The sequence below is a fragment of the Pelecanus crispus genome, chromosome 22 (assembly GCF_030463565.1).
Source record: "Pelecanus crispus isolate bPelCri1 chromosome 22, bPelCri1.pri, whole genome shotgun sequence".
NCBI lineage: Eukaryota > Metazoa > Chordata > Aves > Pelecaniformes > Pelecanidae > Pelecanus > Pelecanus crispus.
The window spans coordinates 1,248,007-1,305,794 of record NC_134664.1 but is presented as its reverse complement, the minus strand read 5'-3'; the positions used below and the strand labels follow the sequence as shown (position 1 = coordinate 1,305,794).

Sequence of the window (57,788 nt, the reverse complement as noted above, 5' to 3'; positions counted from 1 at the left end):
AGAAGGGATGCGACTGCAGGTGCGTGGCCTCTGTGGGTCACCCCTGGGCTCCCATCCCCATTCCCAGTGCCGGGGAGAGGCCACGTGAGGCCGGACATGGGCTGTCCCCAGCTGCTCCCTGCCCCAGGAGCAGGGCCACGCACAGGCAGGAGCGGACAGAGGGAGGGAAGGAAGGAAGGGAGGAAGGAAGGAAAAAAGGAAGGAAAGAAGGAAGGAAGAGGTTGCCGAAATGGAGCTCGAGGAGGGGGGAACAGGAAGGAAACGGTCAACAGCAAACCCCACGTCCGATCATCCCGGCACGGGGCGAAACCCACCTGCGGGCCGGCCGGGGGGACAGGGTCAGGGCAGGCAGCGCTCGAAGGGGCTCTGAGCCCAGCCGGTGCCCAGGCCACCCCTGCCAGCAGGGAGAGGGGCACGGTGGAGCCAGGCATCCCGCCGCACCCCTGTTTGCACGGCCCAGCCTTGCCCGGGAACCCGCTGGGATGGAGCAAGGCTCGGCTGCCCGCGGGCACCCCAGCAGCCCGGTCCTGGCTGCAGCAGTGCTGGTGGCAGCAGGATGAGGCCCTGCCAGATCTCAGCCTGGGACAGATTTGCCCACGGCTGGTCCCGCTCGCCGGCCCCAGGGTGAGCTGGCTCCCGTGCCGCTCGCCCCACAGCGCATAGTCACAGGAGCCCTTTGGAGGGCAGCCGGACCCCCAGGGCCCACCACGCCGCGAGGCCGCAGGACAGTGGCACCTCCTCCCCGCCATGGGGTCCCCGTCCCCTCGGCACCACCAGCCAGGACAGGCCCCGATGCTCCATCCCGGCACCGGGGCAGTGCTGGTCCCAGTGGGGTCACCCAGCAAGGACAGTGCCAGCCCACGGCCCCCCCTCCACACCCCCCAAAATAGCCCAGCTTCCGCCCCCACGGCAGCTGCCTGCTGCCAGCTCCCCGCTGCCCACGGCTGATCCCGGGGGAGGGAAGGAGGGGGCAGGCGGCTCTAATCCCCCCCGAGCCCACGCGGCACTGCCAGCGGAGCTGTGCCTGCTGCGGCCTCCCCGACCCAGCTGCCAGTGAGACCCTGGCCAGCCCTGTGCCGTGGGGAGGGCGACAGCCCTGGTCCCGCAGCCCCGCGGCGGAGCGGAGCTGGGGGCAGCCGGCCGTGGGGCCCCGCTGTGGCACGCGGTGCTGTCCCTGAGCCGTCCCCAGCCCTGAGTCCCACCGGGATGGGATGTCCCCGCTGCGCCGGCTGGCTCGGCACAGCCCCGGCAGGATGGGAATCCCCTTCCCCTCCCCTCTGCAGCCCCGGTGCGAGCCAGAAGCAGAGTGTCCTCCTGCCCGGCCTCACCGCGGCCCCCAGCCCCATGTCCCCGGGGATACCCGTGGGAGGGGAACCGAAGCAAAATTGCCAGGGCACTGCCATGCCCACCGCGTGCCAGCCAGCCCGGCCACGCTCCGCAGCCCGCCGGCACCCAGGGCAGGCAGCGTCTGGCACCCACCCTGCCTGGGACCCAGCACCCAGACCCTGTACTCACCGCCCCCTCCAGCCACTGCCCATGGGGCCCGGGGACACGGTGGGGACAGCCGGGGCAGAGCAGAGCACGCAGCACAGCCGAGGCTGCCGGGAGAGGCCAGTGCTCGCCTGACCTACTTCTCCTTCCGCATCACCTGCTTTCATTTTCCCTCGCCACGGCTCGGTCCCCCCGCCCGCCCACGGCCCCGCCAAGTCATGCCACGGGCTCCGGGGGCACAGGACACATGGAGCCCGCGGCTCTCGCCGCACATGCAAACCGGCCACCCATCCGCAGACAGGGAGCACGGCTGGGCATTGGGCGCGCGCTGAAGGTCACCGGCCGTGGCACCGGGCACAGCCGCCTCCCCCGCTGCCTGCGCGGCCACCCAAACGTCACCTCCCTGGCATGAAGCGAGTTTGACGGGTCTCAGCCCAGCCCCTCGCCGGGTCCTCCAGCCGCCCCGAGGCTCGCTGGGGTGTGGACACGCAGCTCCCGGGGCATGTCAGGGATGCCAGCGCTGCCGCGGGGAGCCGGGCGGGCGCCAACCCCCCAGACGGGGCGGCCTCCTCCACCGGCACCCCGCCGGCTCCCGCGGTGGGGTTACCATGGAAAGGCAGCAGCGGCGGCGCAGGGGGAGCACGGGCTCCCGGGGGCTCCCGCCAGCAGCCTGTGCGCTGCCAGGAGAGATTTCTCCGTGGTTTCATCATCCGCCGCCCGCCCCGAAGGAGAAGTTCCTGCTCCATGCGCAGGGCAGCAGCCACCCCTCAAGGGCCGGGGCGCGGGGGCCGCGCTGGCCCCGCACCCCCCGCTGCGCCCACTGCCCGCCCCCGCCGCACTCAGGCCCGTCGCGCTCGTGCCACGTGTGCACCGAGGGTGCACGGCACCAGCTGGCAGAGCCGCGCTGCCACGGCCTCCGCACGGCGGCACTGCCAGCGAGGGGGGGCCTGGGCAGCCTGTGCCCGGGCGGGTGGCCTCAGAGGGTCCCGAGGACCCACCATGGGCGTCCCCCCCCACCCGCCGGTCACCTCCCCATGCCCAGGCGCTTCACCCGCCCAGCACCCCCGGCCCCAGCAAGGGCACCCCCAGTCCCGGCCAGCCCCCAGCCCGGCCCTGCTGCCCCACACCCTCCCCTGCCCCACAGCTTCCCCTTCTCCACGCACCCACTTCAAGTTCCTGAGCCCAGCCCCTCCCTCCGCGCCCAGCACCGGCATCACTGCCACGGCCTCGAGTCACCGGCAGCTGCCGCACGCCTCCGCGAGCGCTCGGGGACCCCAGCCCTCTCCCGGTGAGCCGCAGCTCAGCCGGCCCGGCTGCAGCAGGGGAAACCGAGGCACAGCTCACAGACTCACCCCACGCCAAACCCAGCGCCACGTTCCCCCTTCACCCAGCAAAAGCAACCCCAGTTCAAGGGCGGCCGCGGCCCAAGACGGCGGCTCTCCTCCGGCGCGGGCCGCGGCGGGAGGGTAAATACCGCACCCCGCCCCGGGCAAACAGCCGGCCGGGGGCAGCCAGCCAGGGGGGACAGGTACGGCAGGGCTGGGTGCGCGCAGGGCAGAGTCCACCGGTGCTCAGCAGGTGCTACCGTGCTGCCGGGCCCGGTGGGCACCCCTGTGCAGACCCTCGCCAGCGGCAAGGCACCCGCTGCCAGTGTGCCAGGCCCGGCCGGGCACCGGCGTGGCGCAGCGTGCCAGGACATGGGGATGCCCACCCTCTGTGTCCCCCTCTACCGGCACCGGCGCAGCTGGGGGGTCCCGAGCTGCCTCCCCGCTGCCACGGCGCTGTCCCTGCCCTGCGCACCCATGGATGCGGCCGAGCTGCTCGCCGGGCCAGTGGCAGCACCCTGTCACTCGTGGGGTGAGCTCCACGGGGGACCCCGGCTGGATGGCGGCACCACAACTGGACCCCGGCCAGAGGCTTGGCAGCCGCCCCGGAAGGCGGCAGGGACCTGCCCGTGGCGCCGGTTGCCCGCAGCCCTGTGCGGAGGGACCGGGGACAACCCACGCGTGACCCACCCCACGGGTGACATGTCCGGCGTGGCGGGCACGGTCGGGGCACGGAGCCCCGTGCCGGGGCTCCGTGCCCCGACCGTGCCCGCCACGCCGCCGGTACCCGGTAACATTCCGGATCCACGCGACTCACCACAACCGGGCTGCAAAAGCGGTCGCCGTACCGGTACCGCTCCCGCTCGGTCGGTCCCCTCCGTCCAAGACCCCCGTCGGTGGGTCCCGTCCGCACCCACCCACCGCCGCCGCTCACCTGCGCGCCCCGCCCGAGTTACGGGGCCGCTCCCGGGGCCCCGGCCCCGCCTCCGCCTTCACCTGCCGCCGCCGCGCCCCGCCCGCCCCCCCCCACCCCCCCGCCGCCGCCGCCGCCGCCGCCGCCGCCGCCGCCGGGGCTCCAGGAAGCGCCCGCCCCCACCGCGCTCATTGGGCAGCGCGCCGGCGCTCCGGCCTCCTATTGGTGGGGCCGCCGCCCATCAGCCCCGCCACAGCAGCCCCCCCCCCCCCCCCCCCCCCGGGAGGGCGGGGGCCATGCGGGGCGCCCCCCCCGGGACCGGGGTGGGGGGAGCTGAGTCAGAGGCTCGGACGGCGGCGATTAACGGGGGAGCGACCCCGGGGATGGGGGGAAGCTGGTTCGGCCCCCGCCGGCGCCTTCGCACGGTGCCAGGCGCCGAACGCGCCCCGCCCGCTGCGGCCGCTGAGCCCCGGGGCCGGCCCGCCCCGCTCCGCCCCGCGGGCACGGGGAGGGGCGGGGAACCGGGCACGGGGGAGCCGGGGGGCACCGAGGACCGGGCGCTGGGTGTGGGGGGGTGGAGAACCGGGCAGGGGGAGGGGAGCGCACACACGCGGGGAGCCGGGCGCCGGGGCTGCGGAGGGGCGCGGCGCGGCGGGGCAGTCCCCCCCCGCCCCCCCCGTTCCCGGCGGCGCTGGGGCTGGGCGCGGCGGCGGCGGCCCCCCCGGAGCGGCCCCTCCGCAGGTGCCTGGGCGGGGGACCCCGCGCAACCTGTTTGGCCGCCGCCGGCCCCCGGGAGGCAGCGGCGGCCCGGCCCGGCCCGGCGCTCACCCTCGCCTCACCCCGGCTCCCCCCCCGGCTCCTGACTCAGAGCCCGGCCGCTGCCCGGCGCTGGCGGAAAGTGTGAGGAGGAGCCGCCGCCGCCGCCGCCGCCGCCCCGGGCTGCCAAGGCAAACACGGCCCCGCGCAGACGTTATGTCAGCCGGGCGGGCGGGCCGCGCCGGGGGGCACCGCTCCAGCGCCGGGGCCGCCCGCCGGACCCCGGTACCGGGCACCTGCCGCCGCGCCTCGCCCGAGCCCGCCCGCCCCCTCCCCGGGCCTCGCAGCTCCGCTTCCCTCCTCTCCGTCCGTCCGTCCGCCCGTCCACCTGCCTCCCCCTCCGCCCCGGCCGCGCCTCCACCTCCATCACCTCCCCTCGCACCCCGTCCGTCTGTCCGGCCGCCGCGCCACCCGCATCGCCGCCCCCCGCCCGGCCCCTGCACGGCCACGCCGAGGGGACCGGGCTCGGGCACCCGCGGGGGCGGCGGGGCGGGGGGGGGAAATCCACCGAAAATCCCCTCCGCGCCACCGGCCCCCGCCGCCCACCCGCCCGAAACCGGCCTCCCACGGCCCCGCCGCTCCCCGCCCGCCCCCACGGGCCGCTGCGCTCGGGCCGGTGCCGCTGCCCGGAGCCCTCGGTGCCCCCCCCGGCCCCGCGGCTGCCGCTCCCGGTGCCGCCCGCCCCGGCTCCCCCGGGGGCGGCCCCGACGGCGCGGCCCGCACTCACCTCCTGCCCGCGGGGGACGCGGCGGGGCCGGGGCCGGGCGGGGGCCGCGGAGCCGCCAGGCCCGTCTCAGCCGGGCCGGCGGCGTGGCAGGAAGGACCGGGCGGTCATCGCGGCCCGGGCGCGGCCGCCTGCAGAGGGCACTACCGGTCCCCGGAGCCGAGCCCCGCGGGCGCCGAGCGCGCCGTCCCCGCGCGGTACCGACACGCGTGGGGACACGGGGAGAAGGGGGGGTGGTGGCGTCTTTGGTGCCGCTGGCACCGTTTATTGGGGTTACAAATACCAGGCGCAGCCCGGGCACCCCGGGACCCCCAAGGCCGCGCTCGCCCCAGGGGGGCCCCTGCGCCAGCCCCGTGGCTGGAGGGACCCGGTGGTCCCGCGGCCCGGGGAGCCCCCCAAGGGAGCCCCCGCCCCGGCCCCAGCGCCTGCCCCGGGCCAGCCCCGAGCTCCGCTCCCACCCGGCACCTCCGTCCCGGGGGTGCTGAGCCGGGCCAGCTCCCGCCCAGGGCTGCTCGCCTGCCCCACGCCCTGCCCCACACCTGTCCAGCTGTTCAAACCTGCCCCGCACCTGTCCAGCTGTGCTCACCAGCCCCACAACCTGCCCCACACCTGTCCAGCTGTTCAGAACTGTCCTGCACCTATCCAGCTGTGCTCACCAGCCCCACAACCTGCCCCACACCTGTCCAGCTGTTCAAACCTGCCCCGCACCTGTCCAGCTGTGCTCACCAGCCCCACAACCTGCCCCACACCTGTCCAGCTGTTCAGAACTGTCCTGCACCTATCCAGCTGTGCTCACCAGCCCCACAACCTGCCCCACACCTGTCCAGCTGTTCAACCATGCCCTGCACCTGTCCAGCTGTGCTCACCAGCCCCACAACCTGCCCCACACCTGTCCAGCTGTGCTCACCAGCACCACACCTATCCAGCTGTGCTCACCAGCCCCACAAACGTGCCCCACACCTGTCCAGCTGTGCTCACCAGCCCCATGCTTGTCCAGATGTTCCAATCTACCCCATAACCTGTCCCAAACTTGTCCAGCTGTGCAAACCTGCCTCACGCTTGTCCAGCTGTGCTCACCAGCCCCACACCCTGCACGGTGCCAGCTCACTCCAGTGCCCCCTGTGCCTGCCCTGCCCCCCGGCCCCCAGCCCCCAGGGCTCTGCCCCACCGCCTTCCCCTCCTGCAGCCCCTGGCCTCCCCCAGACCTGCCCGGCTCCTGCACACCCTGGCCGCCTACACGGTGTGGGGGGGGGAGCTCCTGCATTGTGTTTTTCTTTTTTTACAAAAATAAGATAAATAAAAATAAATTTAACCATTAAAATAAAATAAACAGAAGAGATTAAATAGTGCCCTGTGTCAGTGAGTGACCCGTGGGTGGGGGCGGCACGTGCCGGCAGGGTGGTGAGCCAGGCACAGGGGGCACCAGACCCCCGTGGGGCTAGGGCACAGGGGCCCAGCGAGGGTCCCCTGGGACCTCAGCCCCGCTGCAGCCCTGGAAGGCTGGGGGAAGGGCAGTGGAAGGGTCCCCTGGCTCGTGCCCCCCTTGCACCCACCTCAGGGGGCTCCCTGGCACCCCCCTGGCAGCCCTAGCCCCTCAGCACGGCCGGTTCAGCAGGACCTCCAGCCAGCACGGGCAGGAGGTGATGAACTGCCGGGAGTAGCAGGGCCCCCAGCCCTTGGCAAAGCTGATGCGGATGCTGTGGGGGTCGCAGGGCCCTTCCCCAGGGAGCCGCCGTCCCCCTGTGGCCCCCACCCGCTCATAGTCGAACACCTTCGCTGAGTAGCCAGGCAGCACCTTGAGGACGGTGAGCCCGCGGGCGCCGGGCGGCCCCAGGGTGGGCGAGCTGACAAAGATGGGGTGTTCGCTGCGGTTGTAGGCCCACACGCCGCCCAGCTCCCGGCTCAGCAGCAGCCCCCGGCCGATCTTGCCGCGTGCCCGCCGGACGGCACAGCTGCGGTGGGCAGCCGGCAGCTGGCCCAGGCAGAACCCGCTGCCCCGTGGCAGCTCACAGAAGACGTTCACCGACGCCTCGTGCACAGCATAGAGGCGGCCCACGCGCGTCCGGTGCTCCCAGTAAGCCAGTTTGCACCAGTAGCCATCCTTAACGGTGCTCCACGACAAGCTGGTGTCTGGCGGGGGAGAGCAGCGCCGTCACTGCCAGGTGCGGCCGGAGGGGCCGAGGGGAGAGGTGATGGGGCTGGGGTGGGCATGGGGGGGAAGTTCATGCCCCGCTCCAGTTCATGCAGCAGCCGGCGGAGCGGACAGACAGATGGACGCGGCGCCCCGCGGATGTCCCGGCACAGGCGTGAGTCACCGGAGCCGCTGCATGCCGGCACGTAGGGCTGGGCTGTCCCCAGCCACCCTCCCTGGAGACGCTGGTGAGGGGGGTCCCCGGGCGAGGGGAAGGTGGAGCCCCGCCAGCCAGCAGCCCTGTGGCCAGCAGCCAGCCTGGAGCCGCGGCCGTGTGCGTCAAGGCACATTGTGCGCGTCCCCGTGGGCAGCGCTTCCTCCGGCAGGGAGCCCGGCGCCGCCAAAAATAACAGGAGCTGCGGCGGGGGGGGGGCCAGGCCCAGGCTGGTCCCTCGGCAGGAGCCCCTCACCCCGTGCCAGAGCCTGCCCTCCCGCCGGGGGTGGCTGCCGGCCCTGCTCCCCAAGGTGGGGCTCTGTGTCCTGCATCACTGTACCCTGACCGGCAGCGGGGAGCGGGGGGGGGGGGCAGAGCTGCCGGGGGGAGCAGAGATGCAGACAGCGGGGCTGCAGGCAGGGGGGATGCAGGCAGGGGGGACGCAGGCAGGGGGGCCAGCCCTGCCCTGCCCTATGCTGGGTGGGATCCCCTCACCTCGCCATTCGCCGCCGTTGCCGCTGAGCTCCAGGAGCTGGGTGCCGGGGCGCTGGGGCTCCTCCGGCCAGGCAGGAGCCCAGGACGCCTTTGAGTAGGGGGGCGGCGGGGTCTCTGGGGGTGGAGGCAAAAGAAGGGGATGAGGGGCTGGAATGTGCACCCCACCACCACCCCAGAGCCCCCCAGAACCATGAGCTGGCCCCAGGGACCAGAGGCTGGAGGGTGGGCAAGTGAGGAGAGGCTCCGGCAGAGCTGCCGGCACTCACCGGGTGCAGCCAGGCGGCTGAAGTGGTGGGGGTTGCAGCAGAGCACAGCTGCGTCCCCGCAGCCCCCCCGGCCCCCGGCGCAGTAGCAGAGGTGCTTGAGCTCGTGGGGCTGGCGGAGGTCGGGCCAGCGGTAAAGGCGGCAGAGCAGGACTTGGGGGGGCAATGCCTGCTTGGCCCCCCGCGGCGCCCAGACGCAGCCGGACTCCCAAGCACCCCGGCTCTCCACCGCCTGCACCAGCAGCTCCAGCTCCTCATCCTTCAGCTTCTTGAAGAGGGCGTGCGCTGCCGGTTTGAGGGCACCAGGGCCGTCCTCGGGGCCGGCTGCCGTACAGCGCTGCCGCCACAGCCGCCTCACCAGCGTGGAGCGACGTGAGCGGAACATGGGGCGATGGGGACGACCTGCGGGATGGGGACAGGCGTCACCCCCCACACCAGGAGGGTGCTGCAGCTGTGGGGGTCCCTGCCAGGGACCTGGCGCATCCTCCCACGCTGGCAGAGCCGCACTTGCCGTCCCGGCCCTGGCAAGGCCGCCCTGCTCGGGTTTGCTACCAGCCACGGCTGCTGGTCCCTAGTGTCGATGCCCAGCCCCACAGACACGCGAGGACACAGCGCTGCTGCCAAGGGGGACAGGTGTCCCCAAGGTCACGTGGGGACGTGACCCCAAAACCAACCCCCTGCGCCGCGGAGCCTGCCCGTGCCGTGATGGTGAGGGCAGGGGTCTGTGCGCCCCTGCCTGAGGCACCCACCCACATCCCCCCAGCGCGGGGTCCCCAGGGAAGGGGGTCTCACTCACGGCGGGTGGCGGAGCTGGGTGCGAGGAGCCGGGGCTGTGCATGGGGCCGCGCTCTCGAGGCGGCCAGCACCACTCTGCCTGCGCCGTGCTGCCGCCAGGACTTTTTCCTGTGCCCGGACGGACTCTCCCCTCCCCCGGACCTCCCTGTTTGGGGAATTCATTGAGTCGCCCCATCCCGGCCAGCCCCGGGGCCGAGCTGCCGCCGGGGCCAGGACGTGGCAGCAGTGGGGCAGGCGCCAGACGTGCAGGCTGTGGTGGGCGGCGATGCCCGGCACTGCGCTCGCAGGGCTGCCGGAGCTGGCCTGGCTCCACGGGCAGCCAGGCGCAGCCGGGCACCCGTACAGCACCGCAGCCGGCACCCAGTGCATGGCCCCAGGGCAGCACCCAGCTGCGGGAGCCGAGCCGGGCAACGGGGAGCCGCGGGGTGCAGGGGCAGTGCGCCATCCTGGCAGCCCCTATCCCTGCCTGCAAGCATGCAGGGGGTGCGAGCACCGCCAGAGCCCCCCCGCACCCCCCGGGCGGGGGTCCCTGCCACCCCCCCGGCCCTCCCTGCGGCCAGGGCCCCACTGTGGGTGCCGGGCAAGGGTGGGAGCCTGCTCCACAACAAAGCGGTGAATGTAAACGGGACCCTTATCCCGCGCCAGGACATGCTTCCTGCTCCTGACTTCCCGCCGAGATAAGGGAGGCTGTGCTGGCGCCAGGCACTGCCGCCGCGGCTGGGGCGCACGGAGCTTCCCCTGCGCCGGGGACGGCACGGGCACCGGGCCGGTGCAGGCAGCACTGGGGGCTCAGCTTGCCTGGGGGACCCACGGCCATGCCCCACGCATCCCGCCGGCCATGACCTTTGCCGCAGCTCCAGCCAGGCTGGGCCCTTTGGGGACATTTCGCTCCGGCCGCTTCCCGACGGCTCTTGGCAGCGCCGGTGCTGGCGGGCGTGAGGGGCCAGGGCAGGAAACAGCCTGGACTGGGGACAAAGGGAGACGCTCTTTAAACAAGGGGCTGAACCATGCGCAGGGATGAGGGCGGCGGGGGGGCAGGCAGAACCACGGCCCCCACTCCGGCCCCAAGGGGCCCGCGGCCCCTCGGCCCTGGCAGAGGCGACGCGCAGGGTGCCGGGGTCCCACCCGGGGCAAGGGTGGGAAGGTTTTGGCGGGGGGATGTGCGTCCCCAGAGCCATCCCCAAACACACCCAGCTGGTCAGGTGCTGCGCGGGTTTATTGGGGTCTCTGTGATCGGGGCGAGGGGGGGGCACAGGCTGAAGTGGGGTCCCGGCCCTGGGGGTCCGTCAGCTCCATCAGCCTGGGGCGAGAGGCAGGCCTGGGGAAGGGAGAGAGGCACAGGGGGTGAGGATCCCCACCAGCACCACGGCCGCACCCCCTCACCCCCCAGGAACACCACAGCTGGGCGCCCATCGCCCCCCAAGCACCATGGCCAGACCCCCCCGGAACCCCCCAAGCACCACATTCAGGCCCTCATCACCCCCCAAGCACCGCAGCTGGGACCCTGCACCCCCCCAAGCACCACAGCCAGGCCCCCATCGCCCCCCAAGCACCGTGGTTATGCCCCTGACACCCCCCAAGCACCGCAGTTGTGCCCCCGCCACTTCCCAAGCACCGTGCCAAGCAGGCAGCTGAGGGCAGGGCACTCACCCACAGCACAGGAGCAGGCAGGGGGTGCCAGGGGTCCTGCGGCGTCGTGGCGGGGGCCATTCCCTAGTCCAGCAGCTGACGGACACACCAGCTGCAGAGCAGGAGGTAGAGGCACTCCTGCAGCAGCCGCAGCAGCCAGGAGCCCAGGCACAGCCCCAGGGAGGCCTCGGCGGGTGCTGGCGGTGCCGCCCGCACCGCTTGCCTCGGAGCGCCCGGCAGACGGGCCGCTGCGGTCCAGAGGAAGCGCATGGCCGATGAGGGATCAGCGGGGTCTGACGTGGGGAAGCAGCCTCGCTGGCATGCAGGTCCCGGGCAAGTGCTGGAACCCGCTTCATTCTCTGTGCTTCAAAAGCCTCCACAATAGTGAGTGCGGGGAGGGGGCACTGCCCGGGGACCCTTTTGTTTGGGCAGAGCTCACCTCACCCCCTGTCACGCTCCCGCCAGAGCCCTGTGGGCCCTGAAGGGACCGGCACAGCCGAGCACGATGCAGACCGCAGCAGGTTTATTCAGTGCTGGCAGGCAGCAGGTTTATTCACTGTCATCCCCGGCAGTGCCAGGGATGTCCACAGGGGAGCCGGCTGCCAGCAGAATCCCAGCAGCGCCTCTCTGAACGCGGCCTGCGGGCCTTCACTGGCGGGAGGTGCGCTCATCTTCCTCGTTTTCCAGCTCATAGGCAGGCCGGTAGCTCTCCTGGCCCCGGGTGTCAGTGTAGCACAGCGCTGGGTTCTTCAGCGTGTTGGCCATGCTCCCCAGGGAGGTGTAGCTGCAGAGGGAGAAGGTGGCTGAACGGTTGTGCCCAGGGGCATCGGCCGTGCCGAGCAAGGAGGGCAGCAACAGACACTCACCCCTTGTCATAGAGGACACAGTAGGGGACAAAGAGCTTGCGCAGAAACTCCCAGATGTCCCGGTAGGTCCAGTCCTGCAAGAGGAATTGGGCAGGGATTGCCGCAGAGGCGGGTGGCTGCGCCCTCGCCCACAGGGAAGCCAGCCGGCCCCCCCCAACAGCACATGGGAGAGTCAGCCGGGCCCTGGGGAGCAACCCTGTCCTTCCCAGTGCCTCCCCAAACACAGGAAAAGCCCCCGGTGGGCAGGAATAAGCCCTGCCCGACAGCACCAGGCAGCTTGGCTGCAGCAAGGGGCACCCACGGCCGCGCAACGGGGCAGGAGGTGCTCTGAGGAGAGGGGGAATTGGGAGGGAAGCCCTCCGGGATGGGGGTGGATTAGTGCTGGCTTCCAGCCCCGTCACTTTAACCTGCCAGGCTCGCTCCCCCACCGAGCCGGGACAGCCCTGTCCCCGGAGCAGGCGGAGGCCACATACCAGCAAAGGGTTCACCCGCATGTACTGGGGCCAGTCGGGGTCCGTCACACACATGGGCGTCAGGGTGCGCGAGTAGGGGTCCGTCCGCCGCGTCCCCATCAGGATGGCCTCCAGCTGCGGCTGCTGCTCCTTCAGGTGGGCCAGGGCATCCCGGATGGAGCCCTCCACTGTGCACAGCTGGATCTTGTACCTGTGCAGGCAGGATGGGCAGCTGCCTGCCAGGCTGTGGGAGACGCTGCTCACCCCCACTGCCCGGTGGCCTGCCCCTCTCTGCCCCGTACCTCTGGACGGTCGCCTGGATGAACTGCTCCATTTCGGGGAAGGGGGACACGATGCGGATGTAGAGCACCTGCAGCTTCTCCTGTCTTGCCGGGTACTGCCTGGGGAGAGACCAGTCGTGGCTGGGCTCCGGCAGCTGGAGGCAGGGCAGCCACCCACTCCCCACAAGCTGGGCCCCCGGAATCCGCTTGTTCCCTGGAGCAGGGCAGGGGAGAGCCCCGGAGCCCTGGCCAGGGCCCACGGGACACCCTCACCCCTGCTCCAGGCCGGGCCAGTGGAGCCCCGCAGCCGGGTACCTCTCCACGGCGGCATGGACGAGGTGCAGCAGGGCCGTGCAGTCCTTGCCCCCGTTGAAGCCCACGCAGAGCTGGGCCAGGCTGTACCGGTCCAAAGCCTCCTCGATGGTCCGCAGCGCTCCTGCCACCTTCTGTCCCAGGGCCGAGCCTGCCGGGAGGGGACGGTTGGTGCCCGCCCGGGGCCATGCTGCCTCGGTGCTGCCCCAGGGCCTGTGGCACCTCACCCTCCGGGCATGTCTTGTCTCCAGACGCACTGCGGAGCCACCGCCAGCACCGCAGCCTGGAGCCAAGAGCTTGTGCAACCTGGAGGTCTGCACCACGCATGGGACATGGGGGAGCCATGGCACCGCTCCCCCTAATGCACACTTGCGCTCTCAGGACCAGCCGGCCCTAACTCGGGTTACAGGTCCCACTCCCACCTGTGTGGGATGAAGCCCAACACAGCTGCAGCGCCAGCAAAGCCTCAGCACCCTCTTAGCCCCCCAGCACACCAGAACAGGCAAGCTCTGCTCCCAGGCCCGGTCTTCCCACTGCCCCAGCCTTCCTGGGCTGCAGGGTCCATGCAGGAGCAGGGCGGAGGCACCGAGCCATGCTGCAGCACCGCTTCCCTCTACCTGACTCAGCCAGGCCGTAAACCTCCGCGGCTGCCGGCGAGACACAGTCTGTCACCAACGGCACAACAATGCCTGGCGGCAGCTTCTCCATCAAGAAGACATACGCTTCCTCCAGGTCCTGCTCCGACTCCGAGTCCAACGTCAGCTTCACGCGGTAGTAGTTGTTGGCCCAGTCTGGGTAGGAACCCAAGCTGACGCGACCCTGGAAGGCAGCGTCGGCCTCGTCCAGCACAGGTGCGATGAGGATCTCGTCGGCTGCCACGTAGATGGCACGGGAGTGGAAGCGGGTCCGCTCGCTGCGGAAGAGGTGAGCAAGGCCGTCCAGGGCGCGCTCCATCAGCGCCGGGATGCCGGGGAAGATGTAAACGTTGCGCACGCTGACCAGCGGGTACTTGAATGCGCTGCCCGTGCGCCCATCTGTGCCGTAGTTGAGGCAGGAGGACTCGGGGACACGAGCCAGCTTCATCTCGGGGCACTGCGCGTCCGTCTTGCCAAAGAACTTGTGCACCAGGGCCACCAGCTCGGGGTGGGGGGTGACCCTCTCCCCGAAGGCCCTGGCCACGGCCTCGAAGGTCACATCGTCGTGCGTGGGGCCGATGCCCCCCGAGGTCAGCACGTAGGTGAAGCGGGTGGCGAAGGCGGCCACCTCACTGGCGATGGCATCCACCTCGTCGGGCACCACCGAGATCCGGGCCACCCTCACGCCCAGGGCGCGCAGTCGCCGGCACATGAAGAAGGAGTTCGTGTCCTGCGTGTGGCCCTGGGGGGATGGAGACACCCGTGACGGCGGGGCGCCTCGGGACCGGGAGCAGGCCCCAGACCGGGAGCAGGCCCCGGCCCCGGCCCGCCCACCCCGGCCCCAGGCCCCGGCCGCACCTTGAGGATCTCGTCGCCGATAACGATGATGCCGGCAGTGGCGGTGGAGCCCCGGGCCGCCGTAGGGCTGGAGGCCGCCATAGGGCGGCAGGCGGCGGCGCGCAGGGCCCCGCGCGCCCCCCGCAGCGCCCCCCACATGGGCCCGACCGGCCGCCCGGACAGGTTGCCACACCGCCCCGCGCTCTCATTGGCCGGGCCGCATGCTCGTCACGAAACGCTACCAGTACGGATTGGCCGGGAGGCGGGACCCGCGGGGACGGAACCATCGCGGCGGACAGTGGGGGAGGACACGACGCCCGCTTCCCCCTCCGCGGCCGTGGGTCCGCCCAGCAAGCGGGGGCACGTGCACCTCCCCGGGGCACCGAGAGCTCCGCTTCCCCCCCCCCCCCTCCGCACCGGAGCCCTCCCCCCCTCCGAGGACCCCCCCCCCCCCCCCCCCAATCTTTTCCTGCCCCCACAATGCCCCAGAAGCCCCCCCCCCCCCCCCCAACCACCGGGAGGAGGGGGCTGCCCCCGGGAAGCCTCCCCTACCCCCCCGGTCACCGGGAGCACGCCTGCACCACCCTGGCGGGATGCCCCGAGGCACCGGGAGCCTCTCACCACCCCCCGCCCCATGTCCCCCCCAGCACAGCAGAGCGGAGCTCCCAAACATTCATTTATTGAAGCTTCGGAGCGCGCTTGAGCCTCGCGCCGGGAAGGGCCCCCCGGCACCGGGGTCGAGCCGTCGCAGCGGCACCAGCGGTCAGGGGTACCCGCTGGTGTGGCACAGGGCAAAGCCCTCCAGGAATGCCGAGGAGGAAGAGGAGAAGAAGGAGGAAGGTGCTGTCTCAGCTCGGGTGGACCGGGGGCTTCGGCAGGCCGGGGGCCGCTCACTTCTCCGGCTTCTTGGGCAGTGGCCGGCGGAAGAGCAGGATGTGGGGCTCTGGGGGGGGAGGGGGGGTCAGGCTGGGCCCCCCGGGCGCCGCCCGTCCCCCCGCGGGGCTCACCTGGCTCGTGGATCATGTAGTGCACCCAGCCCTGGCTCTGCTGCACCCCCAGGTTCCGCCATTCGGACTCCGACAGCAGGTGGGTCTTGGGCACCAGCTTGGCGATGTCCTTGGGCAGCATCACGTGCCTGCACCCCCGGGACCCCCCCGCCGGGGTGAACCCCGCCCCCGGGAGCCGTTAACAGGGCTGCCCCCCTGCCCCGACACGGAGCCGTTACCGAGGCTCCCCCCACTCCCTTCACTGGGGAACCGTTACTGGGGCGAGCCCCCTCCCACCCCACCGGGGAGCCGTAACTCGCCCCCCCACCCTGGGGACCCGTGAGTGGGACCCCCTTCACCGGAGAACTGTTACCCAGACAACTTCCCCCCCGCCCCCCAGCGGGGAACCGTTACCGGGACATCCCCCCCCACCCAGGCAGACGTTACCGGGACACCCTGCCCCCTCCAGGGTTCCGTTACCAGAACGACCCCCTTCCCGCCCCCGTAACCGTTACCCAGACAACTCTCCCCCGCAGGAGAACTGTTACCGGGACACCCCCCCTACCCAGGGATCCGTTACCAGAGCAACCCTCTCCCCTCCAGGAACCGTGAGTGGGACAGCCCCCCCCCCGCCCCGGGAACCGTTACCCAGACAACTTCCCCACGCCCCCCAGCGGGGAACCGTTACCGGGACACCCCCCCCTACCTAAGCAGATGTTACCGGGACACCCCACCCCCCCGGGGATCCGTTACCAGGGCACTCCCCTTCCTGCCCCCCTAGGGAGCCGTTACTGGCCCTCCCCCGCCCGCCAGGGAACCGTTACCGAGACACCCCCCCGCCTCACCGGTACTCAAACTCCTCGTCGTCGTACTTGTCGGAGTAGTAGATCTGCTTGTGCGCCATGCCGGCGGGCCGCGGTCCGCCCCCTTCCCGGCAGCCCCCGCCGCGCCCCTCGCCTCAGCGCCCCGCCGGGCCGTTGGCGCCCCCACCCCCCCACGGCGCTTTCAAACGCCGCCGCCCCGCGCTCCCATTGGTCCGCGCTGCAGGGCGAGCCACGCGTCACCGGACTGTGCGGGAACTCATTGGTCAGCACTGGCGGGGAGGGGCGGGGCCGCGGCGCCCCTTCCCCGCGGGTCGGGCACCGCCCGCTATTGGCCCGCTGATCACGTGACGGGGGCGCGGTGAGGCCGCGCTGGAGGGTGTGGGCCGGAAGTGAGTGGCGTCGCGGCGGGGGGAGGGCGGGCGGTGCAGCCGCCGGGACCGGAGGAGACCGGCGCGAGACCCATGGTGCCCCGGTGAGCGCGCGGGCCGGCCCGGGGCGGGGGGGCCGCGCCCGGGGGCCGCGGCGGGGTCGGCGCGGCCTGCGCAGGCCCGCGGGAGCGGCCGGGCCGTGGCGGGCCCCGGGCTCCCGGGGTGAGCGAGGCCCTGCGGTGCTGGGCCGTGCCCTGGGGAGGCCCTGCGGCGGCGGTGCTGCCGGGGCTGAGTTCCCCCCCGCTCGCCGGCGCGCACCGCTCGCCGCTACTACGTCCCGCGGTGAGAGTTGGGGGGGGCCAGTGCAGCCGCCCCCGGGGCCCCGGTGCTGCGGGGGCCGGGCCGCCCGTCCTCGCTGCCGCTGCGTGCCCGGCACGGGGGAGCCGAGCGGGGGGGCCCGGCGGGGAGGGCCGGGCCCCCTCCCCTGGGTGGCCCGGCTGGGGCCGGGCTGTGCCAGCCGCTCGGTCGGCTCCAGGTCACGGGGCGAGTCCGGTGCCCCGGACCCCCCGGTGTGGCGGCCGCTGTGCGTGCCCGGGGCCACTCGCCGGGCTCCGGGCTTGCGTCGCCTCGTCCTGGGCCCTCAGGGACGTGTGCTGGTGCGGTACGGGGGAGGGAGGCTGACTTGAGGGACGCTGTCAGGGCCTGGGGGAAACCCTCGGACCCCCGACTGGCGTGACCCCCAGCGGGGCCGGGGCACCGGCTGGGTTTGGAGGGGTCCCTGGCCTCTGCGGTGCCTGGGTGCACCCTCCCGCTGTCCTGCCATCAGCCCTGCCTGCGCTTCGATGCTTCGGAGGAGGGCAGGGGACGGGTATCTGGAGCAGACCCAGCTGTTGTGGACAGAAGTAGCTTTTCCCCCTTGCAGGCCTTTGCCTTCCCCCCTGGCAGCGTGTTGTGTCCGCCTGTTGCAGGCTGTCCCTGCTTCTCCGCTTGAATCTCTCAGATGGGCTCACCCACATGCTGCGCTGGCCCGGGGAGACCCCGGACGTGGGGTCTGAGGAAACGTGCCCCGGGCCCTGCCCACCAGTTGGTGCTGCGGAAGCCTGTGGGCAAAGGGCAGCTCCCCCGGGATGCCCTGACCTCGGCCTGTGCCAGAGGGGTTGAAGATGCTGCCTCTTCCCAGCCGAGCGGGGCCTGAGGATCGACCCAGAGCCCTTTGGTGGGGGAGCACCATGGCCAGGCCTCCTGCGCCTCCGGGAGCTGTGTGGGGCAGTGTCCCCTCCTCGGGGCAGACACAGCTGGGCCCTGGGGAGGCTTCAGTGAGGCTGAGAACCCCAGGACGGGGTCCCAATCCTCCTTCCCTGCCACCAACCTCAGTCCCTGGCATCCAGAGGGCCTCATCACCACCTTTGCTCAGCAGTGAGTGTCCTGGTGCGGTGCTGCTGGGCCCTGCCCAGGGCTGGTCTGTACCACCGTGCTTGCCAAGCGGAGCCCTCCTTATCTCGCTGCCTCCCAAGCTAATCACGTTAGCGCCTGCCTGGGCTCCGGTGCAGGCCCCAGATAAGGGCACAATTGCTGCAAGGAAGTAAATCATGTTTGCTGCCCTGCGCTGCTTGGCTTGCCTGGCCCCGACCACACTGGCTGGGTGGTGGGGGTGGGAAGGGCAGCGGCTCTGGAGCTGCTCCTGCTTCAGTTGCCTTGTTTTCCCCTTGCAGAGCTTCCTGCCCCTCCTGGCTCCCTTCTTGTAGCCTCTTTCCACGAATCCCTTATTCGCTGCTGCCCTGGGGAGGAGGGGGCTGCAGCCCCCGGGGCTCTGCATGTTCTTTTGTGGCGGGGTGCCAGCTGAGGGGGTAGCATTTGGGCAGGAGGGAGCAGCTCTGCCCTTTGGGCTGCCTCTGCTCTCCCTGCTTGCGTGGGGCCCTCTGGGCACCGGTTTTGGGGCTGGGCAGGGATCAGCTCTGACGCTTGTCTTGGGTCACGGAGCGACCCTCGGTCCCAGACGCCATTTTCTGGTATGGGCAAGGTCTGAGCAGTGCCAGGCTCGGCCTCGTGCTCCTGCCGCAGCACATCCCAGCTCCGTCCTCCCTCGGATGGGAAGCAGGAGGCTTCCCTGGCTCTCTTGCCCCGTGCGTCGGCAACGCATTGTGCGCGGCTGCTACGGCCCCGTCCGTCTGCAGTCATCGAGAAGGAGCAGGGTCTGCCTCTTGGCGCCAGGGCCACCACCTCGGCAGTCCGGGGCAGGGCTGGCTAACTCCCTGTTTGTCCCCGAACCGCAGGTCAGAGTGCCAGACGAGAGGGGCTGTGTGTTTCTGTTCCCTGCCCAGGGCCTGCCCTGCCCTCCGCCGGCGATGGAGTACGTGGTAAGGACTTCGGTGGAGGGCTAGGTGGCTTTGGTGGTGGATCCTGCCTCCCCTGTCTCTGCGCTGGCAGGGCCCCAGCCTCTTTCCCAGCTCTGTGCTGGCGTCTCCCGGCCCCTCTTCTGAGCGGCAGAGAGGTTGTGCGCAGGAACACGTAGATGCTGTGTGATGCTCTCGTGACGTTTGGGGGGGAAAAAAACAGCTGTTGGCTGGATTTGAGTGTTTTTCTTTGCTTCCCCCCTGCCCCGGAGGCTTAGGGACAGCTCTGCTGCAGCCACTGTCAGACTGAGGGGGTCTCCTGCCCCGGGGCGACGTGTGTACGTGTGGCAGTGGCCAGCACACGGCTGCCTGCTCCTCGCTGTGATTTCTTGCCAAACCACTGGCATGTTCCAGGTCTCTGACTCAGCTCGCAGTTTGTGTTTCCTGGGAGGATGTCGGGCGCTGGCCCGGTAGCAGGGCCTCGAGCGTCCCCTCTCTGCTCCTCTTCCTCGCCCCGGGCTGCGCATGAAGTCCCAGCCCCAGGCACCCGAAGGTAGCCCGTGTCCCTCTGCCTCTCCTGTGTGCAGGGAGGATCTGACCAATCTGGTGCCTCTCCTTGCTGCCGGGGCACGAGGAGCAGCTGGGCCAGGACATGTCCCGGGAGCTCCTTGGGGGCGGTTGTTCTGGCTGCTCTGCTCGTTCTCCGCTGCAGGGGCAGGAGCTCGCTGCCAGCCTGTCTGGCAAGGGGAAGGGCTGCTGCCTGCTGGATCGGGCTCAAGGGCTGCCTGTTCAGGCAGGGCTTTTGTTCCATAGCTCTGCACATGTCTCGGTTTGCCTTCTGTGCTCTGAGCCTGCTGGGAAAGGGGGCTCTGACGCCCCGGGGTGGGCTCTGGGGCCGGGGAGGCCTGTGGCACCTCTGGTCTCCGAGGGCTGGGAGCGGTGATATGTCTTGTTCCCAGCCGGTGCAGGCTGGTGGGGTGATGTGGGCCAGCTGGCCTCAGGAAGTTCTGATAAAATCAGAAATTATTCCATTTCATAAAAGCAGAGGCCTGTCTGAGCAGGGGGCTGTGGCTCCTTGGGTGTGCCAACCCCTTGGTGCGTGTTGGGAAGGGATGTCCTGAGCCCTGTCGCCTGTCTGGGCGACAGCTGGGGCCTGGGGTGGTGGGAAGGGGGCTGAGGAGACCCCCGCCCCACCATGCAGTTCCCTCCTGCTTTTGTCCCGGTGGGGCCCTGGGGAAGCATCGGGGCTGACAGAACCCATGCTGCCATGACGGGTGACCCCCCCAGCCCCACGTCTGCCGGCGGCTGGGCCCTCATGGGCAAACCCCGCTGCCCTGTGCCTGTTCGACGCCGCCCAGCCCGGCTCCCCCCTGGCAGCCTGGGGCTGCGGCTGGCCCCTCACGGGGCTGGCGGTTTCCTGGCTCCCTGGCCCGGGGCTTCCTGCTTTTCTTTAGAGCAGCGGCACTGCCGGCCACGGGAAGGTCACAGTGCCGAGCGGCCGGGGGGCCCTTGGCGGGGACGAGCATTTCGCGGGACGGCTGGCGTGGGTTCTCTGCACCCGTGGGACCACCGCCGGCTGAGGTGGGGGCTGGCTCTCGCGAAGGCAGCGTGTGCGACTGAGGCGATGCTCCGGTACCGGGAGGAGGCGGGTGACGGAGCCGCCGTTGTGAGCCGCAGCACCTCGCGGGAGGCTATTTCCAGCTCTGTCCTGGCTTCCATTTCCCCGTCCCCGTGGCGGCGTGCCAGCGTTCGGGAAGCAGGGCAGGCAGCCGCCAGTGCCGAGCAGTGCTCCACCGCGGTTCCAAGCACGGGGAGCCCTTCCCTTGGGCTGGATTTACCCGGTTTTGGCTCGGTGACCGGTTTTGCAGAGTGCCTGGTGCCTGGGAAGGCCCTGGCCCGTGGTGGGTCAGAGGGTTGGGCACTGTGGGGCTGCCCCAAATCCCTGCTCCAGCCCATGAGATGGGGGAGAGCTCCTGCCCCCCGGGGAGGCTGGTGCGGATGAGGCCATGGAGAGCAGCGCAGGTGTGGGTGGCGCGGTCGGGCTGGCCTGAGGTCCTGCCAGCGTCCCGGTGTGTTGAGGATGGGGGGGAAGCAGGGGAGACTTGCCCCTGATGCCCCCAACCCACAGGTGAGGGCTCTGCCCAGCTTCCTGCAGTTGAAGGGGCTGAGGCTTGCCCCCCGGCACGCTCTCACCACCGGTTCCCACTAGCTCCGCCTGTGACCTTGATTTTTCTGCTCCAGATACGTGCCGGGTCCCCACCCCTCGCCAGCAGCCCCTCCTGCGCTGCGCCCCAGCCCGCACGCAGCCCCTGCCGCGGGCAGAGCCTGCCCCGCCGCCCGTGAGTCAGCACGGCCCTTCCGATTAGCGGCAGCCCCTTCTCTCCCGGGAGGAGCCACTGCTCAGCACCGGCCAGGATGCGGGAAGCAGCAGCAGCAATTAGCTGCAGCCGCCGGCTCCCCGCTGCAGCCAAGGGCCCGCGCTGAGCCTTGCCTCGCCCGGCGGACAGCCCACCTGTATCCTGCTCCTGGGCATCCTCCTCTTCCTCCCGCCAGCCCTCCGGGCAAGATCTGCGCCTGGAGCCACGCTCTCTCGAAGGACTGGATGTCCCTGCATCCCAGGCGGCTGCGAGCACTGGTGGCATCTCAGCATCGCGGCACCCCCAGCTTTGGGTGCCGCTCCCCCCGGCAGAGCCCGGGGAGCCAACAGCGGCTGCCCGCTGCTGGCACGTGGGTTGTGTAGCGCCGGCTGCCACAGAAGGACCTTGTTCGCTCCTGGACGGTGCTGGGCTGGGCTTGGACGTGCTCTGTGGCTGCCTTGTCTCAGGGATTTAAATATTCATGCTTTTGATTTCCTCTTAGCGGCCAGCAACAGCGGGGCAGCGCAGGGGCTGGGGCGGAGGGCAGCGCTGCCAGACCCAGTGGCAGGGCAGAAGGGGTCCGGATCTGGCCCTGGCTGAAGACAATGGGATTTGGTGCCCGCCCGGTGCAGGAGCGGCGTGGGACCGCAGGGCTTGAGGACCTCCAGGCCAGGGGCCGAGTGTGCTGAGCCCCCTTCCCCAAGCCAGCGGCTCCCTGGGGCGTCACCGTGGCCCCATTTCCTCCCCGCCGCCGCAGGAGCCAGGGGGTTGCTCTCCATCTGGCCGCATCCGTGCATCCTCACTGACACTGATCGTGATCGATCGGCTGCAACGGCACGGAGCCGGGCAGCCCCTGGTCCCGCTGCCTGGTACCCGGGGGCCGGCTCTCCCTGCCAGCCATGCTGGGCTGGCACGGGTCTGGTGCGGAGCTCGGCTGAGGTTTCTGCTCGGGGGTGGCTTCCTGGCAGCTGAAGGTGTTTGGACTCTCCATGGGGCCCCCGTGAGACCCGGCCGGCTGCCTCCACCCCACTGCCGCGTGGGCAGGGCCAACCCTGGCCCTTCGTCTCTCTCTGTCATGGATCTCCTGCAGAAGAGCAAATACAGCCACCTGCGGAATGAGTCTGTCTCCTCTCTGGAGGAGGCGGTGGGGGGCCTGGGGGTCCCGGCCTCCCCAGTGGAGTCCCTCGCAGGCACGCAGTCTCTGCCTGGCTCCCTGTCTTCCTCCTCCCTCGGCCCCGCGGCGCCTCTCTGCGAGCTCTCGCCCGAGTCAGAGGACAGCCCCACCACCCTCTGCTCCTTCTTCCCCAAAATGGCCAACCTGAAGCTCTCAAACCCCGCCAACCTGCTCAGCCTGCGGGGTTCCTCAGCCGGTGGCAGCCCGGGGGAGCCCAGCCCCGCCGGGACGCTGGCACTGGTGCCAGGAGGGGCTGCCGGCCCCGACTCAGCGGGACCTGTTGCTGTCTGTTCCCAGGATATGAACAAGCTGAGCTGCGGGAAGAAGACGCGGGTGGAAGGCGGCCAGCTCGGGGGTGACGAATGGACCCGCCACGGCAGCTTCGTCAATAAGCCCACCCGCGGCTGGCTGCACCCAGATGACAAGGTCATGGGCCCTGGGGTCTCCTACCACGTCCGGGTGAGTGCTGGGGACGGGGGGATGGAGCGGGGGTGTAGGAAGTGTCATGGTGGGGATTTGGGGACCTCCTGGTGCGCTCCTTGGGGGTGGCAGGCGGGCAGTGGGGTCCCCAGGGAGGTCGCTGCTGCGGAGCTGGGGGGCTCAGGGCCCCGGCCCCCTCCTCGGCTGCGTGGGGAGCAAAGCCCAGGGCTGGCCGGGCTGACCCTGCTCTCTCCCCCAGTACATGGGCTGCGTGGAAGTTCTCCAGTCCATGAGGGCTTTGGATTTCAACACCAGGACGCAGGTCACCAGGTGAGCTCTGCCTCTCCCCAGGGGCTGCCGCTTTTGGGGGGGGGTCTGAGCCCTGCACAAGCTCCTGGTGGCGTGTGGGGCTTTCGGTGGGGGCCAGGCTGCCTGCAGCCCCATCAAATGTTAACGCCAGCGTGCTTCCCCGGCTTGAAGAGCCCCGGCCGGTGCTGCCTGAGGGCTTTCCGTTTGTCACCCTGTCCCTTCTGTGCTGGTCCCTGCGTCCTCAGCCCCGCAGTTGAGGGGGGGTATGAGGGAACGGGGAGGGCAGGCGCTGGGGGTTGCCGACATCCCGCTGTACTCCCTGCAGGGAGGCCATCGGGCTGGTGTGCGAGGCCGTGCCCGGCGCCAAGGGAGCCGTGCGGAGGAGGAAGGTGAGGCCGGGCTGGGGAGCTGCTGGGGGGGAGCACGTTCGGCTGTCTGGGTACAGGGCTGAGGACTGGATCCCAGTCCAGCTGGGCAGCCTGGGGCTCCGACCTCCCACCGCGGCTTGGGCCAGTGGAGCTCGGCAGGACTGCTGGTGAGGAAGAGGTGCCTGTCTCCACCGTGGAGGGCAGCAGGACGTGCGTCCGGCCCGGGGAGCCCCTTCCCCACGCTGCCGTTTGCCCGCAGCCCTGCGGCCGCTCCCTGAACTCCATCCTGGGCAAGAGCAACCTGAAGTTCGCCGGCATGCCCATCACCCTGACCATCTCCACCAGCAGCCTCAACCTCATGGCTTCTGACTGCAAGCAGGTGAGAGCGGCAAGGTGCCGGGCGACTGGCTTTAGATGAGCAGGTATCCTTGTGTCCCCCAGCCCGGGCCCTGCTGCGACAAGGGATGTCGGGGTGAGCTGCGTGACCTGCTGAGTGCCCACATCTCCCCGGTCCCTGGGGGGGAAGAGGTTGGAGCGATACCCCGTGTGCTTTGCAGGATCTGTCCTGGAGACTGAGACCCAAGTCCTGTGGCCTGGGGCCAGGTCTCCTGGTTTTGACCCCACTATCAGTGGCCCTGTTGGTGGCCCAGCCATTTTCCTGGTGGCCTGTGGCTTGTAACCAGGGCTCTGGAGGCTTTTAAGCCCCCGTGCTGGGCCAGCCCCAGGAGACGTGTGGCAGACAGGAGGTGCCACCTCTGGCTGGGCGCTGAGGAGCTCCCGGCTGCGTCCAACAAACTCTTCTGCCTTGCAGATCATTGCCAACCACCACATGCAGTCCATCTCCTTCGCTTCTGGGGGAGACCCGGTGAGTACGCAGGGTACCCATCCGTGCGTGCCCTGCCCCGTGCTAGGGATTGGTGCCTCTCCTGCCCTCTCCCCGAAGTCTAGGGCACTGTGCTCCCTGGCAGCCCCATCTCAGTGCCAGTGTCTCGCCCACAGGACACAGCCGAATACGTTGCCTATGTTGCCAAAGACCCCGTCAATCAGAGAGGTGAGGCTGCTGCCGAGGGTCCTAAACGCCAGAGCCCCGTTTTGTGGTTGTTCAGGCGGGGAGGGACTGGGTCCCCCGTAAGGAAGCTCTGCGGGGGGTGCATAGGGCAGGCTCGAGGGGTGGAGAACTCGAGGTTGGGGTTCCACGCTCCTATCCCACCATTCCCTCTGCAGCCTGCCATATCCTGGAGTGCCCCGAGGGCTTGGCACAGGATGTGATCAGCACCATCGGGCAGGCCTTTGAGCTGCGCTTCAAGCAGTACCTGAAAAACCCCCCGAAGCTGGTGACACCCCATGACAGGTAAGGGCAGGGCTGTGTGGGACAGAGGAAGGTGGGACAGTGTCCAAGATTTGGTTTTGGAGAGGGGATGCAGCCCTGGCTGCTGTCAGCTGCTCATCTGTGCTGTGCCCTCCCAGGATGGCGGGGTTTGATGGCTCTGCCTGGGATGAGGAAGAGGAGGAACCGGCCCCCGATCACCAGTACTACAACGACTTCCCTGGCAAGGAGCCTCCCATCGGGGGGGTCGTGGACATGCGGCTGCGGGATGGGGCCGCTCAGACCCCCAATCACTTGGGGGCCACGCTGGTAAGGCTCTGGGCATGTCCTCATGGGGAGGCTCTGCATTGCAAAGGGAGATGCAGGGACCCCAACCAGGCCGTGAGCTCTTCGCTCGGGGTTATTCCACCACGGGAGCCATGGCACGTGTCTCCCCAGCACCTCTAGCAGCCCAGGGCGTGGGAAGGGACGGGGAGTGCAGCGGGACTCACCACCCACCTCTTCCTGCAGCCTGTCGGCCAGACGTCCGGCGGGGAGTACGACCCTCGGAAGCAACACGCTCCTGCCCAAGGTAACCTGACGGACGGGGCCAGTCCCCATCTGCTTTCCTGGACCCCAACTGCTCCGACAGCGGGCACTGGTGTTGGGGCCAAGGCAGGCTGGAGCCTGGCTGACCCATGGTGCTCTTGGCAGCAGGGAGAGAGAAATACCCGGCTCCGGCGGGCGCATCTGGCCGCACGGACCTGTTTGATGACCCGTCTTACGTCAACGTGCAGAATGTGGACAAGACACGCCAAGCGTCAGCTGCTGGCACCCCCGCCACAGCCAACGGCAGCGCCCAGAGGGACCTCTTCGACATGAGTGAGCAGGATGGGGGCTGTGCCTGGGCTGGGGGGGTCTGTCCTGGGCTGGGGTCGGGTGGCTGTGAGGTCAGTCCTGGACCCCCCCACTCCTCTCTCCCTGCAGAGCCCTTTGAAGATGCCCTGCGTGTCCCCCCGTCCGTGCCTGTGGGGCTGCCCCCCGCCCAGGTGGTGGCCTCCATGGAGGAGCAGCTGAGACGGGAGCCCTGGTACCACGGGAAGATGAACCGCAAAGAGGCCGAGAAACTGCTGAAGGTGAACGGAGACTTCTTGGTGCGGGAGAGCACCACCACCCCGGGCCAGTACGTGCTGACCGGCTTGCAGGGTGGGCAGCCCAAGCATCTGCTGCTTGTTGATCCCGAGGGAGTGGTGAGTCTGGGTAACGCGCCGGGGACAGAGCTTGGCACAGCTCAGGGGGGTTCCTGGGGTTTACAGGAGCAATTAGGCTTCCCCACCGCTCCTCGGGGGATGCCTGTGGGCATCAGAGGGGGCCTGGTGGAGTGTGGGGGTGAGGGCTGCTCCCCCCAGCTCAGTGCCAGCCCCTGGAGCCTGGTGGCTTTGGCCTCCCACGGGCATCGGCAGCCTCCCAAGTGCCCCTTCCCCGGCCCCCCCAGGTGCGGACGAAAGACCACCGCTTCGAGAGCGTCAGCCACCTCATCAGCTACCACATGGACAATCACCTGCCCATCATCTCGGCCGGCAGCGAGATGTGCCTGCAGCAGCCGGTGGAGAGGAGACTGTGAGCACCCAGGGGGCCCCAGTGCGCAGCCCCCCTGGCCCTGCTCCCTGCCCCAGGGAGCCCTCGGACTCTGTCGGGTGCTTTGCCTGGGACCAAGCGTGGACTTGGCCGGGGACGGGGCCCGGACCCCTCTGTCACCAGGAGCTGGTGGCCGTGGGGGGCGTGGGCAGCGTGGCGTGAGCTGCCTGCAGGGCGGGGGGCTGTTCTTGCCAAAGCCCTTGCCCCCTCCCAGCTCCAGCCTTTGCACAGCAGCTCAGCTCCTACCAAAACCTGGCCCCACTGCCGTGTCGCGGCCGCTCTCCCGCTCGCCGGCGTGGGCACGGGCTCGTGGCTGGTGGAACCGAGCCCCCCAAGCCGGGGGGCAGCCCAGCCTCCTCCCCTGCCTGCGGGCCATGGAGGGGGCAGCGGGGGGGCTCCGCTCCCCCATGCACAAGGCCCGGCCGGCCCCGTACCGACTGTACCCGATCACTTTATGTGTTAACTCTGTGCCTTGACCCCGCAGGTCCCACACTTATGCAATGGCGGGGGGCCGGGGACAGAGCCCCCCCCCCTCGGCGTTCCCAGCCCCTGCCGTGCCCCTTCCCGGGACGTGCTCCTCCGCACCCCCTCTCTGCCCGCCCCCCGGGGTCCCGGCTGGGCACGGCCGGCCCCGGCAGCCCCGGGGGGCGGCGGGAGAGCCCCCTCCATGCATGCACGGTGTTACTCCCCCCAAGCCAAAGCACAGCCCTGCCCCTCATAGCCCCGGGTTTCTCCCCCCTCACCCCGGGCCCCGCTATACCAAAGGAACCGGCGGTTGGTATTAAAGTTGGTATTTCTCTAGGCCTTGGCTGGTGTGAGGAGGGGGGACACCGGGGGGGTGCACCGGGCAGGCGGCGTCGGCGCCTCGATCGGCACATGGTTACTCCCCCCGCCGGGCCTTGCACATGGTCCGTCCCGCTCCCCCCCGCGGGCGCTGCACATGGTCCGTCCCGCTCTGCTTTACCCCGCCCGCTGTAGTCGGTCCGGCCCGCTTCCCCCCCCCCCTCCAACCTTGCAAATGGTTCGCTCCGCTCCCCCTCCCAGCGCGCTGCACTTGGTCCGCCCTGACCCCGCCTCCTCCCGCCAGGCGCGTGTGGGCACCTCCCGCGCGCCCTCGCCCCGCCCCGCGGGCGGTGATTGGCCCCGCGCGGGTTCCGGTTCCGGTCGGGGGCGCCGTGCGGAGGAGCGGCGGCGGCGGGGCCATGGCGGCGGGCTGGCTGTGAGGGCCATGGCGGCCCCGCACGCAGAGAAGCTGGAGGGAGGCGTTCCGGCCCCGCCGCCCCCGCCGGGGCCCCCGCACCCCGCGGGCAGCGCCGCCGCCGGCGGGCCCGGCCGGAAGCAGGGGAAGGCAGGTGAGCGCGGACGGCCGGGGCGGGGGCACCGGGCCGGGCGTGGGGGGGGGGGGGGCGGGCACCGGGCCCGGCTGACGCGGCCCCGCTTGTCCCCGCAGGGCTGCAGATGAAGAGCCCCGAGAAGAAGCGGCGCAAGTCCAACACGCAGGTAGGGCCGGGCGGCCGGGACCAGGGCCGGGGCCGGGGGGGCCGCAGCGCCTGACCGCCGCCTTCTCCCCGCAGGGCCCCGCCTACTCGCACCTCTCGGAGTTCGCCCCGCCGCCCACCCCCATGGTGGATCACCTGGTGGCCTCCAACCCCTTCGAGGATGATTTCGGGGCCCCCAAGGTGGGGGCGGCCCCCGCTCCCTTCCTGGGCAGCCCCGTCCCCTTCGGCGGCTTCCGCGTCCAGGGGGGGATGTCACCGCAGGTGCCCCCCGGTTACGGCGGGGGCCCCCAGCCCCTGCGGAGGCAGCCCCCACCCTTTGCCCCCGGGCAGATGGGGCCGGCCTTCAGCATGCCCCCCCAGAACCCCAGCTACGTCCAGCCCGGGGGCATGAGCTTCCCCGGGCAGCCCTTCAGCCAGCCCCTCGGACAGAACTTCAGCCCCCCCACAGGGCAGCTCATGCAGGGGCCCGTCGGGGGCTTCGGGCCCATGATCTCCCCCACCATGGGGCAGCCCCCGCGGGGGGACATGGGCCCTGGGCCGGCCCTCAACCCCCCCGGGGGGCCGGCGGTGGCTCAGCGCTTCAGCCAGCCCAGCAACCTCTTTGGACAGTCGCCCATGCAGCGCCCCGGGCAGAACATCCCCCCTCTGCCCCCCACCGCCAGCCCCTTCCCCGGGGCTGACCCCAGCTTCCCTGCCGGCGGCGAGGAGGGGGGCAAGAACCTCAACCCTCCGCCCAGCACCTTTGCCCAGGAGCAGCACTCCGGCTCCCCCGCCGCCATCAATGGGGCGCAGCCCGGCTTTGCCCCCAACAGCGCCGGCCGCAGCGCCGGCACACCCGAAACCAACAGCCTTCCACCGCCTCCCCCCGGCAAGGCGGCCGGCGGTTCAGGTCACCAGCCGCCGCCGGGGCTGGTGTACCCCTGCGGGGCTTGCCGCAACGAGGTGAACGACGACCAGGATGCCATCTTGTGCGAGGCCTCCTGCCAGAAGTGGTTCCACCGGGAGTGCACAGGGATGACGGAGAACGCCTATGGGCTGCTCACCACCGAGGCCTCTGCCGTCTGGGCCTGCGACTTCTGCCTGAAGACAAAGGAGATCCAGTCGGTCTACGTCCGGGAGGGCATGGGACAGCTGGTGGCTGCCAACGACGGCTGAGCCGCCCTCCCGCCACCGTGTACAGCTCCCCCACCGATTTAGGACCAAACCCCCTTTTTTTGTAGCCGTCGCCCCCCCCCACCAGTCAGAGAGACAGTGCCGGCCGCCAGCTGCGGCTCCTTGCCGGGCACCGGCTGCCGCTGGGACCTGCCATGGGCTCCGGGCCGGTGCGGGCCCCGCCGTTGGCAGCCCCTTGCTGTGGGGGAGGCTCCGGCCCCGGTGCACCAGCTCTCGGGGGCTGAGCTCCCTGGTGCCGCCCTGGCCCCCCCACCTCTGTCCGGTGGTGTCAGCGCCCTTGCGGGGGGGGCGAGCCGGTCCCCACCGCCATCCGTGCCCCCCCCCCGGGGCTGTGCAGCGATCCCGGTGCTCCCCTCCCCGGTGCTCGGGACGGTCCCGGTGCCCAGCCCTCCCCCGTTTTAGCCGAGCGTTAATGGAAACTTTTGTACCGTCGCTATAAAACTCTGAAACCCGCCTATCCGTGTCTGGCTCCGCTCCGCTGGGGATTGGGGGGGGATGTCCGGTACCGGCGGGGCCTCACGTCCCTCCCCGGGCCATCCCATTGGTCCGCCGCGGTCGCCGCTCGTCCCCATTGGCTCTTGGCATCACGTGTGCGCCCCTTCCCGAGGGCGGCGACCGGCACCGGGGAAAGTTACCGGACGGGCCGGGGCGAAGTTACCGGAGGGGCCGCGCCCGGCCGCGGCACCAGGTACCGCCCGGCCCCGGGACCGCTTCCCCGGGCGGGGCCGGAACCGGGAGCGGGGCAGTGCGGTGCCCGGGGGTGCGCAGCGGGCACGGCTTGAAGGGGCATCGCCCGGTACGGGGGCTGAGGGGGGTCGCGGGGTGGGGGTGGGGGCTGCCCGGGATCCCCCTCCCGCTACCGCCGCCTTCCTGCGGGGCCCCGGTGTCCCTGTACCGGGCCTCGCACCCCCCCGTCCACCTGCCGGGCGGCATCACGCGGCTAAAAATACCCCGCGGCGGCAGCTGCTGACCGGGGCGGGGACACGGGGGGGGTCCGGTCTTCCCGGGGCCGCTCCCTGCAGCAGCCGGGGGTCCCCAGCCGCGGGCAGGGTTTGGGGACCGCGATTCTCCCGGGCAAATCCAGCTGGGTGCCGGGAGCTGGGTCACGTCCGTCTGTCTGTCTGTCCGTCCGTCTGTCCGTCTCCTTGCAGGTGGCTCTGGGCCGTCCCCATGGCAGAGAAGTCAGACTCCCGGGACTCGGACAACAGCTGGGTGCTGGCGGGCAGCGAGGTGAGGGCTGGGGAGGCCTCGGGGCGGCAGGCAGGGCAGGCAGGGCTGCAGGCAGGGCAGGCAGGGCAGGCAGGGCTGCGGGCAGAGAGTGGCAGGCAGGGCCTGGGGCCCAAGCTGCCACCCGCTCCCCCTTTCTCCCAGGGCCTGCCCATCGACACGGTGGGTCCGGCGCAGGATTTGGCCTCCCATGGGGCTGAGGATGAGGAGCCGGAGGAGGAGGAAGGCACCCCGGACACCGTCACAGGCAGGCGGCAGCCGTGGGGACTGGGCAGACCCGGGGCTCCCCCTGTGCCACTGGCTCACCACCGCTCTCTGCCTCTCCCCAGCCATGCCTGCCAACGGTGCAGCTGCCTTCCCCGGCCAGAGCCGGCGGCCCGAGGGCAGCGGGCTGGGGGTAAGCCCAGGAGCCGGGGGGCCTGGGGGTCCTGCTCGCCCTGCGGGGATGCGTGAGACCCCAGTGCCTGTGTCCGCAGGACCCAGAGGAGTGTTGGGACCCTGGGGCCAGGGCAGCGCCCGCCCTGGACGGCTCCACAGAACCCGGCGTGTTGGGTGGCAATGAGCAGGAGGAGCCCGATGCCGAGGCTGAGCTGGGACCCTGCCCTGACACCCCCAAAGCAGGTCAGGCCCTTGCAGGGGACTGGCCCAGGGTGTCCCTGCTGGGGTGCAGACCCTCCCTGGAGGTCCCCCCCCCCATCCCTCCCCAGGGCCGCCAATGGAGGAGGGGAGCTGCACCAGCAGTGACGATGACATGGAGGGGCTGCGGCGACGGCGGCAGGGCCACGAGCCCCGTCCCGGGCCCCCATCTCCCGCGCCTGCCCCACACCAGGGGACACTGGCTGCCGGTGACGATGACGGGTTCGGCGTGAGCAAGTACCTGCTAGGCGCCTTGGCACTGGTGGCCGTGGGGCTGCTGGTTGCCTCCGGTGAGTGGGGGTCCCAGGGGCAGGGTGGGCATCCTGGCGTCCCCCTCATCGTCCCTTCCTCTCCCCAGGTGGCATCTACGACCCGGCGGAGGGTGAGTACAGGGGACTGTCCAGCCCGTGCAGGGGGCAGCCCCGACATACGGCTGCGGTTGGATGTCCCTGCCCGGTTCCTCCCCAGGCCCCGCGGAGAGTGTGCTGAGCCAGGATGTGGCGGCTGGGGAGCAGGAGTCGCCGTTGCCTGCCATCGGTGATGTAAAGAGGGGGGTCCATGGTGGGGCTCAGCCCCCCGAGCTGGCCAAGGGGGGCCAGCGCCCCAGCACCCCCATGGCTCCCATCCTTCCTGTCCCCCAGGACTGGCAGCAGAAGCCCCCCACGTCAGACGCTGGGGACCCCCAGAGCGTGCAGTCCGTCAGCCTCCTTCTTGACAAGCTGGCCAAGGAGAACCAGGAGATCCGGCTCATGCAGGCGGAGCTGCAGGTGGGTGAGCGCGGCAGTGCCAGGGGAAGCCGGGTGCCATGTCCCAGTGCTGCTCTCCCACCTCGCTCACGGCCCCCGGCTCCCTCCCCCTGCCCAGGCGCACAAGGAAGAGCTGCACGCCCTGCTGCAGAAGGGTGAGGGCGAGGCGGCGGTGGCCGGGGAGCAGCAGCAGAGTCTGGCCGCGGAGAACGCGCGGCTACGTGCGGCGCTGGAGCGAGAGGCCGCTGCACTCCGCGACACCCGGGCTGAGCTGCAGCGCCTGCAGGCTGCGGGGAAACCAGGCAGCCCTGGGGCCAGGGAGCCGGTGGCAGAGCAGCCCCCCAGCGCAGGCGCCCCAGGCCATGGTGAGGAAGTGGCACGGCGGGAGGGTGCCCGGCGGCACGGCTGGCTGGGTTCAGTGCGGCAGGAGCTGGCGGGTGCCCTGGAGCGGGCGCGGGGCCCTGGGGGTCTCGAGGGGCTGGTGGAGGAGCTGAGTGCCCTGGAGCGGCGTCTGGGCCGGGAGCTGGAGGTGGAGGGGGCCGAGCCCTGGAAGAAGCTGTTCAAGGCGGAGAAAAAGGAGAGCAAGCGGCACAAGCGGCACGGCACAGGGGGGGCTCCCCACGAGCGGGAGAGGAGGGAGCAGGGCAAACCCCGTGGGCACAGGAAGGACCCCCGGCCCCCCCGGGAGCACAAGCCGGGCAAAGCCTGGGGGAAGTCGTCTCACGGCCCCCCCCAGCGCGGCCCCCACGAGCTGCCCCCGCTCAGCCGGTACCGGGCACCCCAGGGCTGCTCGGGGGTGGCCGACTGTGCCCACAAGGAAGGCCAGGAGGTGCTGGGGGCTGCGCTGGAGCCGGTGCAGAAGGCGCAGTTCCTGCTGCTGCTGGAGGGCTTCATGGGGCGCCTGGGCTTGGGGGAGCACTTTGGGGGGCTGGCGGCACGGCTGGATGGCGTCTTCGGGGCCGACGGCATCTTTGCCCACGACCGCCTGCGCTTCGTCGACTTCGTGGATGACGTGGAGGAGCTGCTGGAGGAGGTGGCGTGGCGGGAGCGGGGTGACGAGGAGGCGGCCGATGGCTTTGAGGAGTACATGCTGCGGCACTATGCCGGGGACAGCGGGTGAGCCGGGGGGGCAGGTGGTGTGGGGGGGGCCCCGGGGGACCAAGCCCCGGCACCCCATCACGGTCCGCCTTCTCTCGCAGCACTGTCGGGAAGGAGCGGAGCCGGAAAGCCGCACGGCAGCGCGGCACGTGGGGGTAGAGCCGGGGGGCAGTGCCGTAGCGTGCCATGGGGCGGCCGCCCCACCACGAGCTTTCATCCAGCGCCCCCGGGCAGGGGAGTCCCCACGGGCTGTTTCTGGGGGGCTGGGGGCCGCCAGCACAACACCATGGGGCCGGGCAGTGCCAGGTCCCGGGCCCGATGCACTGTGTGATGCTGCACTGCGTGATGCTGCACTGCCGCCATGCAATAAAGTCACTGCTGGGAAAGCTGGGCTCCTGTGGGGGAAAAGGGGGTGCGGGGGGTGGAAGGGGGTGTGGAGGGGAACAGGGGGGGCTGGGGGAGAACGGGGGGTGCTGGGGGGAACGGTGTGCAGGCAGAAGCGGGGTGCTGGGGGAGAACGGGGTGCTGGAGCAAAATGGGGTACTGGGGGGAAGGGGGGGCTGGGGGAGAACGGGGGTGCTGGGGGAATGGGGTGCGGGCAGAAAGAGGGACCGGGGGGGAAGAGGGAGTGCTGGAGGAGAGGGGCGCTGGGGGGAACAGGGGGCGCTGGGAGAAAGGGGGGTGCTGGCGAGAAGAGAGGGTGCAGGCAGAAGGGGGACGGGGGGAACAAGGGGTGCTGAGGGTCAGAGGTTTTGGGGTGCCCCCTCCGACCCCCCTCCCCGAGGGGCGCGGCGCTGTGCCGGCCCCGCCCTGCAGGGGGCGCCGTGAGGCGGGCGCCCCGCCAGAGGGGCGGAGTCAGCGGCGCCGCGCCCCGCCCCCCCGGGCCGTACCACTCGGGCGGGGGGGGGGGAGTGGGGGCGTCCGCGGAGTGAAGGGCGGGGCCAGAGCGGGCCGGGCTCCCCACCCGCGCGGTGGGCGTGGCCGAGGGCGTGGCCGGGCGGGCGAATGGCGGCGCCGCGCGTGGTGCTGCTGCTGAGCGGGAAAAGGAAGTCGGGGAAGGACTTCGTGGCCGAGGAGCTGCGGAGCCGGTACCGGGGGCGGGGCCGGAACCAGGGGTCGGGGTCGGTACCGGGGGGCGTGGCCGGCACCAGGGGGCGCGGGCCGTTACCGGGGGGCGTGGCCGGCACGGGGGGCGGAGCCTGTACCGGGGGGTGTGGCCGATGCCGGGGGGCGTGGCCGGCACCGGGGGCGCAGAGGCCGGGACCTGTCCGGGTGGAGCCGGCCGGTGCCGGTGCCGGTGCCGGTGGCTCTGACCCCTCTCCCGCAGGCTGGGCCCCGCCGTGTGCACCGTCCTGCGCCTCTCCGGGCCCCTCAAGGAGCAGTACGCCAAGGTACCCCCGGCCCTGCCGCCCCGCGCCGAGCCGTGCTGCCACGCCGTGTGCCATGCTGTGCCATCCCGTGCCGTGCTGTGCCACATCGCGCCCCGCCGTGCTGTGCCACACCATGCCGAACTGCGCCACGCTGCATCGTGCTGCGCCGTGCCACGCTGTGCTGTGCCGTGCCATGCTGTGCTATGCCATGCCACCCTACACCACACTGTGCCACGCTGCACTGCATGCCATGCTGCGCTGTGCCGAACTGTGCCGCGCCGCGCCGTCGTGCTGTGCTGAGCCGTGCCTTGCCGCACTGTGCCCCATGGCACATGCGGTGCCTGCTGACCCCTCTCCCTGCAGGAGCACGGCCTGGACTTCCAGCGGCTTCTGGACGCCAGCGCCTACAAAGAGACGTACCGGCAGGACATGATCCGCTGGGGCGAGGAGAAGCGCCGCGCTGACCCCGGCTTCTTCTGCAGGGCGGCGGTGGAGGGGGCGGCGCAGCCGGTGTGGGTGAGCGGCGCGGTGGGTGTGGTGGGCTCAGGGCGGGTGCGGGGCGGGTGCTGATGGAGCCCCTATGCAGGTGGTGAGCGACGCGCGGCGCGTCTCAGATGTGGAGTGGTTCCGGGACGTCTACGGCGACGTGGTGCAGACCGTGCGGGTGGCGGCCACCGAGGAGACGAGGAAGAGGAGGAACTGGGTCTTCGTCGCTGGTGAGCGAGTGAGCGAGCACTGCTTCCCCGAGCACGGCGCCAAACCCGGGCTGCACTGGCTCCATGGCTGCCCTGTGGGCAAGGCTCCCTCGCCTCTGCCACCGTGCCCTGGCTGCAGGACCCAGAGGTTTTAGATAAAGCTCCCCAGCTCCGGGGGGTGAGGCTGCAGTGGGATGCATAGATGGACGGATCCTGACCCACCACGGGGGCCTCACCGGCTCTGCTCCTCCCAGGGGTGGACGACACCGAGTCCGAGTGCGGCCTGGACCAGGGAGTGGCCTTCGACTGGGTGATCACCAACGATGGGGACGACCTGGCCCTGGGCGAGCAGCTGGAGACGCTGCTGTGGTCGCTCCGGGGCCGGCTGTAGCTCGGTAACCGGCGCTTGGGGACCGCTTCCCCCACCCTGCCCCACGGCGTCCCGGCTTCTGCCTCCTGCCAGCCCTCCCTGCCGTGCAAATAAAGTTCTGGCACAGAGAACTGCTGCCATCCAGGGGTCCTGTGTCTCATTTCCCTGGGGACCTTCACACGGGGTCAAGGGACATAGGGCTGGGGGACATGGGGCTGGGGGACGTGAGGCCAGGGGACACGGGTGGGCTCCCCAGCTTTGGGTGGGGGCAGAGGTGCAGTTTAATTCCCACTGGGGGGGGTCACCAGCTGGGTGCTTCATGGTGGATTTTAATACACTTCCAGCAGCTGATTCCCTGCGGATTATCCGCTTCCCAAGCAGACGGCTCCTGACCTCAGCTCCTCTCCCGCAGCACCCCGGGAGTGGGGGGGGGGGGGTTGTCCTGGGGAGGGGAGGATCCGCGAGCTGCATCAGCGAGCTGCGGGGTCCAGCATCGCCCTTGGGGACGTGGGGGGGGTGTTGGGGTGACCCATTCCCGCTCCGGCTCTTGCCTGTAATCTCCGGCTGCCATAAGGGGATTACGGGGGTTATAGAAGGGGAGGGAGCCCCTCGGGAAGGGGGGGCTGGGGGATATGGGGGTGCTCAGGGTGGGTGCAAGCGGTGAGGGCTCCTTCGGGACTTGTAGTCCGCCGGGGTGCACCGGTACCGGCGCCAGTGCACCCCGGCGGACTACAAGTCCCGAAGGAGCCCGCAGAGACGCAAGAACCGGGGGTGCGGGGAGGCGGAGGGGGGGGCTACGAAGCGGGGAGCGGGCGGGGATGATGTCAGCCTGCGGGGAGCCCCGGCGTGGCCAATGGCGCGGCGGGGCCGGGCCAGCGGCGGGGGCGGCGGCGGCGGCGGCGGCGGCGGCGGCGGCGGCGGCGAGCGCGCGGCGCCCATTCATGATCCAGCGCGCGGGGCCGGTGACCGGGAAAGCGGAACCGGTAACCGGGAAAACGGTACCGGTACCGCCGTTATGGAAACGTCGGGACATCTCCACGATTCGGGCGTGGGGGACCTGGAGGAGGACGGGCGGGGTCCCTGTCCCTTACCGGGGGATGACCGGGCACCGCCGCCTCCCGCCGCGCTGCCGCCGCTCCAGCACAGCCTGTTGCACTCCTCGCCCGGGTCGTTACGGGCCCCTCCTCCTCCTCCCACCGCCCCCGCCGCCCTCCACCCTTCCTCCCGCCACGGCAGCCAGCTCAACCTCGGCGACCACCCGGCGGGCTCTGGGGCAGGGAGCGGCAAACACCGGCAACCGAGCCCGCTGGTGCACCGGCGGGACAGCAACCCCTTCACCGAGATTGCCATGAGCTCCTGCAAGTACAGCGGCGGGGTGATGAAGCCCCTCAGCCGCCTCAGTGCATCCCGCAGGAACCTCATTGAGGCCGAGCCGGAGGCGCAGCCCTTGCAGCTCTTCGGCGCCGGTGGACCCCCCGAAATCGTTGTCTCGCGTGAGGACAACCATGCGCCCGCTGCCCGCCGCCCCGACCGCCCGCCCGCCCGCCCGGCTCCCGCCGCCTTCGCCAAGGGGCCCAAGCGCAAGGCGCAGAACATCGGCTACCGGCTGGGGCACCGCCGGGCACTCTTCGAGAAGAGAAAGCGCCTCAGCGACTACGCGCTCATCTTTGGCATGTTCGGCATTGTCGTCATGGTCATCGAGACTGAGCTCTCCTGGGGGCTCTACTCCAAGGTACCCACAGGTCTGGCGGGGTGGGCATGGGGCCGGCGCGGTGAGCACGGAGCCGTTTGCCCCTATGCTGTCCCACGGGATGAACACAGAGCCGTTTGCCCCGCATGGTGTGGGCCGGGGCCATACGGGCTGGCTGGGGACCGACAGGGCAGCCCTGGGGCCTTCTGGGGACACCGCAGCCGCAGGTGGCGAACAGGGCGAGCGCCGGGCTGGGGGTCGCGGGGGCCGTGTGCTGGCTTGCGCGTGCTGGGGCGGGCGCTGTGCCGGGGACCAACCCACCAGGGTCTGCCTGTGGTGCCTGTCGGCAGACTGGCCGGGTGCTCCTCGAGGCACCGTGCCATCGGCGGTGCGGCGGAGCCCCCCCCCACCTCCTCCACACCCCTTTCTTCCTTTTTTTTTTTTTTTTTTTTTTGCAGGACAGTGTCTTTTATTTATAATTTTCCCCCCCACGCCCCTTCCAGCTCCTGCTCCCGGGCTGCGCTGGTTGGCAGCGATATGAATAACTCTTTGTATAGACATCTGTCATGTTATTTATACCTATCCAGAGAGGGGAAGGCATCGGCACCCGCGCCAGCAGGGCGTGCGTGGCACCCATGGGCGTCAGCGGGATGGCGCTGCCAAGGGGGCTGGGGGGCGGCCAGTGGGGGTCCCCGTGCCGCAGTGCCACCAGCAGAGGGGAAGGAGCGGGGTGGGAAGGGGCTGCTCGCCGCTTCCTGCCATTATCCAGCGCGGGCGGCGGGGAGGGCGGCGCGGGCGGTGGAGGCGATGGAGCAGGAGCAGGTGGAGGGAGGGATGTGGCCGGGGGTCCCACGGGTGCAGGGGGGACCCCACCACCTCCCCACGGAGGTACCCAGCCGGCAGTGGGGGACCCCGAGCCCCGGCTGCCCACCGCCGCCAGTGGCAGCAGGAGCGCGGGGGCCGCCGGCGGCGGTTCCCTCTGCTCCGGCTGAGCCAGAGGGATGCCTCGGTGCTAAGCCCACATCCCTGGCTCCCCACCGAGGGAGGAGGATGCTTTGCTTTGCTTTGCTGCCAGCGCCTCTTCCCCCGGCGGTTCCCACTCCCCTTGGGCAGGAGCAAGGCCGAACCGCCGTCCCCCACCTGCGCCCGCTACCTGTTGAGCTGCAGCTGCCCTCGCTGGGCTCCGTGGGCCTGCATGCCTGGCGCCAGGGGGACCGACTGCCCTCGCCGGGCTGCCAGCAGCCACTGCTGCCACGCTTGCTGGCCCCCGGCACGCCGAGCTGCTGTGTCAGCCGGGGAAGACCCTGTGAGTCAGCGCCGTTGCCGTGCAGCTGCCCGTGGCCCCGACCCCTGCACCCAGCGCCTGCCGCTCACCATGATGCTCATGCCGACAACCACAGGGTGCGGGGTGGGGGGTCCCTGGCTCCCGGCTGCCCTGGGCCGGAGCTGCGGCAGTGGGCGACCATCTACAAATCCCCCCCGGCAGCCCCTGGTGGGAAACCGGAGCTCTCTGGCAGGAACGTGGCCATGACCGGGGGAGCGCCTGGGGCTGGGGCCGGCAGCTGTCGTGCGGATGGCGATGTCGGTGCTGCCGGCCCTGGCCCGGCTCCAGCTCTGCCCCGCGGCCAGCAGCCATGCCGCCACGTGCTCGTGAGGCCAGAGGGTGCTGGGGCTGAGCCAGAAAGCGAGGATGCGGTGGCCGGGTTTTGCCTGCTCTCTGCCTGTCTCTCGAGCATGGGCAGGATGGGGCTTCTCCTGCCTCCGGGCCGGCACTGCTGCTTCCCAGACCCCTGAGCAGCCTGCGCGGCACCGCCAGGGCGAAGCATCCTACCACCTGTGTGGCGCGGGGAGGATGCGTGCCGGGGGTGCCACGGCGTCACCACAGTTCGGCTGAGCCCCCTCTGTTGTTCGCTGTGAGCGTGGGATCCAGCAGCAGCTCTTCCTGCCGGGTCCCTCCGGACCCGGTGCTGGCAGGAGGCGTCAGCAAACGCGGCGGGTGTGCGGCAGCCTTTGCCAATAATGCTTGCTGGGAAGGCCGGTGGGTCCCCGTGCTTTGGCCAGACAGGATCAGTGCCCCTGGGAAGGGTCTGGCCAGAGTGGCCTTGGCACGAGCTCTGCCCTGGAGTTTGCCTATTAATAGCCGTTGTTTGGTCCCCGGCACTTCTCTCAGCACCAGCCATTATATCCACACAATTGCGCGGCCAGAGCCAAGTCATTAACAATGCGCCACCGCCTCCACGGCAAATAGTCCCTTCTCCACGTTTAAATACCCTGCGGGGACAGGGAGCCCCGGGGAGAGGGAGAGGAGCGAGGCTGAAGGCAGCCTGGCGCACTGGTGAGCAAAGGATGGGTGCGGTGTGCCATGAGCGTGCCAGGCCTCAGCGTGCCACAAGCGTGCCAGGCCTCAGTGTGCCACAAGCATGCTGGGGGCTCAGCGTGCCACGGGCATGCCGGGGTGTCTCAGCACATCACAAGCATGCTAGGTCTCAGCGCACCATGAGCGTGCCGGGTCTCAGCATGCTGGGGACGGGGTGAAGGTGTGGGCTGGGTGCAGTGCCAGGGCAGGGCGGTTTGGTGAGAGGCTGCCAGTGCTCAGCGGGTGCCCCGGCACTGGCGGGGCCAGGTCGTGGCTGGCAGCGGCGTGAGCTTGCCGGTGACTGAAGTGGGGTCCGGAGGGGAGCCTGTGGGAGGGGACGGTGAATCAGCTCTCCCGGGCGGGGTCCTGGGGAGCAGCAGCTTCGGCCACCAGTGAATCAGGGGCTGGTTTAATTTACATAGAGCTAATTAGCACGAGGATCTAATTAGACCATCCATTAGGGTGCCAGAATATTGGGCTCACGCCGGATGTGGCTGGCGTGCTGGCGTTGTACGTCCCAGCGAGGGGAGGCTGGCAATTACACTTGGCCGAATCGGATTAAAAAACCCCACGTTTTGGAGAAAGGGTCGCTCTTGCCTGCGGTGCCGGCGGTGCCCTCACTACCGTGCCGAGCCACGCGGGGTGCGAAGTGGGGTGGCCGAAGTGCTGGCGGCAGTGGGGGAAGCAGGTATTGGGGGGCAGGGGCAGCATCTCCCCAGGGGTGCGAAGCCTGGCATTGCGGCTGGCACCGGCAGGGTCCTGCAGCCGCGTCCCCCCCTAACACCCACCCTGCCTTTGCCTTGCAGGACTCCATGTTCTCCCTGGCCCTGAAATGCCTTATCAGCCTCTCTACCGTCATCCTGCTGGGCCTCATCATTGCCTACCACACACGGGAGGTGCAGGTAGGTCCTGGCGTCACTGAGCGAGGGGCTGCCGGGGTGGGTGGCCGGGGCGAGCTGCGGGGTTTGCCGGCCTCCCCACTGGGACGCGGTACCCGAGCTCGCAGCCCGCATGGTGCCTCCTCTCTCTCTCCTTGCCGGGGTCTCGGTGGGCGGCGAGGCTGGGCCCCGAGGGGTCTGCCTGGGCGCAGGGTGCCCGGCGGAGCTGCCGGCGGCCGGGGGAGGCTGCGGCCAGGAAGGGCTCGGGCCAGCCGAGGTGCCAAGGAAAGCTGTGAAATCCTTTCCTAATCAGGGCTGCCCACTCTCTTCCTCCCTGCCTGCCCTGGCTTTGCTGGGAAATGAAAGGGCTCCTGGTTTGCTCCAGGAAGGCTGCGCTTCCCTGCAGGATCCGGCTTCGGCACGATGCTGGTGTGTTTTGGCGACGGGTGCAATAAATCACCAGGCAGGAGAAGGAGCATCCTGGGCAGGGAGGCCGAAGCCCCCGGCCCCAAGTGCCTGGTGTTTTCGTGCACCAGAGATCCCACCTCGTCCCACTCGGGCCCAGGGGCCGGGGTGGCTTTGCTGGCTGGGGGGCTGGAGGCGGGCGCCCCATTCCCTGCCTGCCTCCTGCCTGCAAGGGACCTTCCCGGGAGCCACCCCTCCGGCTCAGCCTGCCTGCACGGGGACCAGGCCTGGTGGTGGGTCGCTCAAAGCAAATATTTGAGCGCTCTTTTTTTTTGCTAGAATAATATTTACCCCGGGGTGGTGGTGGTTGGGGTCAGCCGGGCGGGCCATGTCCTGGTGCTCACTGGTTTCCTCCGCTTGTTGCTCTTGGGAGCGGGTTGTGCAAACACAGCGTCCACCCCAGCGGCGTGCGGGCCTTCCTGCCTCTCCGCCCACGGCCAGAGCCAAAATCCCCGCTGCCGTCCCTCCACGGGGTCCTGGTCCCCGAGCATGTACGCCGTGCCAGTGCAGGCGCCGAACCTTGCCACGGTCCGGCCATGTGGCCCCAGCGGCTCCGCTGGGCTGGTTACACTGGCAGGGAAGGGAATGAGATCGGTTTGACTTGATTTGCTCCGGCCAAAGCCGTGCTGACTCCTGATCGCCCTATTATCTCTTAGGTGCTTATAAAGGGATTGCTGGTAATCTGGCTGGGGATGGAAGTGGGGCTGACAGAGCTGTAAATCCTCAGCTTCTCATCCCTCCCGCCTAAGCTGGGGCCATGCTCGCCCTGCTGCGGCACTGCCCGACCTCCCTGGCTTCCAGGAAAGACTTGACAGCGGCTTCAGCCTCTTTCCTCCGTATTAATTGTGTTAATTGCCGAGTCCTTTGGGACATTTGCAGCTCTCCTCGTGCCTTGGTTTCTCCGGGGCTGGGGCATCACTGTGCCTGGGGTCCTGGGTCCAGCTCCTGGGGTCCTGCCTGTCCCCTTCCCAGCTGCCTACACCGGCTGTCGCTCAAGGGGCCGGGACAGCATTGGGTCCCCGGGGTGTCCCTGTACCCATCACCCCCTAGCCAGGGCTGCAGGCAAACAAGATCCTTCCCCCCACTCCCCACGTCCTCCCGGCTCTGCTTTCTGCTTGCAAGGCCACAGAGCTGCTGCTAATTGTGTGTGTGGCACTCGCTCTTCGTTAGGCTGAGCATGTGCAGAGAGCTGCTGGCAGCGCCCCTGGCTCCTCACCCGCCCTGCACCTGTGGGCAGACCCTGGCCCACTCCTGGTGGCACCGGTGCCCTGGAGATGGCTCTGCTCTGCACCCTGGGGCAGGGTTTGCCATTGCTGCGGTGCCCCGGGGCGGTGCGGAGCACGCTGTCCCCTGCCAGCACCGCGTTTATCGCCATGGCGTGTGACGGAGTGCAATGCTGGCGAGGCTGCCAGCTCCAGCCAGGGGGGTTTTTTGGGGTACAGCCCCCCTCGTCCCTGCCCTCGGGATGCCCAGGGCTCTCCATGCATTTAGTTAAGTGAAGCTTTTTTCCCCACGTGGCTTCTCGGCGGCTTCCCTTGTGCTTCGCTTGGCCGCAGCTGTGGTGGCCAACACGCTTGCTCCTTCCCCTGCCGGAGCCGGTGCTGGGGATGTTGGGGATGCTGGGGATGCCCCTTCGGGCCTGCTGGACCACGCCGGGGTTTCCATGGAAACCCGCAGCGATGCACCACAGGTGCAGGGCTGGGAAGGGCTGGCGCAGGGGGAACCTGCCTGAATCCCCCTGGCTTCTCCTTCCCTTTCCCGACCTGGCCTGTTGCAAACCACCCCCCACACAGTCAAAAGGCTCCCTGCCTTTTTCCTCTTGCTAATTTGTTTATTTTTAACACCCTTTTCCAGGAAGGAATGGGCTGTCAGCTTGCTAACTGCCTGAGGATCTCCCTTGACAGCTTGGAGCATTTTTATAAATAATTTCTCAAACAAAGCAGCTAAAAGGAGTGGAGCTTTCCAAACAGAAAGGGAGGTGGCCGGGGATGGCCGCTCCATGAGTCAGTCCTGGCGGCTCTTGCTGTCCTCGGGGAGAGCCTCGTGTGTCGTGCCGTGCTGGCGAGGCGGCTGGCGCAGGTGCACCGGGGCCTGTGGCGGGGGGGAGGGTTGTTCCCGGGCGCAGCGCCAGCCAGGGCCGTGCTCCCACCCACCACCCGGGCTGGAGCGGCCGTGAGAGTTCCCGGCTCCCTGGATGAGCCAGTGTTGCTCCGTGCTTTGCAGGGTCGAGGACATGCCAGTGACGGTAGTGCCAGGTGCCACGTCCCCCTTGGATCCCTTCTCAGTGGTGTCTTTGCCAAGCGCTGCCTGTGGAGAGGCCCTGAGCGTGTCCCCGTGGCTGTCGCTGATGCTGGTGTCCCTGTCACAGCAGGGACAAGCCGATGGCACCCTCGGGACGGGCCTGCTGAGGCAGGACAGGGTGGGTGACCCCCCTGCTGTCCCCCCAGCTCCTGCAGACACCCCGACTCCATCACCGGCGGTAGGGGAGCTGGTACCCAGGATGAACCGACGGTTGCTATGACAACTGGATCCCATCGCCGCCAGTGGCCGGGTGCTCTGACTGTAGCGTTTCCTCCCCAAAAGTTGCCCTGGCACTCGGGGCGTGGTGGCTGTCGGTGACACTGGTGCAGCACCGGCGGGAGCGAAGGGGCTGGGGTGGCTCGTGCTGGTGCTCTGCGGCGCGGCGGCTCGCCCATCTCTGTGCCTTGCGTGAGGAGGCTGTGCCGGGAGGTGGGCTCCTGCCAGCTGGTGTGCAGGAGTGGCTTGGAGCGAGCTAGCCCCACACCGTGCCTGGGCGTGTGCTCGAGGCTGGGCACCCTAAAGCCTTCTGGGGTGTCCCCAGCGTCATAAGCATCCCCTGAACACCCAGGCAGAGCAGCGGAGGGGACGGCAAAGGCTCATTCCCACCTTTTCCATCCCCAGCCCTCCCGGCCGAACGCACCCCCGGCTCCGCAGGGCTCTGGTGTCAGTCCCTGCCGCCACCCGTGGTGAGATGCTGGTGGGGCAGTCGGCTGGGGCCGCCAGTAATGGTGTGTTTTTGCATCCTGGTAGCTCTTTGTGATTGACAATGGAGCCGACGACTGGCGGATAGCGATGACGTACGAGCGCATCCTCTACATCAGCCTGGAGATGCTGGTTTGTGCCATACACCCCATCCCTGGGGAGTACAAATTTTTCTGGACAGCCCGCCTGGCTTTCTCCTACACGCCCTCTCGGGCAGAGGCGGATGTGGACATCATCCTGTCCATCCCCATGTTCCTGCGCCTCTACCTGATCGCTCGGGTGATGCTGCTGCACAGCAAGCTCTTCACTGATGCCTCCTCACGCAGCATTGGGGCACTCAACAAGATCAACTTCAACACTCGCTTCGTCATGAAGACTCTCATGACCATCTGCCCGGGGACAGTGCTGCTGGTCTTCAGCATTTCCCTCTGGATCATTGCTGCCTGGACGGTCCGGGTGTGTGAGAGGTGAGAGGGGCGGGGGCTGCAGGGGAGGTTCGGGATGCGCAGCAGTTTGGGATGTGCGGCAGTTCGGGATGCGCAGCAGAGCTGCGTTGTCCTGGCACCCTGTGAGAGGGATGCAGAGATCCGGGGGCTCGGCAGCCGTGGGTTCCCACCGATGAGCCCCCGTCCCGGGCAGGATGCAGAGGCAGGGAGAGCCCTGTCCTCGCAGCACAGTGCTTGGGGACAGGCAGGGTCCCCGGGTGAGCGGACAGTGCGCAGTGCCAGCAGCACGGGAGCCCCAGGAGGGTGGGGGACACAGGGAGTGGCGGGAGCTGGGGGGGAGGCTGTGCACAGGGAGAGGCCAGAGGTGCCATGAGGCTGACGAGTGGCAGCGCCTGGCTCGGGCTCTGGCATCTCTGCAAGCGACTGCCATGACAACACCGCGGTGACAAACCCACTGCCGGATGGCATCACACTGGCATTGGCGTGCTCGGCGCAGGGGTTGCTGTGGCGACCGGCCCTGGTGGGTACCGCCGCGCCTCCTTCTCTCGGGGATTTGCCGGCACCCTTTGTCCCCAGGGGGAACCAGGGGGCTGTGGCGGAGCACCCCCAGCCCTCCCCAGCGCTGTGCCGCAGGGGTTTCTCCCCAGCCACAGTGCAAGGTGCCGGCAGCACACGTCCATGCCCAGGCAGGAAGGTCAGGTCCCCCACAGGGTGTCCTGTCCCCGCATGGGGCCATCCCTGTCCCCAGGAGGCTGAGCTTGACGCCGTGCTGCTGGCAAACCCTGGCTAATTGCCCCAGAGGGCTCTCGGAGCCCGGGCGGGTCTGCAGGAAAGTGCCCCAGACGAGTGCGTGTCACCATTTGGTGTCCGCGGGTTAGCAAAATCACATGAAATCCCTTTAAGTGTTGCGGCAGCTCCGTGCCGTACTCAAAACTGAGGTGCGAGAGATCGCACCCGCTAGCAGCCCAGGGTCCCCTGGGACACCCAGCTTGCTTCTGAGCCCTTGCAAAGCAGGAGGAAGGCCACCCCTCCTCTTCGCTGGGGCGGGTCCCCCCGCACTGGTCACCCCATCAAGGGGCATTAGAGCAGCTTTCAGTGCTGTGGCAGCAGAGCAATGTGGCACGCTGTGATTTTTACAAGCTTTTACAGGCTGCGTTTTCCTTCCTGCCTCCCTTAATGATGCTCTCAGGATGTGCTGGCTCGTCGTGCACTGCTTAATTGTGTTTGGGAGATTTTTACTTGTGCCTCCTAAACGGGGAGCAGGCGGACAGGGTCCCAGAGGAAATTCAGGGGGTTGATTCTGCACCTGGGGGGCTTAGACTGGAAAATGCAATGTAAATAAAGAACTATTCATGACAAAAAAAAAAAAAAAAAAAAAAAAATGATGCAGACAAGGCGCTGCAGATCACCGGCACCGCAGCTGCCACGAGCTGCCGCCACCTCCGTCTGCAGAGCAGCAGACGCGAACCTGGGTGGGCTCCCAGCCGGGCTGGGGATGCACTGGCCCCGGGGGATTCAGGACCACTGGGACACGCTCCAACCCGAGGGATGCACTGTCCCTGGGCGTGCACCAGCCCTGGGAGTTGCGCAGCTCCTGCAAGGGCCACCCGGGACGTGTCGCCCACCGACAGCATGTTCCAGCGCTGGAAACCAGTTTGCTTGTGGGACCATCCCCAACCAGCACTCGCTTGGGCTGGGCAACTCAGAGACGGCTGTGCTGCTCCAAGATGTGGTGCCTGGGCTGGGTGCCATGGCTGTGGCACATCCCCACGGCACCGTGGGCTGCTCCAGCGCCCGCGGGCGCAGCATCACTACCGGGCATCCTCCCGTGCACGCCGGGGGGGCCGCAGCTCTCTGAAGGCAGCGAGTCGCTTAGCAACCTCGCCCGCTCGCCTGGCCGCTGCGCAGAGCTGCCTGCGGTACCGGCAGCGCTGCCGGCCCTGCCTGCCGATGGCGCGCACGTGTGTATGCGCGTGCAGCCGGCCCCGCTCCCTGGAGTAAGGGTGCAGCCAGCCCGGAGCTCCCCAGCGGTGCTGCCCAAACCAATGGGGTCGGTCCAGCCGAGCCGGTGCTGCCACAGCATCCTGGCATGGTGATGCTCCACTTGCTGGTGGTGTGGCGATGCTCTGCTTGCCGGCGGTGTGGCACAGGACCAGTGCGATGCTCAGGGCAGCCCCGCTGGCAAGGAGCAGCTGTGCCCTTGGTGGAGGCAGGAAGATGAGGGGACGATGGAAACCGGTTCTGTGGTCTAACCGATCACGGCAGCCCTCGGCACGAGTGGGCGGCCCCTCTTCCTGCCCGCACCAGCCACGGCGTGTGCTGACCCCCCCTGTTTATCAGCTCCTTCTGCTCAAAGTACTTCTTGGAAGAGAAAACATCCGTCTGTCTGGCTGTGCCATAACCCCCTTCCCCATCATGATGCTCCCGGGGTCGAGAGCTCACATCCTGCAGGACGGGCTGGGCTCAGCCTTTCCCAGGGGAACACACTGGTGGGGATGGGGGGGGTGCGTGCCGCTGCTGGCACCGGGATTTTGGGGAGCCCCACTGTGACCACGGTGATGGGCTCCCCGGCCAGCCCTGCCTGGAGCGCGGCAGCAGCTCTTGCCATGGCTGAGGGCACTTTCTCAAGCAGCAGGATCTCGTTTGAGTCTATGGTTACTTGGGGAAAAAAAAAAACATTTCGGAAGAGAAAACCCAACTGCTCTGGGAAGGAGGAGCTGGGATGAACCGGGGGGGATTGCCAAAAGCTCCATCTGGTTTCCCTCTAATGATTTTGTGAGGAGGCTGAGCAAAGCCTGCTGGGGCGAGGGATGTGTGCGGGCAGGAGTCTGACCAGCCTGCCCGTGGCGGGGTGAAGGTGCTGCCTTCCCCTGCCCATCCCGGGCCTTGGGGCTGAGCCCCGCTGTGGGCTGGGCCAGCCTCTGCTCCGCTGCCGGGAGCCAGGGCTGCATCCCCTGGGGAGCATCGCCACACGGCTCAGCCAACCCTGGGGAGCCGGAGGCAGCCGGGGCCCCCGGTTGCGTGTTTGCCGGAAGAGCTGCAGCCAGCTGCCGGGCCGGCCAGGGCAGTCGCTGACCTCACAGCTCGGCAAGGACATGGCCATGGAAAGTTTGCAGTATCCCCGAAGCTACGGCCGCTCCACGTCTGCTTTGTCTCGAGTGTGTGAGCCATTCCCCTGTGCTGTCTGAAAGCCAAGTGCGTGCCAGAGGCTTGGCAGGATCCGTCCCCGGCAGTTCTGCTGGGGCCACTGATGGCACCGTCTCCCAGGGTGGCGTGGGTGGAGCGGGCTCAGCCCGAGCCATGGCAGCGGGGGGATGTGGAGGATGCTGGCGGTGAGCTGGTGCGGCTGGGGGCTTTGCAGAGCCACAGCTGTTTTTCCCATCAGCTGGCTCTCACTGCCATGCCACGTGGCATCAGGCATGCAGCTGGCGGGACCAGGATGTAGTGACAGGTCTGGCCGAAAGCAGAAGTCCTTTCCATTGAGTTTTCGCTATGATCTTGTCCATGTGGGTTTTCCTGTGCCAGAAATTGTGCAACTGCTGCTGCTATGGGGCATCCCGCCGTGTTATTAACCCCTATTCCCCGTGGCACAGCACAGCCTCATGCCAGAGGAGCCGCCATGCCCCCGCAGCCGTCCCCGTCCCCTGCCGTGACACTGATGCACGTGTCTCCTTGGCAGGTACCACGACCAGCAGGACGTAACCAGCAACTTCCTGGGTGCCATGTGGCTCATCTCCATCACCTTTCTCTCCATTGGCTATGGCGACATGGTCCCGCACACCTACTGCGGGAAGGGTGTCTGCCTGCTCACCGGCATCATGGTAAGGGCCGTGCAGAACCGGCTGCCTGTCCTGCGGGCTCTGCCTGTCCCTGCCGCAGTAGCAGGGCCACCAGATTTTACGGGGACCCCCTTGCTGGCCATCTTGTCCATGTGCAAGGTGTAACAGCTTTGGCTCCGAGGTCTCACAGCCTGGAAGCTGATACAGCTGTAACTGCAATTACTGTAAGCATGGAAATTAGCAGGATGTGGCCGTTTGGTTAAGGAGGTGCAGGCTGGGTGCCTGCCTGGCAGGTGCTGCAGGCCCACGAGGCACAGTGTGGGACATCAGCTGGTCCCCTGCCCCATGGGCCCCGCTGGTGAATTTGGGGTGGATTTGGACCCGCATTTGGTGAGGGAAGGGGGAGCTGGACTGTGGCAGGGTTGGGGAAGTCCCCAGGGAGCAGAGGGGCCCCCGAGCATCCTTTGGCTGTCCCTGCTTGCGCCGCCTGGCTTCCATCGCCCGGAGCAATCCCAAATGCTGCCAGCTCCCAGTGAGAGCCGGGACCAGCTGGGAACCCTCCGCCCCCGCCGCACTCCCACCAGCATCACCACTCTGCCGCAGCTTAATTTCCTCATGGACAGAAGGTCACCGTCCCCCAGGGCCTCCGGCATACCTGCTCCATGGCGCCTGTGAGATGTCCCGGCTTGCGGGGCTTTCCAGCCGGGGCGGCCGAAGGAGAGGCCAGGGGCCCTGTGTCACGGCTCCTCCGCGGATCCACTGCAGCCCTCAGTGCCCCGGCTCTGCCCCCCTCAGCTCCCAGGCCCTGGGGATGGGGTCGTCCCTGTCCCCCCTTCCCAGCTGGGGCAGCCTGAGCTTGCACCCGGCACCGGCTGGGCTCATTTCTGCCGCTCTGCGCCCTGTGAGAGCTGTCGGCTGAGGCAGCTCCGCCGGCAGGTATTAATTTTATATTATCTGCAAGTCTTTGATCTGCCTCGTATGAGGTCGGGCACCAGCAAGGCAGATGTTGTCAATAGGAGCCAAGCGAGGGAGAAAATCCCCACTGGCGGGGGGACGCAGCGTTTCCCAGCAGCGCGGCGCAGGGGAGCAGCCGCCGGCTCGGCTGAGGGGGTCCTGGTGCCGGGGGCTCCCAGAGATCCCCCCACAGCCAACGCTTACTTTGAACTGAGGCACCATCTGGCAAAGCGTGCCCCGCTCCCAGCGCCCGTCCAGGATGGGGATGGGGACCCCTGGGCTCCCCGAGCCGTGGCGCGGGTGCGGCCACCCCATCAGGAAGAGAGAATCGGTGGGAGCCGAGAGCACAGAGCAGGACCTTCGTGGACACTCGAGGATTCAGCTCAGAGCATGATGTTAATTAATGACTCTTTAATAAATTAAGGAGTGTTTGCGAGGATTGTGGGCCTCTGCCAGAGTGCCGGGAGGGGGGAGTGGCTCATCTGGTATGGGCAGCAGCAGGCAGAGCACAGGAGCACCGCAGGGAGAGGAGGCTTGGCACCTTTGCTTTCCAATGACAAATACGTGCTGGAGATGACAGCTACCGCGTGGATCCAGCCCTAATCGCTGGGATAAGCGAGCGCCCAGCTGTCACTGCTGGGACATTTGGGGGTCCCCTTCCCTGCTCTCCCCCGGGTCACCTGGTGCTTCCCCACCGCTGTCCCACCCCAGACCCCTCCTGGAAGCAGGGGGGCTCCCCACCTCTCAGGGCACCAGCACAGGGCAGGCCCCCGGCCTGCGGTGGTGCCGGTCAAAATGGCTTAGCCCAGGCATTTTAATGGGTGCCAGGGAGGCGAGGGCTCAGCGCTGATCACCGCTGTCCTCATAAATCAGCCCTGGCCTCTCCTGTTATTGCCCAGCACATCGCCAGCCACTCGAGGACACCCAGGCTCTGTGATGTCTCCTCGTTAGGATGACGTGGGTGTGGGGCCGTGGAGCTTTAATTAATTAGAGGGGGAGTTGTGATGGCGAGGGTGGGAGCGTTGCTGTTGCACAAGGGTGCTGGAGGGTGACAAATCATTTCCCTGACTGATGTCCCCATGCAGGGTGCTGGCTGCACGGCACTGGTGGTGGCCGTGGTGGCCAGGAAGCTAGAGCTCACCAAAGCCGAGAAACACGTCCACAACTTCATGATGGACACGCAGCTGACGAAGCGGGTAAGGTGCCGTGGGGGGCGGCGGGGCTGTACCATGCAGCGGGAGCTGGGGATGCTGGCTACCGTGGCAGGAGGAAGGCGTTGGCACCCCTGGGTGCCCGTCCCATGGGTACCGCAGCGGGAGGAAGGTGTCTGAGTGCCTTGGATGCAGCACGTGCAAGCGTTGCAGTGAAAGCAAACAGCACCAGCTCTGCATCCGGGGTTTAGGTGATGCAGGATGCTCGGCTGCACCCCTGAGAAGAAAACCCCCTTTTTTTTTTTTTCTCCTGGGAGGATACAGACTCTCTCCTCCTGCAGAGCATGATCTCATGTAGCTCGGTGTCAGGAAGACAACCGGATTTTGGTGATTCAGTGCCTCGCCTGCCAAAGATGAGAACTGTGCTGAGGCTCCTGCGGTTTCCATCCCCGAGGAGGGACCCAGAGGCTGTGGCTGTGCAGGGTGTGCCATGGGGTCGCTGGTCACACCGGGGTCCGGCATCACCTCCCTGGCAGCATGCGGGGGCTGCAGGACATCTCTGGTCTCAGCAGCCACGTCATGGCAAAGCGTCGGCAACCTGACAGCACCTTGTGATGTCATGGGTTCCGCATGCCGGCGGCAGGAGTGATATTTTATATATGGGATGGTGGCAAAGCAAGCATCAGTGCAGCCCTTGGAAGGGCGACCTCCCAGTGCCAGGAAGTGGCCAGGGAACCACGCTTCGTGCCGGAGAGCAGAGCCCCAGGCAGAGCCACGTGCTGGCGAGAGCCCTGATGCCCCGGGGATAGCTGGGGGCCTCAGCGTGGCCAGGCTGGGAAAGCAAACAGCTGGTCGGCCCCACTCCCCCAGCCGTGGATATGGATCTGCAGGCTCCGGGCCAGGCAGGTGGCAGCCAGTTCATCTAGGAGGGAGCAGCAGAGCCACGGTTTAGCCGGGGAGCCGGTGGAAGCTGCGTCCTCATGCCTGCAGCCCAGCTGCGACCTGCCAAGAGTGGCAGATGAATGTGGGAATCAAGAAAAAGTTTGGGTTTTTTTTTCTTTTTCTCAAGGCTTAGGGTAGAGATTCATGCACGGGTGAGGAGCCCGGTGGCAGGGCGTTGGTACAGTGTAGGATGGGGATGCACCGGGGGGCTCAGACCTGTGGTGCAGGCAGCTCTGTCTGCCCTTGCTCCTGTCCGAGCTGCCCACGATGCCTTGCAAAGGCGCAGGAGACCATGCTGGAGCCTCGCCTTGCGCCTCGCTCCAGTTGGGGTGAGTCAAGGGCTCTTGCAGCACCGGCTCGTGAACCAGCGGCTCTCGGCAGAGCCAGACCGGTGTCTCCATGAAATACCGCATCTTGTGTGCCAGCATAGCCAGGGCCAGTGACCCGCAGCCAACTCTCCTCTTGCAGATCAAGAACGCGGCGGCCAATGTCCTGCGGGAAACGTGGCTCATCTATAAGCACACCAAGCTGCTGAAGAAGATCGACCATGCCAAAGTCAGGAAGCATCAGAGGAAGTTCCTACAAGCCATTCACCAGTAAGGGGCTGGGTGGAAGGGCTGGGGGGGTGCTGAGCCCCAGTCCCAGGGGGAGTCATGGTCCAGCCCCTGGCAGAGGCATGGGGAGAAATTCCCATTGTCCTGGATGCAGTTTGCTGTCGGGGAGGGGGCATAGCCATGTTGCTCTTTCCTTCTCCCCAGGTTGCGGAGTGTGAAGATGGAGCAGAGGAAGTTAAGCGACCAAGCCAACACCCTGGTCGACCTCTCGAAGGCAAGTCCCCGCAGCGACCTCTCGGCTCGGCCAGGTTGCCCAAGTGTTTCTCTTCACTTGGAAAAGCTAAAGCTGACCTGGCTGACCGCAAAATGCTCTAGCTTGATAGATGTCAGCTGGGAATAGCTGCTGTGGGATGGCTGCCCTTGCAAGGCAGGAGGAGAAACACAGACACAAGCCAGGGACTGGTGGGGGGGTCACCCTGCTTCCAAGAAAGGTTTTTTGCTCCCTGCACCCCCTTACGCAGCCCCAGCCAGGGGTACCATCGCTTGGCAGCATGGGGCCGGCCGCCCCTTTCCCCTCTGCCTGCACAGAGGCAGGGTTTCCTCATTTTAATGTCCCGGGACAAGCCAAGCTGCGGTCGCGGTGCCCTGTGAACTCCTGGAGCAGGCTGAGACGGGGCGGCTCTCGGGGCTTTGCTCGCACAAAGGGGTTAAAGGGCTCAGCGCTGCCAGCGGCAGTGGCACTGACCCCACTGGCTGGCACTAACCCCTCTGCTGTCCCCTCCTGCCAGATGCAGAACGTGATGTACGACCTCATAACCGAGCTCAATGACCGCAGCGAGGACCTGGAGAAGCAGATCGGCAGCCTGGAGTCCAAGCTGGAGCAGCTCAGCGCTAGCTTCAACTCCCTGCCCCTGCTGATGGCTGACATGCTGCGCCAGCAGCAGCAGCGCCTGCTCGCCGCCGTCCTGGAGGCGCGGGGGGTCGGCGTGCCGGTGGGCACCCCCCAAACTCCTCTCTCCGAGAGCCCCATCGGGGTCAGCTCCACCTCCTTCCCCACCCCTTACACGAGCTCAAGCAGCTGCTAAAATGCAGCCCCTCAAGCCCCCCACGGACAGGGGAAGCGTTTCCGCGCAGGTCCCAAGGTCTCCATGGACTTTCTTCTGGTCCTCAAACCGCCGCAGGACCCTTCAGCTGGAGCCGGTAGGACCAGCAGTGCCGAGCAATGCTTGGAGCTTTGCCAACGCCTTGGTATCGGGAATCGCATCCCCGTTCAGGTGCCTCTACACGTGGTGAAGGAAGGGGACGGGAGGTGACGCCTCGGGCGAGCCCGTGCCGCGGTGTCCGGTGGCAGACGGAAAACCCACGCTCAATCTCAGGTCTTCACATTTGAAAACAAAACAAAACAACAAGTCAGAAGCACTGAAGCAATGGAGACACCAGAGGGAGAGTTTTCGTCCCCTGTGTGGACCCCGCCGGGGGCTGGGGTGCTCCCCTCGCCCCTCTCACCATCTCAAAGCCCCGCTGGGCAGATGCCAACATGGTGGTTTCTTGCACAGGCTCTGACCTACACTGCCCATGCTCTATCCCACCTCCTTACCAGGACCCACACAAACCCCTGCCTCGCATTGCTGGGCCGGTGACGGTGTCTGGCCGTAACCTGCCCAGGGCGGGGGGGTTTCTCTGGAGCTGTGAGTGTTTTCTGCCTGGGCAGAACAAGGGACGCTTCTTCTTTCTGGTCCTTGGTGTCATATTCTGCCTGGAGACACGTGCCAGAGCTGGGAAAGCAGTGCCTAAAGTATGCGGGGATGTGGGGCCGGGCAGGGCTGTCCCCAGCCGATGCGGCAATGGCCAATGACAGGGCTGGCAGGCCAGCCCAGGCGCCAAGAGGGCTCCAGGTGCTCACATCGCCGCCTGCCCGGGACCACCCCTCCAGCATTTTGGGGAAGCCTCCAGGCTCTTTGCGGCGGCCTCAGAACTGCCAGATGAAAAACCCCATCAGCTACAACTGCCTCTGCTCGCACCGGGAACATCCGTGCTCGAGCCCAGCCGGCAGCGCCAAATCCGCTGGGGTTGAGCAGGGGCTCGCTGGCAAGTGATGTAGTAGCGGGGGCAGGCGCTTCATCTGTTTAAAACAAAGCCTGTGGCCTTCGTGCCGCTTCTGCTGGGTTTGGTGGGGGTCAGCAGCACCAGCCGGCACCATCTCGGCAATGGCGTGGCGCTTGGCATTAGCTACCACCCATGCCTGCCGAAGCGCAGCCCCTCATGCTTTTTTTTTTTTTTTTTTTTTGCCGGCATTCAGCTTCCTGAGGTAGCCTCGGGCATCACCTGGCTACTTCTGGAACCAGCCATCTTCTGTTCTGCTTTCACCATTTCCCCCTTTTTCCTTCCCAGTTCTGCCCCCGGGTCCTGTTCGGGCTCTGCCGGGTCCTTGCGTGGAGCCCTGCCTGCTGCTGCCGGGCTCCAGCTTTGGGGCTGGTGTTTGCTGCTTTCAATGAAAACTCAGCAGAGGCTATTTATATATTTTTAAACAGATGAAGTAACCATGTAATTACTCCGCGATATTAATTACACCTCACCCAGCAGTGTCAGTAATTGTAATCAAAGTCACTGTGTTACTCCAGGTATACTCAGCCTGTAATCTTCTCCTTTGTAACTCTTTCCCTTCCATAAATAACGCTGGATTTTGTACGCACGTAGGCAAGGGATATATCAGCCCAATGCTGAGGTATTTCTGTGCAAAACTCCACTTGCTGCCGGTGGTAGGTGGTTTACTCCTTGTGCCCTGCAATTAAAGTTACATAGAAAACAAGCAGCAGTTAGCGAGGAGTGCTCCCCCCCACTGCTGGCCCCAGCCAGTGGCAGCAGGAGGAGGAGGAGGAGAAGGAAGAAGGCTGCAAGGTGACAGCAGGAGTGCTGCGAAATGAGATCCCAGTGCTGCAGAGGGGGTTGCATTGAGCCTGTTGGTAGCAGGGTAGTGAGCCACAGTCATTCCCATCACGTTCAGGGACGAGAGGAGGCACACGGCGACTGCTTCCAGCCTTTTCTGGTTCTCGGCCGGCAGGAGACACTTGGCTTCTGGGAATGAGCTGATCTTCCCCTCTTCCAAGCTCTTGTCATTAGTGTAATTGCAGGGTGGGCAGGATGGCTGGGAGAGTGTCTCTGCCTTGGCAGCCCCCCAAGGTCTTGCTAGCCCTGCTGCTGCTCCCCATGTGCCTACGGGTCACCCTCAGCGCTACCTCCCCAGCAGGAGAAGCTTCTGCCCATCTCTGTAAGGAGGTTTCCAGCGTGGCAATGGAGAAAACATTGCAAATTCTGAGAATGAGCCTGAAATGGAGCATCTCCACTGGCCTGCAGGCAGCCAGCAGAGAAAAACGCTTCCACACCTCTCCTGGGGTTTGGGCAGGAACAAACTGCCTTGTGCAATGGGTCTGTGCATGGGGTGAGGTGCAGAGATGTATCCTGGGGCGTCAGAGAGCTGGACGAAGTATTGATGCTTGAGAATTGATATCGCCAGCAGGAACCTCCTTACGGGCTAACGATCAAGTCTGGAAAATCAAACAGATTAAGGCAAGACCAGGCACTGTCAGCTTGCTGGGACCTGAGGCGCTGAACGGGAGTGAAGGACCAGTGGTGAGAGCTTCGGGATCGCAACTGGTGCAAGAGATCCATGTCTGGGGCAGAGCCGCTGCTTCAGTGGGATTTCACCAGGGCTGACAGGAGCTGGGCTGGGGCAGTGTGATCCCTCCACCCCACACCCTGCATCCCCCAGCTTCACCCCTGCACAACCTGCACCCCAAACAACCCCTCCGCACCCTATGCTCTGCGCCTTGCACCCCGCATCCCACGCACCCCGTATCCTCCATCCCACGCCCTGCATCCCGTGCACCCCTGCATCCCCCCCACCCACACCCTGCATCCCATGCACCCCCCCACACACCCTGCATCCTGTGCACCCCTGCACCCCGCATCGCACACCCTGCATCCCATGCACCCCTGCATCCCCCCCACCCACGCCCTGCATCCTGTGCACCCCTGCATCCCCCACACACACCCTGCATCCTGTGCACCCCTGCACCCCGCATCGCACACCCTGCATCCCATGCACCCCTGCATCTCCCCACCCACCCTGCATCCCATGCACCCCTGCATCTCCCCACCCACCCTGCATCCCATGCACCCCTGCACCTCGCACCGCACACCCTGCATCACATGCACCCCTGCATCCCACCCACCCACGCCCCGCATCCCGCGCACCCCTGCACCCCCATCCCACAGCCCTCACCCCCCATCACACAGCCTGCACCTCCATATTGCACCCACACCGCTGCCAGTGCCTCACACCGGTGCTGGTAACCCTGACCTCTTGCCCCGAGCACCGGGCTCACCGGACATCACCAAGGCCAGCCACTGGGATTAACCCCCCCAGCCCAGCCCTGCTGCCAGGACCAGGGAGCCACCCTGAAGCCACGGTGAGGGCAGGCATGGGGCAGGGAACCCCCAGCACCCTAGCACGGTCCAGCCCACAGCATCGCCCGGTGCTGGGGCGCTCTGGGCCCAGGGGCGCCCGCCTGGAGCTGCTGCCCTGCTCCCTGCAAGCGGCTCTCGGGCACCGGCAGTTGAGCCGCCTCAGTGCAGGCAGCAGCCCCCAGCTCACGCCCCAGGGAGCGTGGCAGCTCAAGCTGGAGCTTCCCTTCCTGGCAGCGGCTGGCAGGTCTCCAGTAAATGGCTCCCTCTCTCCGTGGTGGGATGCTCCCTACACACCCAAGAATGTCATTTTGGAGCCTGCGGCCCCAAAGGTCATCGCGACAAGCAGAGAGAAGAGCTGGGACCAGCAACTGAGGTGGAGGAAAAGCACAAGAACAAAACTGCGATGCAGTTATAATCCCAAAGAGATGCCGGCCTCCCGCAGCCGGGAAGCATCCAACCCCATGCACCATCGGGGCTGAATCCCAAAGCCCCTCCAGGACCCACCCAGCTACAGCCAGTCTCATTTTTGGCACAGCCTTGGGTTTTTTTGCTCCACAAACCTCCTCCCATGCACTGTCTGCGAGGAAACGTCCTAGAAATGCCAGAAAAATACCATGTTCTCTCTGCAAACTCACAGACGTTTCTGTCCAGACTTAAGGAGGTTCGACCTGGGTTTGCATCTTGCCTCTGTACCGCTCGCTTCTTTTTTTAACAATAGGGGAAAGCATAATAGTTTATTTTAACTATGAAATATATTGCTATATTATAAAGGTTATTGTAACTTTCAATTATGGTTTTGTACCCAACCCGGTTGTCAGCAGGCAGCAACGCCAGCCTGCTGCCAAAAATGTCTGTTTCTGAGTACAGCTGCTGCTCCCAGTGAGGATGGAGGCCAGGGTGGCAGAGGAGGGGTGCAGGGCCCCAGCCAGAAATGCTCCCCACACTCCTTATCCTTCACCCCCAGGTATTCATTCCCATTACCTGGAAGCTGGCCTTTAGCAGGTCCAGACCCACGTAGCCCAATGGCACCGGAGCTTTGCTTCTCCCTAGGGAAAGGTTTTAGCCCCCTCTTTTATCCCGGGGTCTCAGCAGTTTCTGGAAAGCCATTCCCCACCCCGGTCACCTCCTCCAGCTGCAGGAGGGACTCGGCTCCCTGGGCATGAGCTGTGCAAGAGCCAAAATTCCTCCTTTCCCCCAAGATGGAGGCTCTTGTGAGACAAATGGTGCGGGGTGTGCTGCTTCCCTCCTCCGGCCGGACTTTTGGCACATTTTGGCTCAGCACGGGCAGGATCCAGGCAGGCTTTGACTAGGGAATCACTTGTGCCTAGGAAAGGGTGACAGTGAAAACATCCTCCTCCCCCCCAGCAAAGCCAGTCTGCGCCACACCAGCTGCCGAAACACACTGCCCTGCGTTTGGCCTGGGGACCTGCAGGCAGGCAGGCCTGTTCCTGCCTGCTTTGGCTCCCTAGACGTGGAGCCGGGCTGCGCGGGGTTTGCTCAGAAGAGGGCAGGCAGAAATAGCATACTCGCTTTTTCTTCTCAGGTCAACACCTAATTTCTGGGATGGAGGTAAGGGCAGCCCTGCCCCGGTGACCTGTGCTGCTGCAGGCAAAGGCTGCATTCCCGGGAGCGATCCTGCTCTCCTGGGTGAATTGCCCCGAGGGAACGCAGCCGCTGTGCCTGGGAAGTGTCTGGTTGAGGCTTCACACCTTGCCCTGGGGAGCCACGGCTGTTGCTCCCCTTGATCTCAGGTGTAGGAGGACAAAGCCCTGAGCATGACAGACAAACACGATGAGGTTGCAGGGACTGCTCCGTCTCAGCCTTCCAGCTGACGTACTCCTTGAGCCTCGGAGAGCATCTCTTCCTTACCTCCAGCCCCTGAGCTGCTGGACCTGATCCCCTTTGGATCAAGATCTGTGGGCAAATAAGTCTTAAAATGTTCTTTTGTAGACCCAATGCTCCTTCCTGGTCAGTCTTCCTGCAAGCAGCATGACCACGGCTGGGAACGAGCAGCACCTATGGGACCA

At 68.0% G+C, this 57,788-nt stretch overlaps 8 protein-coding genes across 13 annotated transcripts; 5 read left to right on the top strand and 3 right to left on the bottom strand.

The window, feature by feature from the left end:
- Positions 1-6,863: 6,863 nt before the first annotated feature.
- LOC142595687 (mothers against decapentaplegic homolog 6-like) lies at positions 6,864-9,330 on the bottom strand. The gene is made up of 4 exons (XM_075724463.1): positions 9,169-9,330; positions 8,376-8,774; positions 8,110-8,223; positions 6,864-7,399 (listed from the first exon to the last, which is right to left on the bottom strand). Exons 2-4 carry the CDS (start codon positions 8,755-8,757, stop codon positions 6,864-6,866), a joined length of 1,032 nt encoding a protein of 343 aa, XP_075580578.1. The 5' UTR covers positions 8,758-8,774; positions 9,169-9,330.
- A 2,114-nt stretch (positions 9,331-11,444) lies between these two features.
- FLAD1 (flavin adenine dinucleotide synthetase 1) lies at positions 11,445-14,466 on the bottom strand. The gene is given in 7 exon segments (XM_075724490.1): positions 11,445-11,580; positions 11,663-11,736; positions 12,136-12,325; positions 12,417-12,515; positions 12,711-12,858; positions 13,325-14,162; positions 14,164-14,466. Coding segments are annotated over 7 exon segments (1,788 nt in total).
- Positions 14,467-15,069: 603 nt separating this feature from the next.
- Positions 15,070-16,069, bottom strand: CKS1B (CDC28 protein kinase regulatory subunit 1B). The gene is made up of 3 exons (XM_075724506.1): positions 16,011-16,069; positions 15,187-15,314; positions 15,070-15,122 (listed from the first exon to the last, which is right to left on the bottom strand). The coding sequence occupies exons 1-3, from the start codon at positions 16,067-16,069 to the stop codon at positions 15,070-15,072; spliced, it is 240 nt and encodes a 79-aa protein (XP_075580621.1).
- Positions 16,070-18,666: 2,597 nt separating this feature from the next.
- Positions 18,667-26,248, top strand: SHC1 (SHC adaptor protein 1). 4 transcript variants are annotated; one of them, XM_075724639.1, is made up of 13 exons: positions 18,667-18,714; positions 22,519-22,680; positions 22,901-22,971; positions 23,276-23,339; positions 23,578-23,697; positions 24,130-24,183; positions 24,318-24,369; positions 24,543-24,669; positions 24,786-24,954; positions 25,156-25,216; positions 25,339-25,506; positions 25,612-25,874; positions 26,120-26,248. In XM_075724639.1, the coding sequence occupies exons 1-13, from the start codon at positions 18,703-18,705 to the stop codon at positions 26,246-26,248; spliced, it is 1,452 nt and encodes a 483-aa protein (XP_075580754.1). In that variant the 5' UTR covers positions 18,667-18,702. The 4 variants fall into 4 exon arrangements, with proteins under 4 accessions (XP_075580754.1, XP_075580753.1, XP_075580752.1 ...); XM_075724638.1 differs by lacking the exon at positions 18,667-18,714 and having other exon boundaries at positions 22,120-22,680; positions 25,342-25,506; XM_075724637.1 differs by lacking the exon at positions 18,667-18,714 and having other exon boundaries at positions 22,120-22,680.
- Positions 26,249-27,167: 919 nt separating this feature from the next.
- PYGO2 (pygopus family PHD finger 2) lies at positions 27,168-28,990 on the top strand. The gene is given in 5 exon segments (XM_075724640.1): positions 27,168-27,449; positions 27,451-27,486; positions 27,488-27,614; positions 27,713-27,762; positions 27,837-28,990. Coding segments are annotated over 5 exon segments (1,575 nt in total). The 3' UTR covers positions 28,917-28,990.
- Positions 28,991-30,104: 1,114 nt separating this feature from the next.
- PBXIP1 (PBX homeobox interacting protein 1) lies at positions 30,105-32,800 on the top strand. The gene is made up of 10 exons (XM_075724537.1): positions 30,105-30,164; positions 30,306-30,408; positions 30,491-30,558; positions 30,638-30,782; positions 30,869-31,087; positions 31,156-31,179; positions 31,266-31,339; positions 31,439-31,564; positions 31,662-32,659; positions 32,743-32,800. The coding sequence occupies exons 1-10, from the start codon at positions 30,105-30,107 to the stop codon at positions 32,798-32,800; spliced, it is 1,875 nt and encodes a 624-aa protein (XP_075580652.1).
- Positions 32,801-33,646: 846 nt separating this feature from the next.
- Positions 33,647-35,097, top strand: PMVK (phosphomevalonate kinase). 2 transcript variants are annotated; one of them, XM_075724511.1, is made up of 5 exons: positions 33,647-33,729; positions 33,969-34,032; positions 34,396-34,527; positions 34,598-34,727; positions 34,961-35,097. In XM_075724511.1, exons 1-5 carry the CDS (start codon positions 33,647-33,649, stop codon positions 35,095-35,097), a joined length of 546 nt encoding a protein of 181 aa, XP_075580626.1. The 2 variants fall into 2 exon arrangements, with proteins under 2 accessions (XP_075580626.1, XP_075580625.1); XM_075724510.1 differs by having other exon boundaries at positions 34,375-34,527.
- A 994-nt stretch (positions 35,098-36,091) lies between these two features.
- Positions 36,092-52,379, top strand: KCNN3 (potassium calcium-activated channel subfamily N member 3). 2 transcript variants are annotated; one of them, XM_075724272.1, is made up of 9 exons: positions 39,935-40,024; positions 43,517-43,935; positions 44,879-44,901; positions 46,547-46,568; positions 47,594-47,735; positions 49,733-49,843; positions 51,209-51,336; positions 51,499-51,568; positions 52,083-52,379. In XM_075724272.1, the coding sequence occupies exons 1-9, from the start codon at positions 39,935-39,937 to the stop codon at positions 52,377-52,379; spliced, it is 1,302 nt and encodes a 433-aa protein (XP_075580387.1). The 2 variants fall into 2 exon arrangements, with proteins under 2 accessions (XP_075580386.1, XP_075580387.1); XM_075724271.1 differs by lacking the exons at positions 44,879-44,901; positions 46,547-46,568 and adding an exon at positions 36,092-36,808 and having other exon boundaries at positions 39,929-40,024.
- Positions 52,380-57,788: the final 5,409 nt, after the last annotated feature.

Excerpts from the sequence above, each read along its gene's own strand:
- LOC142595687 (XM_075724463.1), bottom strand. The coding sequence starts at position 8,757 with ATGTTCCGCTCACGTCGCTCCACGCTGGTGAGGCGGCTGTGGCGGCAG. Across the intron at positions 8,224-8,375 it reads CAGCCGCCTGGCTGCACCCG|AGACCCCGCCGCCCCCCTAC; the intron begins GTGAGTGCCGGC and ends CTCCACCCCCAG. Across the intron at positions 7,400-8,109 it reads CAACGGCGGCGAATGGCGAG|ACACCAGCTTGTCGTGGAGC; the intron begins GTGAGGGGATCC and ends CTCCCCCGCCAG.
- CKS1B (XM_075724506.1), bottom strand. The coding sequence starts at position 16,069 with ATGGCGCACAAGCAGATCTACTACTCCGACAAGTACGACGACGAGGAG. Across the intron at positions 15,315-16,010 it reads GACGAGGAGTTTGAGTACCG|GCACGTGATGCTGCCCAAGG; the intron begins GTGAGGCGGGGG and ends CCGGGGGTGCAG. Across the intron at positions 15,123-15,186 it reads CTACATGATCCACGAGCCAG|AGCCCCACATCCTGCTCTTC; the intron begins GTGAGCCCCGCG and ends CTCCCCCCCCAG.
- SHC1 (XM_075724637.1), top strand. The coding sequence starts at position 22,123 with ATGGATCTCCTGCAGAAGAGCAAATACAGCCACCTGCGGAATGAGTCT. Across the intron at positions 23,340-23,577 it reads GAGCCGTGCGGAGGAGGAAG|CCCTGCGGCCGCTCCCTGAA; the intron begins GTGAGGCCGGGC and ends GTTTGCCCGCAG. Across the intron at positions 25,217-25,338 it reads GCAACACGCTCCTGCCCAAG|CAGGGAGAGAGAAATACCCG; the intron begins GTAACCTGACGG and ends TGCTCTTGGCAG.
- PBXIP1 (XM_075724537.1), top strand. The coding sequence starts at position 30,105 with ATGGCAGAGAAGTCAGACTCCCGGGACTCGGACAACAGCTGGGTGCTG. Across the intron at positions 30,783-30,868 it reads CCCTGACACCCCCAAAGCAG|GGCCGCCAATGGAGGAGGGG; the intron begins GTCAGGCCCTTG and ends ATCCCTCCCCAG. Across the intron at positions 32,660-32,742 it reads CACTATGCCGGGGACAGCGG|CACTGTCGGGAAGGAGCGGA; the intron begins GTGAGCCGGGGG and ends CTTCTCTCGCAG.
- PMVK (XM_075724510.1), top strand. The coding sequence starts at position 33,647 with ATGGCGGCGCCGCGCGTGGTGCTGCTGCTGAGCGGGAAAAGGAAGTCG. Across the intron at positions 33,730-33,968 it reads GCCGAGGAGCTGCGGAGCCG|GCTGGGCCCCGCCGTGTGCA; the intron begins GTACCGGGGGCG and ends CCTCTCCCGCAG. Across the intron at positions 34,728-34,960 it reads GAACTGGGTCTTCGTCGCTG|GGGTGGACGACACCGAGTCC; the intron begins GTGAGCGAGTGA and ends TGCTCCTCCCAG.
- KCNN3 (XM_075724271.1), top strand. The coding sequence starts at position 36,092 with ATGGAAACGTCGGGACATCTCCACGATTCGGGCGTGGGGGACCTGGAG. Across the intron at positions 36,809-39,928 it reads CCTGGGGGCTCTACTCCAAG|GACTCCATGTTCTCCCTGGC; the intron begins GTACCCACAGGT and ends TTTGCCTTGCAG. Across the intron at positions 49,844-51,208 it reads ACACGCAGCTGACGAAGCGG|ATCAAGAACGCGGCGGCCAA; the intron begins GTAAGGTGCCGT and ends CTCCTCTTGCAG.